The following is a 70,363-nucleotide window of genomic DNA, read 5'->3' as shown; positions in this document are numbered from 1 at the left end:
GGTATATGGCTGTGTTGTGAAACGAATTCGGGTCCGAATAGGGCCGTAAACCCTATCGGGTTGTGTACACTGGTGGGATCGTGAGCCGTCCTTGCAAGTCGGCCGGTCTCGTGGGTGAATAGTGTGGCCACACTTTCGTCGCACTGTGATTGTGATTGATGGATTGATGTGAAAAGTGGGGAGATAAATTGTCTGGCCAGACTTGAATATTTTTATGTTTCTCGTGATATTTTCTTACTACATAAAACTCGAGATCACTGGTATGGATGACATAACTTATTAAAATGTTTTCGGCATGAGCCCATTGAGTACAACAAGTACTCAGCCCTGCATATTATTTTCTTATGTGCAGGTTGAGCGGGATGTTGCGGTGGATGTTGAGCTGGCTTAAGTACTTAGGATGCGTTGTGTCGTCATACATAGGCGTCGTCCTTGACTCTCCTTGAACCGTATTTTCCGCTGCTATAACTTGAACTATGACTCAAGACTTAATATTTCCTTTATGTTTTGTGTGTGAACATGTATGGTGGTGATGAGTTTTAAACTAGTGTTTACGTTGTCTTTTGAATATTTTATTCTTCGAGATTTAAGTTAAGTATTTGTTCAACTTTAGTTAGTTGATGTATTTCCTAAGTCTAATTTTTCCCGTTGTCCTTTTTAAAAGTATTTTACCTTATGTCTTTTTTAAAAAAAAATTTTAACTTTAAACTCTTTAAACTAAGTTGTTTTCTTCCTTTAAGTTAATCAAGATGGTCTTTTTAAATTGTTATCCATGCATGTCGGTCACGATCGCCGCATTGTGGTACCCTTGTATGGGCGGTCGTGACAGAGTGGTATCAGAGCTTTGTTCTTTCGCTCTGGTCCGAGAGTCTTCTTTCACTTTGAGTCTAAGTTAGTGAACCCTTTTTGACTAGAAGTGTCACGAAGGCTCAACATCCAAAGCATCACGCTCAACCAAGGAAAGTGAGGTATGTTTTAAGTTGTTGATGGAATGTGTGAACGATGTATAAAATTGACGATATGATGAGGATGTTTTGGGCAAAAGAATGCATGAGCATGTAATTACGTGATGATGTGATGTTATTTTCATGTTGAAATTCGAGAATAAACGATATGATGACATACATATGTTGAATGTGAGCATGATGATTTAAACGCGTGTATTATGGGTGAAAACAATATTGTGATAGTGTGAACATGTGGAATATGAGCATGAATTGAGAAGATGATTTAAGCACGTGTTGTATGTTTGAATGTGATATTGTTATGGTATGATTATGTGAGACATGAGCAAGATTGGCCTGGTGACTTAAGTATGTGCTATGTGTGTGAAAGTGTTATGACGTAAGCATGTGATTATGGGAAGTTGGTGTGTTTTACATAAAAGATGGAAATTAACGAGTTGTTTTGAGAATGTTGACATTTTTTTTTTGAGAAAAGATGAGTAATCTAAAAATGTTGTCTCAAACATATATGTGAAGTGCATGAGTGTTTTGTTTGGAATGCAAATGTGTTATGAGTTCTGCAATATTAATGACTAGTTGTTCTAGTGGAAAACATATTTATGTTGTGGAAAGTTGTTGGAACTTTTTGAAAAAAAAAAAAAACTTTGAACTTTAAATGAAAATATGTTAGTTCTTTTTTGGGAAAATTAATTGATCAATGGAAAATGTTGTGTTCACGAATGGTTAAAAAAAATTGAGTTTCGACACAAAAAAAAAATAATAACTTTTTCGTTTAGAAAATTGAGCTATGAAAGTGTGACGTTATGTATGTTATGAGGTGCGAAAGTGTAAGGAAATTTTGTTTCAAAAGTTTTGAATATAATTGTGAAGTTCGAAAGTGTTTTGTTATGGGATGTGAAAATGTGGTGTGTTTATCTTGAGGTATGAATTACGTTAGATGATGATCTAGGAGATGATGAATCGTATGGTGAACTTAGAGTACCTAAAATATAAGCCTAGTTGACCGTGTGAATCGTAGTTCTAAGTTGAAAAATTAACTATTGCTTTTCCGAGCAATGGAACGTACGAGAATATGAGAGTTGAGGCAAACGCTTAAGTCAAGGTGCGAGACACGAAGAACCGATGCTAAGAGATATTTTCATGCAACGACAAGCGATCATACTCGCGATTTAAATTAGTATAGTTTAATCTTGTGTAAGTGGAAGCATGATGGAGATGATCTCCATACCCTGTTAAGGAGCACGAGGATGATAACCGTGTCCTACGAGGATAGTCATTATGACAGGCAAAGAATTTTATGAAGATATGGATTTCAACTATCGTTATTAGTGGCAATGACACGAAGAATCTCAGCGTGGGATCCATAGTTCTTAGAGCGATGTTACCAGTTTCGGCGTGCGAAAGATGAACAAGGAGGTGCGACTTTAATAGCTGGAACAAACTATTCTAATCAACAGTTCTTACTTGGATTATAAGAAGTTACCTTTCAGGACCTTTCAAATAGCCGTGAGCCATTGTCTATTTAACAGCTTGTTTCATTCACCCCTTGCAAGTGATGCATATTGTTTCTTTTCCTCCATTGAGTCATAACTCACTCTCAGTTCTTGGAAAGTGGTGTTGCCTTCATAACTTTGGACACTTGGATTGATTGTAGTCTTCTTTGACCTATTATTTATACGGACCATACTTTGACTCTGTGAGCCTTTGCTATTGAGCTTCATTCCTAAGGCCGCTTGCAGTTTCGTCCTTCAATATAATCATGTTTCACAGACATGTTTTCCTATGGGATATTCTTCTTCGAACTTTTGTTCAGCCTTTTATTTTGTCACCATGTCTGTGTCGAGTTCTAACAGAGTGAAATTCTTTTTGGTTCAGTTCATGTATCCTTTCCATAATAGAACCTTTCTTTCTACGAAATGAAGTTAAGGCCTACATTTTGTTCCTTGCCTTAACAAACTTAATCCACTTGATTTTTGTTTTCAATAGCCCCTTTGACTTTGATTGCCTTTCACAAATTTATGAACACATTGATGTGATTCTGTCAGTCCATATTATGATTTTCCTTGAACCATGATCAGTACCGCTTTGTGACAACTGCCTACATTTCTCAATTCTCATGCAACTGATCATTTCTTTTCCTCAACCGTTTAAGTCATTATCCATTGGTATGTGGACCTTTCAGATTTGGTCGAACAACTGAATTATCTTTTGGTAGCCTACTATGAGAGTTGACATTAATTTGATTCCATCCCATATTCATGACCTATCTTATGTTCTTTCAAGCTCCGAGGGGATGATCATAACTAATTGTTACAATTCAAAATCGGTTCATATCCAAGATAAGACTGTTTGACTAGAGTTTGTGTTAGGAGAACTAAGAGTAGTGGCTCAACTCTTACACGTTATGCCTTTGGAGAATGTAGACATAATCTTGGGAATGGATTGGCTTACCGAGAACCACGCAACGATTCACTGTAAAGAGAGACAGATTTCTTTTCAAGCCCTAGGCGAAGAACTGACTATCTTATATGAGATCTCCATGAACCGACGAACCTCCATAATCTCCGCCTTGCAAGAAACTACGATGATAAGAAAAGGACGTCCGGCGTATCTTGTGTACTTGAATGGAGAGGAAAAGAAGGATTTGAAAGTGGAAGACGTGGCAGTGGTGCGAGATTTTCCCGATGTGTTTCCCGAAGCTTTGCCAGGACCGCAACCCAACAGACAAGTGGAGTTCACTATTGATTTGGAACCAGGGTCTGCGCCAGTATCAAAGGCGCCATACCGAATGGCCCCTAAGGAGTTGGCCGAGTTGAAGGTACAGTTACAAGAACTGTTAGACTTGGGTTTTATCCGACCTAGTGTGTCACCGTGGGGAGCGCCAGTTTTGTTCGTTAAGAAGAAGGATGGGACGATGAGGATATGCATCGACTATCGTGAGCTCAACAAGATGACCTTGAAGAATAAGTACCCACTGCCAAGGAATGATGATTTGTTTGACCAACTTCGAGGAGCGGGTGTATTCTCGAAAATGGATTTGAGATCAGGGTATCATCAACTAAAGGTCCGACGAGAGGATGTGCCTAAGAATGCTTTTCGCACTCGCTATGGCCATTATGAATTCGTCGTGATGCCATTTGGGCTGACCAATGCCCCAGCCGTTTTCATGGACTTGGTGAACCGAGTTTTCCACGAGTATCTTGACAAGTTTGTGTTAGTCTTCATCGATGACGTGTTGGTATACTCGAAGGACGAGGAGGAACATGGACAGCATCTACAAACAGTGTTGGAAACGTTACGAAGGGAGAAACTTTATGCCAAGTTTAGTAAGTGTGAGTTTTGGTTGACTCGAGTGAACTTCCTTGGTCATATTGTGACGGCAAATGGAATTCAAGTAGACCCAGCCAAGGTCGAGGCCATGCAGAATTGGAAATCGCCAAAAACGCCAAGTGAAATCCGCAGTTTCTTGGGATTGGCAGGATATTATCGATGATTCATTGAAGGATTCTCCAAGATTGCGAGACCGATGACGCAACTACTAAAGAAATGAATCAAGGTGGTTTGGACGCCAGAGTGCGAGGCGAGTTTCCAACTATTGAAGGAGAAATTGACTACAGCACCAGTCATAGCAGTACCCGAACCCGACAAGGACTTCGCCGTCTATACGGACGCGTCGAAAGTAGGACTACGATGCGTGTTAATGCAAGATGGGAAGGTGATAGCATATGCTTCCCGACAGTTGAGACCAAATGAATTGAATTTTCCGACGCATGATTTGGAGTTAGCGGCAGTGGTGCATGCACTGAAAATTTGGAGACACCATCTCTATGGAGTGAGATGCAAGATCTATATGGATCATAAGAGTCTCAAGTACTTCTTCGAGCAAAAAGAGCTAAACATGCGACAACGACGTTGGTTAGAGATCGTGAAGGACTATGACTGTGGTATTAACTATCATCCGGGCAAGGCGAATGTGGTAGCCGATGCGTTGAGTAGGAAGAACCAACCGCAATTGGCATTTTTCCTAACGCAAGAGGAAGCGTTGATTCACGAGTTCGACAAGATGAGTTTGGAAATAGTGAAAGCGCCCGAGACAGTAGGTGCAAGATTGGCGACGATAGTGATTGAGCCAGATTTGAGAACCAAGCTCATAGAAGCCTAGCGACGTGATGAAAAGTTAGAAGAATTACGTGCAATGGTGAGAGCCGAGAAGCTTGATCATTACCGTGAGGAGGCGGATAATGCTTTGACGTACGATGGACGATTGTGTGTGCCGAGCGATGGGGCGCTAAAAGAGGAGATTTTGAGTGAAGCGCACGACAAGCCTTACACCGCACACCCCGGAAGCACGAAGATGTATCGGGATTTGAAGCAACGGTTTTGGTGGAATGGAATGAAAGGGGACGTAGCGTCATATGTGGAACGATGTCTAGCATGCCAACAAGTGAAGGCCTTACACCAACGGCCATATGGGAAGTTGCAACCGCTTGAAATTCCCGAATGGAAGTGGGAGCATCTAGCTATGGTTTTCATGACGGGTTTGCCAAAGTTACAGAAGGGCAACACTGCGATTTGGGTGATCATTGATCGACTTACTAAAAGCGCGCACTTCTTACCGATTAAGATTACTTATGGCGCGGACAGGTTAGCTAGGCTCTACGTGAACGAGATTGTGCGATTGCATGGAGTGTCAAAGACCATTGTATCCGACCGCGATATGAAGTTTACCTCAAAGTTTTGGATGAGTTTGCAACGCGAATTGGGCACACAACTAAACTCTAGCACTGCTTATCACCCGCAATCGGACGGGCAGTCAGAGAGGACGATTCAGACGCTTGAGGATATGTTGCGAGCCGTTGTCCTAGATCAAGGGGAAAGTTGGGAAACTGTTCTCCGTTGGTTGAATTCGCCTACAACAATAGCTATCAAGCGATGATCGATATGGCTCCGTACGAAGCCTTGTATGGCAGGAGGTGTCAATCCCCACTTTATTGGAATGCAGTTGGCGAGAGGAAGATGTTAGGACCCGACGCCATAAAGGAGATGACCGAAATTGTGCACCAAATCCGCGCAAGGATCAAGGAAGCTCAAGATAGGCAGAAGTCGTACGCTGACGTGCGTCGAACAGAAATATAATTCGACATTGGTGACAAGGTGTTCTTGAAAGTATCCCCGACGATAGGAGTTGTGAGGTTTGGAGTGAAAGGCAAGCTGAAACCGCGTTTTGTAGGACCGTACGAGATTATCAATGAAGTAGGTCCTGTAGCGTATCGATTGTCGTTACCTCCCAGCTTTGGAAACGTGCACAACGTGTTCCATGTGTCGCAGCTGCGCAAGTACGTGTACGACCCCAAACATGTGATTCATTAAGAGGAAGTGATCCTGGCCCCCGACATGAGCTACGAGGAAAGGCCCGAAGCAATCATAGATCGGAAGGTGCAAGAGTTACGAAACAAAACGATAGCGTCCGTGAAGGTGTTGTGGAAGCACCATGGTCCCGAGGAAGTCACGTGGGAGTTAGAAGATAAAATGAAAGAAAAGTTTCCCGAGTTGTTTTAGTGAGACGATCAAATTTCGAGACGAAATTTCTGTTTAGAGGGGAAGGATGTAACATCCCAAAAAGTATTTTACCTTATGTCTTTTTTAAAAAAAAAATTAACTTTAAACTCTTTAAACTAAGTTGTTTTCTTCCTTTAAGTTAATCAAGATGTTCTTTTTAAATTGTTATCCATGCATGTCTGTCACGATCGCCGCGTTGTGGTACCCTTGTATGGGCGGTCGTGACACGGTCAAACCCAAAAATCCACGCAATTGCTTCACTGTGGATGGAGTGGGCCAAGATGTCATTGCCTCCAACTTAGAGGGATCAGCCCGTAGCTCACCAGCGGAGATGATATGTCCCAAATAATTAATCGTATCAACACCAAAGGAACATTTCGATTGCTTCGCATAAAAGCTGTTGACAGAGAGCGTATGTAATACCTGCTCCAAATGAAGAGAGTGATCAGCCACCGAGGCACTATAAACTAGAATGTCGTCGAAGAAGACTATAACAAACTGGCGGAGGAACGGCTGGAAGATGCTATTCATAGCTGCCTGAAAGGTTGATGGGGCGTTTGTCAATCCGAAAGGCATCACCAGGGACTCAAAATGTCCATCATGCGTGCGAAAAGCAGTTTTGTGCACGTCGTCACTGTGCATCCTGATTTGATGATATCCTGAACGCAAATCCAGTTTAGAAAAAATTCGGGCCCTACTCAATTCATCAAAGAGTTCATCCACAGTCGGAATGGGAAAGTGATCGGGTGTTGTGGCTGCATTAAGTGCTCTATAGTCGACGCAAAACCGAAAGGAGCCGTCCTTCTTCCGGACCAATAACACAGGTGACGAAAAGGGGCTCGTACTGTGCTGAATTACACCCTGAGAAAGCATATCCTGAACCTGGCGCTCGATTTCCGTCTTTTGAAAGTACGGATAGCGGTATGGGTGGACATTCACCGGCTTGGAGTTATGCGGCACATGGATCCTGTGATCCCAGCGGTGGGACGGAGGAAGGCCCGTCAGCATGGAGAACACCACCTGGAACTTAGCTAACACCAGGGTCAGTCAATGGCGGTGGGTAGGATGGTTCGGCAGTAGTCAGTTCTGGGGAAACCGAGACCAGTTCGAAGAGCTCACAATCATATTCCTGGCCGACAAGGGAGAACAAGATGTTATATGAGATAGGCCTCGGTTCAGTTCTCTCGCCTTGAAGAAATATCGGTTTGTTTCCCACATCAAATTTCATCGTCAAATGGCGATAATTTTTGGTGACATCACCAAGTTCCTGCAGCCATTGCACACCGAGTATGACATCCGGCCCCTTGACTTGCAAGATAAAAAGGTCGATCTCAAACGTATAACCCTGCATTGTAATTGGAGTGTGCAAGCAAGCGTGAGAGCAACGAAGAGATTCACCATTACCCACAAAAACACGAAAAGGTTTAATCTCATGAAGAGGAAGACTTAGCTGTTCCGCGACGGCGGGTTGGATGAAATTGTGGGTACTGCCGCCATCAATCAGTACAGAAACCGCTGAATCATTAATCCTGCCCTTCAGACGAATGGTGCGGGGACGGATTTTTGGACTAATGACATGAATACTAGACACGTCGCCCGTGATAACCATAGTCTCGCCGTCATCCTCTGGTATCCCATTCTCATCATCTATCCAATCATCTTCGTCGTCTGCTCCCATGAGTGCATAAAATTTCTTACTGCAGACGTGCTCGCGAGAATATTGCTCCGGACACCACCAACATTCACCCCGACGGGTCTTCTCTGCGCGCTCAGCCGCGGAGACACGGATGACAGGATAGTTTGGTCGCAGTTTGTTGTTGAAGCCACCAATAGGCCCTGTATTCTGCTCTGGACGCGGTTGCGGGGTCGTGGCAGTCTTTGGCGGGTTGGTGACAACCAACGCCGGTGTAGTCTTGGGTCTGTTGTCGCGGTTATGCCACGACGGTCGCGGCGAAGCAGCCATTGCAGACGGTAGAGATTGACAAGCAGCCAGCCTTTGTGCTAGGGCGAAGGCGGCATCCAGCGACGGTGGCCGATTTGTGAGCAGCTCTTGTTTGATAGAGTCATGTAACCCCGCAATGAATAAAGAAATAAGGGTGTCAGAGCCCACTTCGGTTGTTTTTTGCATGATTTCCTCAAATTCAGTTTGGTAAGCATCCACCGAAGATGTCTGGCGGAGCTCGGCAAGGCGACCCACATAATCAACATACAAATCCGGGTCAAAACGATGTTTAACTGCCATGAGGAATTCGTCCCACGTCTTGTGTTTGCAGTTGTCCTCCCAATAAGTAAGCCAGCTTGACGCCGGATGGTCGAACAGATACGACGTCAGGTAAAGGCGATCCTGAAGCGGTGTGTAATGGTGTTGTAGTAGCGCTGAATTTTCCGGATCCAATCAGGCGCGTTCTCTCCATTAAACCGGGGTGCCTCTGGTTTAACTCGTGGGAGAGGCTCCAGATCGACGCCTCGCGGTGGTGTCGTCAGCGAAGGCGGAAGTCGCCAGCCGCGAGTGGCCAGATTGAAACCCGCAAGGTCGGGTGGTTCTTTTCGAACGATTCTGGCTTGCCTCGACGAGAAGGGCAAGGCTATTCTCCATCTTCTTAGTTGACGCATCCTGTCTGCGTGCAAACGATTCAAGATCAAACTGAATTGACATCAACTTCCTATCATGACCGGCGTAACGGCTATTCGTATCAAATATCATCTGGGCAAGCTCCTCGTTGGTGTAGTTATTCGGTGTGGCGTCGCTGCTTTTGTGTCCGACGTAGCCATAGGCGGTGGCGATGTGAAGGTCGTGGTCGGGAGAAGAGAGATCAATGGAAGCACCAATTGATAGAACTCCAATTCTACCGATTCAAGAGCACACAAATTATAACAAAAATAGGCACAAACCCAAGCAGCAACTAGGGTTCCAAACACACGGTTTCGAGAAGAAGATCTTTTTATTTCTTAATTCTCGATAATTTTGACTCTCTAATGGACTCTATATATAGAGTCCGGACCCTGCTTGATTCGACTCTACGATTCGGGAAAGAATCAAGAAGAAAACCCGAAAAGATTTAATAATAATATTCTAAGCAAAAATATCCAAAAATAGGGAAATTAAATAAGGAAACAAATAATAAAAGATCTGCTATCTCTAATGTCACGTGAAGTCACGGTAGCGAGGCGGCTTGGGGGCGTTCCTCTTGGGGCGCTCCTTCTTTGGCTGTTGCACCTCTTTCGTCTTTGCGGCGTGCTTCTTGAGTTGCGTAGCTACCTCGACATTGGCTGTTGCAGGAGGTTCGGGCTGCCCGTGCAGCGTGTTCCCCTCGTCTTGGATTATAACGTCGTTGAGTCCCCTATCACTATACTAGAGTTGGTAGTCATTGGGGGTGAGGCCACGCGCCTAACGCACTATACCCAAATTGGTACTAATTCAACACCTCTTTTGTGCAATTCAAATGGTGATAACACGTATGGGGTAAATGCCAGCACATACTTGTCCCTATGTGAAAGTCATGACAAAATTTTGGGAAGGGCATGCATGGCCTCAAAAGAGATGAAGTCAAACTCTCTTTTACAAAAACACAAGATTGCTGCACCAATTATGGAAGTCAGCTCCTCCCTTCCTAATCTGCTTGCGCCATCCTTGACCGAAGATGAGAAGAATTACAATTCAAACTTTCCAGCTCTCACAGAGAGGAGACTGTCCGGGGGTAACGAGAAATTGAAGGAGTTCGAGCTGGAGCGGGAAGAAACTGGGCTGAAATTTTCATCGTCGACCCCAGCAAAAAACGCTTGGAACAATGTAGGAAAGTTCCAACACACCTTGTCCCGGCAGTGTGCAGCAGAGGAAACAGGGGATGAGGCACGGTGCAATGACGATACAACTCGAAACTCGCTGCCATGGCAAGGGGCACCGACCTCGGCAAACACCCAACCTCCGGAGCCGGGACTAACTCAAGGGACAGCGCCTTTGGCAGGTTCACGAGCACCGGAACCGGTTCCTTTCGATCCAAAAATTAAAAAAAAAACTCGGGACAGACGGGGTGCACAACGGCATTCCATGTATCTCCTTCTCGAGCGACGACACACAATACCTAGCTCGGAAAATTGGTCATGCGGTCATTGGTAAGTTCTCCCACTCATTGCCATCATCGTTTCACATACAAAAGGCGCTTGGGAATGTGAATTTTGCAGGTTCATTCTCGTGGAAGTATGTGAACGCAAAGCACATTCTCATGCAATTTGGAGACCCCTCGGATTATGCCCGAATGCTGAGCACCGGTGTGGTACATCGACAAGCACCCAATGGGGGTGTTCAAATGGACTCCAGAGTTTGATACTTTTTTCGAGTCACCAATCGCGGCGGTCTGGTGCAACTTGATTGGCCTGCCGATCCATCTATTTGAACATTCGGCGCTTTTCGCCATTGGCAGTTTACTGGGGAATCCCATCCAAGCTGATCATGCGACGGCTACCCGATCAAGGCTCTCATATGCGAGGATCTGTGTGTAAATTGACATTTCGACACCTCCTCCGGGGGAAATTGTGTTGGAGGTTCTCGGAAAAGAAGTACGGCAGAAGATCACCTGGGACCGTATTCCACTTTACTGCTGTGAATGCAAGCACGTCGGGCATGTGAGAGAAACATGTTATGCTGCTGGTAAGAAAGCAAGGCCGCCAAAAAAGGATTACACATCGGAGAATGGTCAACGGAAACCACCTCAAGCCACCCGGCTGAACCAAGTTTGGCGACCACGCAACATGGAGAAGGGGGTAACATTTGGAAACGTTTTCGGCCCGCTAGCAAATGAAGTGGAGGACGAAAAGGGAGGGGAAGATAGGGATGGCCAATCTTCATCTCCACATCCGAGGAGGGAGAGCATTGACGAGGAGAGCTTTCAAGAAGTAAGAAGGCGTAAGTGTAAGAACAACTATCACCCCTTGCCACCGAGACAAAACACAAGAATTGAAGACTTGACATCTTTGGCAACGGGCGAGACTAAGGAATGAGTTGTCGTTCCTTGTTTGGACATTGGGTCCACAAGTGGATGGGGATACTTGAAGAATTGGGGGGAGGATACAGACACCCAAATGATGATGGAAACAAGCAAGCCCCGATATTATAGGATGCTTCCGAATGGTGCATTTGACACGGACGAGCTCGAAGAGGATGGTGAGATGGATAAGGATGGTGAGACGAAAGAAGAGGAAACAAGAGGGCGGGACACCGCATTCACACCGCATTCACACCGGAGCCAACGTGAATCAAAAGGGCACGGTGAGATGATGGCACTTATGTTTTTGTTTCCTCATGGTTAGACTATTTTGTTGTCTTGTTGATTTTATTAGAGTAGTTTGGTGACTATTCCTTGTTTAGGATATTGTCATCTTTGTACTCTACTTAATGGTTGGCGAGTCGTCACTTTTGGGCGATTCGGTGTTACTTGAATCGTTGTTGGTAATGGACAGGTTGAGGGCCCGCCTAAACCCTCCACCCTAAGTGGTGTTTGAAAAAAAAAAGTATAACCTAAGGTCTCTCAAACTCTCCATTACCGTGAAAACATTCGAAACAATTTAGCTAGTTAGAAAGTTACAAGTACAACATTGTGGACAATTTTCAAAGAAAGTTTATATCCAGGGGAAATCATATACCAGGCCAATAAATATTGTTGGTAATTGGTATAACCACCACCAACAACTATCCAACAAATGGTGGAAATGTAACATTTGTACTCCCTCTGTCCCCAAGGAATCCAAATGAAGATGACCCCTTTCTTGAGCAGCATGAGATTTTATGCAATTTAATTTTGTGTGTGCTGAGTTAAAAAAATAAAGTAAGAGAGATGAAATAAAGTAGAGATAAAAATGTTTTTATTTTTAGAAATTGGTCATATTCAATGGGACGGAAGGGAGTATGATAAAAAAGTGGTTAATTTATAAACCGGTAGCACAGATAACATATAACTCCATCGGTTGCCGATGGAAATTCTCAGTGAAAAATGTAAGCACAACTACTATTCAGTCACGTAATAAGAGATGCATCCCAAAGAACAATGACATTAGGGTCTCATTTACTATGGTGGATATGAGTGAATGGCTAATACGCTTCATGTTTCATGCCCCAACGAGGTACAATTTTCTTTCTTCTTGATGCATCAAACGTATGATATTTTTACTAATTTTATGATATGTTCTATTCATTAAACCATTCATCAAATTTATTACAAATCCAACCTTGCTATAATTGGGTCCGTGAAGTAGATTCACATATTAAGCATTCTTAAAAGAAAAAACCTAATCTCTATTCCAAACACAGTAACAAAACTTGAAAGTATTTTCCTAGAAGATTACTCCATTGCATGATCTAACTACAACTAAGGGTCTCACTTAGTAAAACAAAATCTTCATGGAATTACTATAGACAAGGCAAGCAAAAACAAGAGGCAGGTGTCCTTGATTTAAAGTCCCGTTTACTTTAGTCAATTTTAGGTAGATAGACCCACCATATAACTAACTCTTTACAATCACATTCTATTATAAAATAAAGAGTAAATGTCAAAATTGATCCTGAACATATGCGCATTTTACGATTTTGGTCATATACTTTATCTTTTGAATTTTGGCATCCTGGACATTTCAACTCGGATCACAATTGGTCCAACACTAACAATTTCGTCAATTTTTAAACGGTTTTAATCCAATTTTAACCGATTTTGATGGTTTTAGCAGTCTCATTCGAGTTAAGATCGTTTAAAAATCGGTCAAAATCGGGTTAAAACAGTTTAAAAATTGACAGAATTGTTAGTGTAGGACCAATTGTGATCCGAGTTGAAATGTTCAGGATGCAAAAATTCAAAAGAAAAAGTATAAGACCAAAATCATAAAATGGACATATGTTCAGGACCAGTTTTGGCCTTTATTCTTAAGAGCTTGGTTGGAAAATCATGTCCATCCTTGGAATCGAACTCTCAATTTCAAATATTCAGATACCTACTTGTTGTAAGAGTAGAGGAAGTAATATACTCCATCCGTCCCATAAAATATGTGCAGTTGAAATGACACGGAAATTAATGCACAATTGGTAAGTAAGAGAGGAGGAGGAGAATGGTAGTTAAAATAGTATTTGTGGATAGTGAGATCCAAATTATTATTAATGTTTAATGAGTTGTAATGGTGGGCCATAGTGATATAAGTTACAAAATATATTAATGTATACGGGGGACAATTTTTCATAAATGGAAATGCACATATTTTTATGGACGAACGATCATGAAAAGTTCACATATTTTTATAGAACGGAGGAAGTACTAATAATAGATACAAATGTTGTCCTTTTATATCGGATGTAAAACAAATCTAAACATATCTTCTAGGATTACATATTATAGCATCAAACATATATTATCTTATTTATATCTATTCCTCTAAATTATTCCAACCTTCTATTCAAGTTAAGTGACTATGAATTTTTATCATATAGTATTAGAGTGGTTTGTCGAATGCGGGTGAAATTTCACTAACCTAACAGTATATATATCGGGGGAACTGAAAAAATGAATAACCTAACAATATATCTACATATTAAATTTTGACCAGTTCAACATGAGGCTGGTCTATACCTAATTTAAAAATTCCAACCACTCTTGGCATATGAAAATAAAAATGAACTATAACAATTAATATGTCATATGGGAGTAAAGAGAGATATGAAATCAGTGTATAGGTCTAAAATGTTATTTCTAATAAGTTTTAAGAATGTAACCCTATGAATTTAAATAACTTTTGTTAACAAATGGAAGCAAGTAGAGTATGCACTTGTTCATAGATGTGGTGTTTCTATTAAAAAAAAGTCATACTCGTGTGTGTGTGTATTGAAAGAAAGGGGCATTTATGGAAAGTCCAACCAAATACAAAGAATGTGGAAGCAAGGAGAGAGTGAAAGAGAGGGAAGTTGGCAGAAGAGAAGCGAGCACACGCATCCACACAAAGCCTCTTCCAAATTGCCTCTGCCTGAGCTCACTCTCTTCTGTCAATCTCTCTCTCTCTGCTCCATTGCCTACCTCTCGATCGGAACTAAACAATTTTGGCTTATTTCTATGAAATCTGAAAACTCCCAAAATCTTACCACTTTTGACGAAACACCAACTCACAGTGACAGCAGAATCGAAGCTATGAATTCGTTTACTATTTTTTTTGGTTAATCAAATGAGACATGTAAAGGACAAGAAGAGTCGGTGATTAGACATTGAATATTTGTAGAGCGAGACAGAGAAATATCCCCTCAAAGGGGTATATACAAATAATCGGATCTCGTTGTGCGTGAAATTAGGGTTTTTAATACGACTCTTTCACTGTTTCTCCACGATCCAATAAATTAATTTAATATTCATAAAAACTACTAGTATATTTAAATATTCTTTTACTCCATCTGTCATATAGAAATAAATTATTTAGGGTTGACAACCATTGTAATATATATTCTATTCGTTCATGAATAGAAGTCTCATTTTTTCATTTTAGTCTGTTCGCAAATAGGAGTCTCGGTTCACTTTTTACCATAAATTGTAATAGAGTCTCACATTCCACTAATTCATTCCACTCACATTTCAGTTAAAACTAATATATACAAGTGAGCCTATATTCCACTAATTTTATTCTACCCACCTTTCTTAACATTTCTTAAAACTCGTGCCGCCAACGAATGAGACTCCTAATGGCGGACGGAGGGAGTAATTAGTAAAGTAAGAGAGAAGGAGTTTAGTAGTTGAAATTGTGTATTGAATTGTGGAGCCCATAAAGTATACTCCTTTCGTATCCCATTAATTAGCACTGGTACTTGACTTGACACGAGTTTTAAGAAACATAGTTGAAAATAGGTGGAAATAGTTAATGGAATGTGAGTCATGCATTTATATATTATTTTTCTACTAATGAAATGTGAGTGAAATGAATTAGTGGAATGTGGGTCTATTACTAAAAGTAGTAAAAAGAAAGGGCGTCAATTAATTGGGGACGGATGAAAAAAGAAATTAATGTCAATTAATGGAGAACGGATGAAGTAAGTAAAAGAGAAGGAGAAAAAAGATTATTATAAATGGATATAGACTATTTTTATAGAACAGACGAAAAAGAAAATATGGCTTATTTTAATGGGACAGAGGGAGTAATAATTACTTCATCTCTTATTATTTATTCTTGGAGTAAGGATGACACGCACAAATTCAGAAATGATCCTCGGAGTCAACTTTGAAATATATCATACTCGATCCGATCCATATCTTAAAATTTGTCTCGAATGTAATTTATTAATTATAATAAATAAATAATTATTGAGCGTGTGAATAAATAATAAAAATTGTGTTCAATTTCAAAGAAATAAGTGTACACTGTTTCGATAACCTAAAAGAAAAATGTGTGCACTATCTTTTTGGATGAAGAAAAATCAACGTCATAGTAAAGCTAACAGAAAACTAATTCATGCAAAAATGAATTCTGTAATATGATTTTTAATAATTTTACTTTTTTATATTTAAAAAATATATAAAGATTTTGAATTTTATTTTTTTAATTCAAACACTTAACTAAACTATTAATTAAAAACATAATGATGTAAATATATTATTAGAGCATGTACACAACTTACTTCATGGCGACACAACCAACACAAATCGTGTATACATTGCAATTTCCACATTTGTGGGGCCACAATACTCTGTTGACTTGTTTTCTATAAAATTAACGATTATAAGATTAAAAATAACCACATTTAATCATAAAAATATCATACGACTATTAAAAAGTGGTTATTTTTACTCTTATAATCGTTAATTTTATATTGGAATCGAAAATTTAATTAAAGAATTAGCATTGATGATAAGTGTAGAATGAGTTTTTGTGTGACAACTTTATTACAAAATTCATTACAAATTTACAAATACCTGGTGAGTATATAAATGAAAGCAGCCAACACAATAATTCCAATTAATGACAAAAGCAGTAGCATTGTGTGTTTGTTTGAGATTTCAAGCCTTCTCTGCACTCGCTGAAGATAGAATAATAAATTAATATCAACTTAGGTTACAGTTTCAGGTGCTATTAAAAATAACCTTACGTTAAAGGTTACGAAAATATACAAAAAAAAGGAAGAAAATAAAATAAAAATTCACCTGTAGTTTGGAGTCTGGAACCTCAACATATTTGTTCACACCTGCCTGAACAGACATTGATTAATTCAGTAACATATTTTAACTCAGGGCAATTCAGTCGTTTCTTTTTTTATAATTACTTTATTCTATCATATTTTACTCTTTATTTATTTCTTACTTTATTCTTTCTCCGTTTAACCTCTAAACACTCGTTTCTTAATCTTCCTGTCAAAAAATAAATAAATAAACTCCAACTAAGGTGGGACGGGGAAGTAAAATAAAATAAGTCCTTGAAACACACAAGAAAGGGTGATCAATATAAAGTGAGCAAGCAATGTTGAACAAATAAATTAGTAAACCAAGTAAATGGCAATTACGAAAATAGGTAAAATGAAGATTAAAATGAGAACCGGTGAATTTCAATGAATACAAAACGGAGCCATGTATAATTAAATTAAATTAAATTAAATTAAATGTGATAAAAGGTTAGTGTATAAGTAAGAAACTAACGTCGAGTCCTTCAAGTAAACGAAATTCTTCTTTGATGGCCCATGCAATACGGCTTGTGCTTCCAATTACCTCCGACAGTTTCTCAAGATCTTCATCTTGCTCTGCATCAAACCAATCATACAATACATAAGGGGTGAATTGCAAAAAAAAATCGTCAAATTCTGGTCAATCCTACAACTTTAAAGAATGATCATTTATATCATAATTTTAACTTTTTTTCCTTAATTGTCTCTTGGCAAAAATTCTGGCATGCTACATGTTTGAATTTATTAACATAGCGTGTACGTATGCATGTACTATATAATAATTTAAGATGTGACTAACTAAGTGTATTAAACGATACCATGTAAGTTGTCAAATGTTTTGTCCGTATAGTATTTCTCGTAAGTCGTATCATACATAATTTTTCCCAAATCTTAGATAATGGGGCAGTTGAGAAAAAATATGTTCAATTTATGATATAATTAATCATCTTGGAAAGGTGCGAGATTGACCGTAAAAGATTATGGTTTTTCCGGCAATTTTAATAATTAATAAATTACAAATAAAGGGGGCGATCAAAATTGAACACTAAGATATTTTACCGTTTTAATATACTTAAAAGAAAATACTAAATAAAAGAGGTACTTCCACATAAATCTGAATTAAAGTTTTGTTAATGTATAGATGGGGACAAACCTCTTAAGATTTGTGCCTGAAGATGAAGAATTTCGGAGTTATTGAGGTCACTTGCTCTGCTCATGGCATCCGCAGGATTCATTTTTCCTATCTGAATTAAAGGATCCCATCAAATTGGACCAAAATATAGAATACAAGAATTATGAATTTAAAAGAGCAAAATACCAAAAATATTCTGAAAGAGTAATAATTGTAAATGTTACCTAATTATTTTTAGGCTAATTAAGGCGCCTCTAAATCAGCTTAATTGAGATCAGTTCACCGGCGATCTTCTTCCGGAAGAAAATTGTTACAAAAATGAGACCTTTTTGAATTAATATTCGTTCCATTTGGTCATAAAGGTGACCCAGTCTACATAATATTTCTAATTATCAATTAAATTTTGCAAGTAGTAAGCACACTTGACATAAACATTACTCAAAATATACCCCACATGCATTGTCAACTATTCTGAAGAAGGTGAAGGTGAATATGAATTTAATTTTTAGAATTTTAAAATTTCTATTAAGGTTGAAGTTGTCAAATTTTGTTCTTAATTTTGAGGCCATATAAATGAAAATCACGGGATATAGTATATAAGATAGGGAGTACTATATAAAAATCTTAATTTGGGCCTATACCTCAAGCGTTTTATACTTTATTATTTTCTATATTTCATTATGTGGTATTTGACTATTTTATCCATATATTTTTGTTGTTAAATAGATATTATTAGTTTCCATTAGTTACAAACTTACAATAATATTCTTGAATAGATAAATATATTTCAGTTCGTACAAAAGTTATTTCTACATATTCTTTTCTTAATGTGGTTGAAAAGGTCTGAGAGGAAAACTATACACAAATTCATTTAATATATACAGGCGATTTCTTAACCTACTCATTTAATAGTCGAAACTAAAAGTGTACCACTAACATTGAAAACTAACAGTAAGCCAAAATTTTATTATGTTTTGTGAAATAAACGTCACATGTTATTATGATCAGTAATCTTTCTTTTATGATTATGTTTTCGGAAGTCATTTCTTCTCTCTCTAATTCTGTTTATCTAATTGCTAAAATAAATAGCAGAAATTGCAACTCCAAAGACCAAAGTTGACATTTTGGCCCAAGTTAAAGATTTTCAAAAATAGGTTTGTGAACGTCAAGCACCATTGGAAGAATTTTGTTATCAAACCACATTCACATGCCACATTTTTTTTTCTCATCCCACTTCTTTGTTATCACAATCTTCCCTTGCTACATGATTTTATTTAATGTACAACAATAGTCATATTTCTTCCAAAAAAACAAATATCCTTACTGTCATACGATTCTGGATTCTTCAAAACATTAACATTTACTTGGATGGTTATTGTAGAGATCAAAAATAGTTTGGAAGTCCACTCAACTTTCATATATTTTTGTACTTACATTTACTCATGCCATATGTTTTCTTTCCAATTATAGGATATAAACATGAGACCAAGAGTGACTTGATTGCTCGGGTGTTGTTATATCTAGACTCGAAAAAATTCCAACTTGGTAATGATTTTCGTATAAACATTGCTCATATTGGTCGATTTGTGCTCAATCTTCTTCTTCTTCTTTATCTATTTTTTTTCTCGACCTCTTATCCTAAAAGACATGTAACATGTTCGTGAAATAACTAACAACTTTTTTAGTGTTTGTCAATTTTCTAAAGATAATGGAGTGTTATTAGATTTCACTCTCTTTCTTGTTTTGTGAATGATCAAACAACCAAATAAATGAAACACAAGTACAACCTTGATCAATAATTCTATCAGCACAAGCCACTGAATCATCAAATAAAAGAGAACGAAAAAGAGTGGATAAAATATGCGTGAGAGGAGAAAAGTGGATAAAATACGAGAGAGGAAAAAAAGACGAGGCGAAAAAGTGGATAAAATATGAGAGAAATTAGAAAAATGGATAAGTGTGATAGAGAGACTTTTCATTTTTTTTTTTTGAATGAGATTATTTTTCGTCAACACTCTAAAATGAAAAAATATGAATATTTTTCGCGGATAGAGGGTATACGATTTGAAAACCAAAATACTTTTACCTAAACTTATAGTATTCCATATTATTCATACAACAATAAATAACGTTTGTGGGTGATACAAATTTGTAAACAGCTATAGATTTTGACTTCCACTGTTTATACACACTTCCATTATCATACACAATTTCCTCTAAATACAAATAAATGGAAGAATTGAGGAATTCACATGAATAATTATGAATTGGACCAAACTTCATGATTTTTTTTATATTAAATATTACTATTACTATACCATTAAAAGTAAGGTAGAGAAGCCTTTAATGCTAATTAATTATTATCACTAGTTCAAAAATAACAATTGAAAATCCATGAACTCTAATTGGAGTGGATGCATTATTTCCATAACTCATCATCTCTTGATCAACCACATTAGCATCATTTTGTACAAAAAGCTACACCCTCTACGAAATTTTATTTCAAGCTCGAATGATACCCCACAAAACGAAAGAAAGAAAAGAGTGTGAGGATATCTTATAGATTTGAGGGGCCTAAGAGATGCTACATGGAACGTTGGCCAGTAAAAAAAGTCGCACGACGCTCATTCTTCTGAAATTCCAACACGAATCGACTTGAGGCATCAGATGAAAATCACTCTCCAGCTATAAAGGAATAAAAGAGAACATGGAGTTTAACTCACCTCATCATATTTAATAACGGAGTTCTTCTGCACCGATCGGTCCAACAGAGGATTAGGCCATCATCGGGCGGCTTCCCAGCAAGGCAGGCTGTTTAGTTCCAGAAAGATCATTTCAGCCAATCCAGAACGCAAATTTATCAAACTCTGCTTCAGCCAAATTTGGTTCCAGTTAATTGACAATATTAACTTGTGACTGTAACAAATGTCCAGTATCAGAGGCATTCATCTTTGTAGGTTCTGCTGCGCCTTCTTTCTCTGCCTTCTTTTTCTCGGTCTCTAACTGCTTGCAGTTTTCCTCGTGGGATTGCTTGAACATCTTTACGAAGTTGGAGAGAGTCGAGATCACTTCCACAGTAAAACAAAGCATACATCAGAGTGCGTTGTAATACTATATCTATATCAGTACCAAGAGTATTGGGTATTCAGGGTAGAAGGAATGCTCCACAACATGCTATTTTGTCAACAAGAAAATCTGATTGAATGAAACATAGTAGTGTAGCTAATGGCACACAAACCACATTTTCGACAAGTTGGTAGTCCTATGATAATGTAATACTATCACAGTAAAATAATCAGGAATTGAGAACCACCTTGCTCAAATTGGCAACGCGCAGGATCTTCCCCGAAATATAGGATCAATGAGTCTACATTCCTCCCCTGCACTAACAAAGAGATATGAGACACCATTAAAAAGGATTGCTGACACAAATAGTATGAAATATGCCTACTATCTGAACGTACCACTGTAGCATAAGTGAAGCCAATGTCCTGACTTCACCTTCGGAAAAACAAAGGAACTCCTTCAGAGCCTGGAAGGGAAAAAAGGAACTAGTACATCACAATTGCCTAACAATATACCAATCTTTTTATCACCACACACACAGAGACGGATTGTTTTGGCAGTACATTAATTGCATCAAAATTTACTCCCTATAACACTATATTAGAACACCATTGCTTTTTCCCCACTCTATCTCCCTACAACTGTTCCCCACAAACTCAAAACTTCACCTAAACAAAATATACAAACTTTAAAATAACAAACTAATGGGAGAAAAAAAATATTTCTTATGGATAGATGCAAGCACCAAGATCCATATTGACAGGGTTTAGGATATACTTGGAAAAAGTGTTCGGAGACAGGACCATCACTTTCTGCCATGGACAACTCCTGCATAACTTTTTCAAGCCCTTTGTTAATAGCTTGCATCTCCTCAGCCAAAAATTTCAGTTGTATCTGCAGAAGGATTTCTTCGTCTGTTAAGCAAGTCACTTGAACATTATTATAGTCAGAAAACTTTGAGTGCACAATAACATTTCATATAGTTATTATACCTTTGACGCATGTTCCAGGCTGGAAAGGTCTTGCCAAAAATCAAGAAGCTCCGGCAATTTGTCCGAAAGAACCTGGATGAAAAAATGACGAAAAAACATCGATGGCGATACTTCATCCCTTACAACCACGATGTGATTAGAACTTTCTAGCCTTATCGAAGTAATATATAATTAAGGTATTATACTCGCAAAGCAAAGTCAAGTTGAATGAAGGGACAAGATAAACAATTTCTTATAATTGTCCCAGTTGCAGGTTAAAAAACCATTAAATGTCATGGGATGCTCTGCTTTGCACTTCACTCATAAGTGGAATGACTAAAACATTTTCAGAAGCAGAATTGGCAGGCTCAGCAGCAATTAGCTTTTCCAATTGTTACAAAAATGAAGGCCAGATAATAAACCACATTGATTTATTCACAAATGCAAATACATGGTTTATATGATTCACTATGAATCCCCTGGAGATATTAAATGTACCTTGCACAAATAATGCATCAGGGTCATCTTATTATTCAGGGCACGAGTCTCAGTAAGTTTGAGGAGGCTATCCAACCTGAACCCCACAGCAGATCCTGTGATAATAACACATACATAGCATTGGAAGAAAGTAAGAACTCAAGAAAAAGTGACACATCATCGAAAGAAAATATTCTAGTCCTTAAGTGTCTATCGTGTCTCTTTCCACCAAGGAACAACAAATAAAGCTTCGTGTCTGGGGCTTTTCCAACAAGACAATAAGCAACTTCCTTTCTACGGCTTGTGCACTCAGTTCCAAAGCAGGAAGAAAGAAAACAGACACACAAGGAGTGATTGAAGGTGGTAAAAATCACAAAGTATCAGACGAACAGGTTTACACACCTCGCGCAGTTCCCTGGTTTAAAGCATTGCCCAGAGAAAGAATTGTTTGCATGATTCTTTTCAACTTAGCAGAACCCCTGATCTGATGAGAACATGATATGACGATTAATAAGACAGCATATTTCCAAGCTTACATATCGATATGAAAATTAAAAAATAAAAAGCAAGTTGCCTGATCTGAAGCAGAATTCACCACATCCAAACTCTTCCTGAGGTCAGAAACCTATTGACAAAAAATGAATAACAACATTACAGATAAAGGCCAAGAAACAATGGAAAATAGGGAAGTTATGTACTAATTTCTGACCTGGGTGCGGAACTGAATTTTAAAGGAATAAACTCTCAACTTATGTTCTATCCGTGGCACATGCATCAAGTCCAAAAAGAACTGGGATTACAGAGAAAAACCAAATATCATACTTCATAACACCAACCAAGCAATATTAGACTGGGTATTAAACAAAATAGACCATGAAAAAAAAGAGAAAGGAAACCAATCTAATGCAACGGACCTGTTCGCATTAGCCTAAATTGTCTCTTTCACCTTTGTAACTCTGGAAATAGAGAAATCTGATTAGAATTTCAATTAATGAACATAGAAATTGGCTTCCCAGAGAATCCTAGGTTTGTTACACAAATATGCTGTTCAAGAGCCCTCATATGGAAAACAAAACACGAATGTTAAAGCAACACCTTTAGAACTTCCATCTCATCTTTAGTTGGACAAAACTTGATTAGGTTATCAACCTGATCGACATCTAATGCAGAGTCTTCCAAGGCAAGTACTGAACTCTGCAAAAATGCCACAGATTTCATGGGAGAAATGATTGGAACCAACGATTTAAGGAAGATAAATCAATGAATTTACCAAAGTTTAGTAACTACAAATCATGCAAGGAATCTAGAAGGTTTGCAGTGCACAAAACATACATGAAGTATAAAAGGGAAACTTGATACATGTCAATTTAGATTACAGAAACTTGAGAGTGTAAAATAACTCGGAGCAGTTACATTTCCCCTCATGTTACCAGATTCAAGCTGACAAAATCAGTAACCACACGGTCCATACATCATGTACAGAAGATATGCAGTAAATGGGATATGATTCAAGCAATATAAGACATGCAAATTTGAGAATCAGTCATAAAAAATACAATAACAAGGGGTTTCATTTCTCTGACTAATTGAACCTACAAGTTAAGCCATCACCAGATTTACTGCCTGATGTACTTAGTTCTGAAGATACAATGTAGAGTATATGTTCAATATACCATGTTTCGAAAATTACAATTTTGTTCATCTAAGCAAGTCTCTAACATTATTTACCCTTTCGATATAGGCAATCCACACCAAGCCAAGCCACTAACAAGGGACTACACTTGTCGAAAATGGAATGTTTAGAAAATATTCCTGATGGGGATTGAACTAGAGCATCTGAATATTGAAATATGAAACCTGTAAATTTGCCGAAAATGCTATTATGGAAACACTTGAAACCAACATAAAATCAGAATAGAGATCATAGTAGCTAAAAAGTTATAGGTTAGATAAATCATTTGAAAACTTAAACAACCCGAACTACTTCATGAAAGAAAAAATTGTAACATGAAAGAGAAAGACTTCAAACGGTGCTAAGGTCTCTTAGATACGAAAAGAACAAAATAAGCTTTTTCTTTTCTTTTCCCTTCTTATGAAGCTAAGATTGCTTTCAGTCTTTATTTGCACAGAGAAGGACACATCCTGGTAAATAATAAATATATTACTCCGTACTTAGTTATTTACAATGATGAGTTGGAAGTGGTAGCATGGCACCTACGGCCTAAATCATAGTAAAGCTAAGAAATACTTAATGTCATTCTTGAAAATGATTGATAAAAGGTGTAATTTATAGCTCACCAGCATATCTTGCAAGGGTATCTTCACTTTTGACAGCATTATTTCACAATTGTATGCACGCCTGTGTTCTATCTGCAATACCAGGAAGAAATGGTTACAGCAATTCCAATCCTAAAGGAAGCCATATCTTGCAACCAAAAGGTCAAAACTGATTAGTTAAGATTGTGTAAACATTCATTAATGAATTTCACGACTAGAACAAATGAAATTTTGGAATATATTAAGGGTATTCAGAAGGCACAAACAAATCAGATTTTAGAATTGATAAGTAATATTCAACAATTAATAATCACCAATTGCACTTTTTCAGGTTTACTGCTTATTGAAGCTAGTGAACCAGTTTTTCTGCCCCCTTGACCTTTATTTGGAACTGCTGCTGAGAAGAGAGATTCAAGTTCTGTAATATCAATCTCCGGAGCCCTAAAAAATAAATAAAGTAAATAAACATGAAAATATGGATAATAGGTATTATGCAAATACACCTACAACAAATATGCAAGAATAGGACCTTCCACCTCAGCCGTGGTAATACTTACTTAGAAGCTTCAGATTTTTGAGTGTCAGCCCACAAGCTTCCTGAAACAGCTTTTGATATTTTTAGCCAGTGCAATGGCTTCAATTTTTTCGATTGGTTATTTTTTGAAACCTGTGTACGCGACAACAAGGCTTTCCCTTTTGTCCCAGGTGGAGGGGCCAAAGGTGGTGGGGGAGACGGAGCGCCAGGCAAACTGCCTCCACTAGCAGTATTGTTTGTAGAATGAGGTGGAGGAGGTGCTGAAGGAACATTTGAAGAACTCTTGGTAGTGGGGATGGCAGGGGGTGGAGGAGGCTGTGGTGGAGATACATTTGGTGGAGTATTAGGTCCCACGGGATGCAGAGGAGGTATAGGACACAGAGGCCCTCCTCCACCAGATATCTCTTCAAGGAGCTGAGGGGAAGGTGGGGGACAAGGCACAGATACTACACCTGAGCTATGCCCCATACTCGGGGTTGAGGGAGATGCACCAACCCCAGAAAGTGGAGTAGACTCCCCACCGCTAAAACTTTCCTTAGGAGGTGGTGGAGAAGAAATAGGTGCAGGTTGTGCTGGACCACATACAGGAGCTGTTTTAACCCCAGTAGGAGCTGCATGCAGATCAGACACAGGAGGAGTTGGAGGAGTTCCGGCTTTAGGGGCTTCTGGCAAATCTTCAGCTGAAAATGCTGATGAAAGAAGATATTCATATTTAGAAAGTTCATCCTCTATGACCCTATCTTGAATCTTTGGACTCTTTGTATGAGTCGAAGAAATATCGGACTTACATATATTTTCGTCCCTAAAAGGGCGGCCACTAGCGGTCTCTAGTGGCAGAAGTGGGAGAGAATGAGCTGCACTTACAGAGCTAGAGCTGATTTTATCCTTTGAATGGGTAAAAGGTGATGTTTGTTGACTATAAAGAGAAGGTCCAAGGAGGCACCTGCATCTCTTGCTGACTGAGACGGTGCACTTGTAGGTGAGGTTTTAGCATATGATGTTTCTTTAGGTGCACATAAAGGAGAAACATCTTTGGCCTCAGCTGTATGACTCGGTTGAGCCTTTGTTTCATATTGTTGTCTGGGTGACAAATGAAGAGTTTTTGTTATAGAAAATTGATGATGTGGTGAAGTCAATGAGGGTGGAGAATGATCACCAGAAGGGATTAGCGTTAGCTTCGAGGACGTCATATCAGTCGGTGAAAATTGGTGGTCAGCTTGAATACTAGCCGTATCAGTGTTTTGGGAAAATTTTGGTGATAAATCAGATTGGTTCTCAGAACTTGTGGCTCTTAGCAAGAGATTGAACTTCTAATCCTGCAAGGCTCTCCTTTAGAACTTCAACTCCAGAATCTCCCTTCGGAACTAACCAATCCACACTATTAAACATTTCACGAACTTTAGCAAAGGCCTCCTCTGGAAGGCCATCCTTCTCCTCAAAGCAGGAGGAGTCCACACGAACCAGGGAAGTGGTAGTGTCCATCTCAGAGAAAAGAACCTTCATTGATATAACAGTCATCACTGGAGACACCCTCAATGAGTGTGAGAATCATAAAGTAGCGCCAATATCATCCTTATTGAGCATTAAAATATTTGACCTTAGAAAAGCAGTGTTAAACATGACACGAAACATCATCTTTTCCCGCTCCATGTCATCATTCAAGCTGATACATTCCAGCACAACATCACCTTGAATGTGGCAATTGAGGTCAACCTTTATTATTTCAGATTCACCCTGATAATAACTAGAAACCATGAGGGTGAAAAAACTTCACAATTTGGGACATAATGAAGCATAGCTTTTGAACATAACAAAGCACGGACAGAATGAAGGAGGTCGAAAAGAGATTCCAGAGAGAATCACCATATATTTCATTTAGAGATAGTTAAAGTTGTCATAACTACAAATTAGTTATAGAAGTCAGAAAATAGGTGTCACTACTAAATGTAGCAGCAAACTTGCAGAGAGACAATTCCTTACTTCTGAAATGAATACAAAATAAACTCTAGCAACCATAGATGATTGTTAACAAAATAGAAGTATTGCAAAAACTATTGTCATTCATCATTCTGCAGACGTAATCTGGAACAACCTGTTTCGTATATCTTACCCACCCCAACTTCATCTTCAACTTTTTCTATAATGCATAACAGGAACAGGCTGAAAGGAGGCCAAAAATAATTCTTCCTGTGTCCTTGCTAAAACAGGCAATTGTTTGAATGGAAAATATACCTTCCACTCCGTACCCAACTATTTTAGATATTAGAAAGATAGTAGAACAATCATTGAAATATATAGTTTTGTTTCAGCAATAAGCCCAAGTTAATTGATCTGACCTATTTACAATAATCTTCAAAAAGTGTAAACTAACTATAACTGTGAAGAAACCAAAAGACCTATTAGCAGCAATTGAAAGAAGAGCCACGACTAATCATATGCATAATGGTATCATAATCCAGTGCAGTTCATAGAGTACATTGCACAATGCACATGTGACTTCTCTCTCACATAAAAACCATGATAAAATATCCCACTAGAAGTTAGTTACTTGTCCCAGTCAACAAACTGCATTTCTGTATCCTATGAATATGATTCAACCTGTGTGTATGTTTTCAAAATACAAGTTACTAGTTTCACACGTATCCAATACTTAAAATACTATGAAGTTTGCTTAAGAAGCAAAGATAAATTCTTCAATTACATGATGACTGAATGCGACTGAATAGTAAAATCAAACTGACTGTGCATGCAAGAAGAAGTTATTTTGCTATTTTGTCCATGTGCTGAGAGTATAGTGAACAGCAAGAGAAAATACACACTAAATGGTTGAATAAGTTATTCTGTGATTACCTCTTTATATTCTTAATAAAAAACAGTACCCCATCCATGATGATATTTTCATATACTTGGGTATATCTTGTTTGCATTTTGGATCAATTTATGGATTCCTACTATCAGCATCAAAATAGCATATGGAGCACGAAGTGTAACTATACAAATTTTATCTTGACAGTTGAGCATAATCACAGGAATGTGCTAGTTCTCAGAAAATAGCATGTATCAGATGAAACCTAGCTTTCCGGAGGACATGACTTCCAAGGATGATTTTTAGAAAAAGTGAAGAAGGAATTAACATCATATCTTGATAAATGTGGAGCTTCAGAAGCACCTTCGCAACTTGAGTTTACCTACTGTGGATAGAGTAGGTCTGATACTTCAGGAATTTAACAGTGTTCATAGATATTTCAAAATTGAATCAAAATTCAAAATACATTGACATAAGGTCCAATTAATAAAATATGTTAACAGGTAGTTGCTCCCACTGGTCTACGTTTCTATAAAATTATAAAAGCAGGCATAGTTTTATGATGATATGAGCCCGACTGGGAAGTTTACAGGTAAGAATATTTAAGAAGTTGGGAAGACAAAATATTCATCCCCTCAAGGATATGATGCTTGAGTTGCGTAAAAAGTTTCTATAGATCTTAAGGGTTCACCCGCTTGTAGTGTCGAACAGCTTTACTCCTCTTTGGAGTCGAGAATAATACCTTGGGTGCACGCTCAGAAACAGAAAATGGATCTTGTCCATAGATACGAAATATTGGTCGGCAACCACCCTTGCCGTCAAAATTAGGAATCATTCTCATAATAATACAATCCAAGGTGAGTGCCCTGTCTAAGGGTGGCCATTGTGCTGCGACGTTCCTCCTTGTCACATATTGCAAGTACCTTAACTGAGAAGGAATTGGATTCAAGGGGGACATCAAGTATAAAAGCTCTCGAGGAGCTTGTTTGTGCACCATGTCCAAGGTCTTAAGTTCCCCACTGTAGTGCTTTCTGTAGATCAGCAAAGCAGCCAACATGAAAGCTAAAACAGGCCAACCACTGCGTTCACAGAGCATGAGAAGCAAATTTTGGATCCCAAGTGACAGCCAGCTTTCGCTAGATTTTAAGAAGTGGTGAACAACCTCCAGTGGGAGGAGCGGACAACCTTCGTATTGGCGAGGATACTCCATTACGGTCATATCGTATTCTGTCAAAACACTCCCTATGTCGGTCTGTGTCTCCCCTTCTCGAAAATTAAAAGCTAAGATTGAAGAATCAGGATAGTTTTCTCTCAGTTGGTTGACAATGCCTCCCACATAGCCTTTGTAATCTTGTTTCTCCAAAGAATCAGTTGTAAAACAACAATCAAACACTGTAGAATAATCATATTGCGCAATCAGTATGCTTCAGAAGCTAAATCAATATTTAGATGTCAAAATATGCCTGCCAACTAAAATAGTTATCCTTCAAATAAATGCAAATTTTTTTCTAATGTGTGTGTGCAAGCACGTATCAAAAAATAGAAATTCAGAGAGAAATTAGGGAAATTGAACAAGAGAGAGCACCATAAACTCTCTCGCAGATCTCGAGAAGGCCATCAGGCGGCTTGCGGTAGAACAACTTGCGAAACAGCGACATTACTGAATCTAACTAGTGGTGCGAATCTGAGCTTCTGTTGGGGTTAGTGAGTTAGAAGCAGAGCCGAATTTGTCGATTGGGACGAACGATGTATTCTATTCTACTACTGGACGATTTCTTCATGCCTCTCCATTATAACATGAATCAGACGAATACGATAGTAGGACGAAACACAGAGATGCTGCTCTTGCGGATTGCGATGGCGATGGTGATGGTGATGGTGATGATTGTGTGGATACGTGTCGTGGAGTAGCTTGCATGAAAAGAAATGACCTTCAATTTATTTTATTTTATTTTAAATTTAATGAGGCGATGCTTGCCGACTACCCAAATCTCTTAATTACCGAATCTAGTTAATTAGTTGAATAATGACAATTGGATTAGCTTCAAAGCCGTAAATTTTATGTCCTCTGAAAATCATGTCTCGCTACAAGTTGTTAATATAAACTACTTTCGCTTTGGTTATAATTTATAAAGAAAAACAAATTGTAATTTTAGTCTCCCATTTCTTTTTCATCAAACACATTTTGAGACAGTCACAAATTTTATGAAATACTACTATTTAATTTTATTTTTAAAAAAAGTGAAAAAGTAAATAGGCTATTTTATAGATTGTGAAGGTAATATAAGTTAAAAGAAGTATTGGACGCACTTACTAAAAGTAAAAAGAAGATAAATGTGTTTTCAAAAAATTTTATTAGAAGATAAGCAATGATGTTAGATGAGTTTTGATAAAAATGTATCAATTTGAAATATTAAGTAAACATTTTGTATGAAATATGTTAATATAAACTTTTTTATGTTAAATTGAAACATTGGTGAGTAAATATCATGCAATTACTCGAGTGAATGACGTTTGATGGATTATGCTTTGAGTGTGTCATTTTAAAATCGTTGTTATGTTTAAGATATTTTTATAAAAACTGTTATGTTCTATGCTTTTGAATTTATAGTGATCTTGTATATTTATTGGTATCTAAATGTTATGAACACTTGACAATTTGTATCATAATGCTTTTTTTTATTATTATTAACAAGATTTTAACAATTTTATAATATAGTACTCCTCACATTCGATAGTAATAGAATCATTTTGTCATGTTGGTACGTTTTAGTCATTTTTCTTTTTAGTAAAAGTCAACACATTTTTCCACACATACTTTATTCTCTCTATCTTTTTCATTTTCTACTTTACTTTCTTTTAAATTAACTCACCTAATACAATTTTTCTTAATCTATGTGTCGAAAAGAAATGTTTGGAACCAATATGGAACGGAGGGAGTATATTCTAATCATATATTGGCCCGTATTCAAAAGTCGGTCAGTGTGTATATATACCGCCACCCTTGTTTATAATTAATCATCTTTGGCATATTCATCTTCCACACATCGCCCTGAAAATTTCTCCAATTGCAAAATCATGAAACCCTCATTTCGAAATTTTCAGGTTTTCTTCCAATCTCCAGACCTCGGAATTCCTACGCGTGCTGTAAATTTTCAAAACCCTAGCCCTAATCTCACCCTCCACCACCTCAAATCCTCGCTTTTCCCCACGACTTCGATCCCTCACGCCTCCTCCTTCTTCACTCTCAATGGAAAACCGCTGTCCGATTCAACTCCCCTCCTGCAAAACCGCGAAATCGCCCCTTTCTCCACCCTAACCCTCCACATCCGGCTCCACGGCGGCGGCGGCGATGGTGGCGCCACGGGGGCGGAGTCGCGGGACTGCTATCTGAAGATGTACGCCGTGAAGAAGCCCGACAAGGTCGATCCGCACGAGCAGCGCCTCTCCAAGTGGGTGAATTGCAGTTTATCGAACGAGCCGCTGAGGGCGCCGGTGGTGATCGATGCGCTGGGGAATTTCTTCAACAAAGAGGCTCTGGTTGAAGCTCTGTTGAAGAAGAACATGCCTAAGCAGTTTTGGTACATCAAGGGTTTGAAAGATATGATTCTGGTGGAGCTGACCGAGAGCCCGGGAGGCGGAGAGGCCAAGTTCCAGTGCCCGATCACCGACCTCAAATTCAACGGGAAGTATAAGTTTTTTGCGCTCAAGAGCTGCGGCCATGTATTGAGTGCCAAGAGCTTTAAGGAGGTGAAATCTTCGAGCTGCTTGGTTTGTCACAAGGAGTTTGTGGAGAGTGATAAAATTGTGATCAATGGGAGTGAAGAGGAGGTGAAGGAGCTGTGGGAGAAGATGCTGGCGGGGAAGAAGGTTAAAGAGCATAGCAAGAAATCGAAGAAGGTGAAGAACGGCGAGGAGGTGGGGCGATTGACTGGGACGAAACATGGCATCGAGGGTCGTGGTCAGGGAGCAGAGAGTAAGAAGTTCAAGGTTGCTGATTTGGCTCCTGCTCATGCCACCAAGGAAATCTATGCGTCGCTCTTCACTTCATCGAAGAAGCAGGATTTCAAGGAGACGTATAGCTGCAGATCGTTGCCGCTTGGTCGAAACTGAAGGCTTGGTTACTCATATCTATAGAAACTGGTACTGTGCTGTCATTTGTTGAACTTGTATTGCTTTCTTGGAGATCCCCTGCTGCTATGTAGAAATCCTTGATTTGATGGCTATGAAAGTTATGCAAAACTGGATTTTTTGTTATGGTGTGTAACATTTGATCAATAATAGTATGATATTTCACAATCTTGGAAATTTTTTGGATTTGAATGTTTTGTGAATAATCGATTGAGAAATGGTATTATGTGACTAACTTACTTGACAGCTTCAAGGCAAGAAATTTACAGAACACAGAAACGCTGAAGTTTAGGAAATCTCAACACGATTTGTAAGTAGCTGTCTTGAAATTCCAAGCATAGCATTGTCTTGAAACATAAAACAATCATATTGCAAGTCGATGGTAATTAAAATCTCTCGGCAACTTCACAAGTAACATCGTCAACTTAGCCAATCATCTCAACATTCACCTATCTTATAAGCGAATTTCTCAAGATGCTAGCAAATATGTCAACATACCAAAGCCATTGCTCCAATTTTCCCTTCTGTTAATCCAATCTTGCTTCTCGTTGCAGTACCTAAAATGTAGCAAAAGATTGAACTTCTTAAGAGCTACCAGTTAAACTAAAAACAATTTCCAAAATGAATGGAGAAGAGAAATGAAAGTTTCAATTAAAGACAAGAAAAGGTAATGATCGATGACAGACAACCGTGCAAGCGATGTTTAGAAAAGATTTTGAACCAGCATCCTCGGGATACTACTTGTTTTTTGGACTTCACAGATACGAATGACTTTCTTATTTAGCTTACAGCCATAGCTCCACTCTTCTTTATCAGCAAATGTAACTTAATCCCCTCAAAGAACAAGAAAAAAAAAGCATATGCTCACTATCAGAAACAGACCTGTACCTCTGTTTCTTCAGGGACTGAAAATCAAGTGTTCCCTTCTAAAATATTACTACTAACAGTTAGACTTCGATTTCATTCTATAGCAGAACTCGAGTACACTAATTGAAGTCTTCATACACTTAATTTGTAGTATCATTTAAATTCAGGGTCCCTGTTTAGATAGCTTTCCACATTAATTTCAATTCCACAAAGTTTTCATTGCAAGGGATGCAAGAAAGCATTGCAAATTTACAATCATCAGTCCCAAAGGATGAAGTACTACTCACATGTTTATTTAGGTGGTACCATTCAAGTCTTAATTTTGTTGCTACCATTCAAGTCGCACTATTAATATTGTCAAATCATAAATTCATGATGATAAACACCATTAAATCAAGCGATATACAGCAGTAAAGAGAAGTACTATTCACATGCTTATTTAGGTGATACCTCTTCAGCAAATTTAATCAAAATAGTTGTCCTGGGTCGGTGCTGCCCATCCACAGGTACAAAATGAGCTGTTACAACAGCTGGAAAACCGGCGTTATCCAAGACCCCCTTCAAAATGGGAAAAACCTCTTAAATCACCCACTAGCATAAATTAAATATAATTTGAAAAGCTTTGTCCAATGCAGTATGTACCCTCACAATTCCAGCAACAAATGCTCCGCAGTTAAAGGCACCCATATCTTTGGGAATTGAAATAAATCTACCATACAACTTCCCAAGTCAGTAAGATATTGCAGGGAGTAAAGGAAACCTTGCATGATATAATGAAAACTAGCATAATAAAATAACCTGTTGACAAGAAGCTCCTTCTCACTGATCATGTACTCATCCTCATGCTCGGTACCTTTCTCAAGAGAGTCAGCAACCTGGTGTTGATACAATGTTAAAATCAAAGCAACTATGAGATTGTGTTGGTTAGGGCCAAAAAACTAAACTAAGTTGCACTACTCATTTGATGTAGCACCCTGGCCCTATGAGAAGCCCACTGTGCCATCATATCACAGTGCCCTGCCCCCATAGGCCATAGGAGTTACATACAAGGATCAAAAGACCAAATTAAATTGCATTTCTCATACATTTACGAGAAGGGAAAACAAATGTCCCAGTAATTAACATGTTTGTATGGTTCAAGAGTGACACTTCACCCATCTTATACATGAAATGCTGAACCAATTTTATGCCAATGCGCATCAACCATGTCAAAATGTTGTAGACTTGTAGTTAAGGAAGTTTAATTTTTCATGAGTCATTTAATATAATCCATTTTAAAATAGAGTTTTCTTAAAGATCAGTGTGTTAAAATCATTGTTTTTGGATACAAACTAGATATTCCTAAGAATATGACTAGCATTCATGTTCAAATGTAGTCAAACTGAAAGATGTCATATCCTCTTTTCAGTGGATATTTTGGAACCCTACTAAGGGATAAGGATAATATCTCTGACAAAAGTGTTACCAATGCAAAGACTACTCCTATATTCCTCATCAATCATCTACCATGAGCCATGCCAATAAATATAAAAAGTATACTCGTGAAAGAGTATGAGACCAAAACAAAACATAAGAATAATAGTAAGAATGGCGTTGTCTCAACCTTTCCAAACAACACTTTCCATACTGTGCTGTGTATGAAAGAAAGAATACCCAATAGCCGTGTCTCCCTCCTGTTACCCTAGAGCATTGGAAAAAGTAAAACAATTAATACATTTGACAGATCAAAAAAATCTTATACTCTCATTTTTTTGACAAGTGAAAACTGGTTTGCAATATATGAGATGATGAAGTGTAAAAGAAATTTAAGATTTTGTTTATCTGGTCATCGACATCTCTAGATGAAGAAGAACTTTAGCACATGAAACTCAAGAGAAAAAGCAATGTGAGCAATAACGGTTGCCCTAATTGTATGCAGAAGTTGCACTGTGCTCCTTGAAAGAGTATACACATGCTTGCATGAAATTTCCAACCTTCTCCCTATGACAAAGCAATTCCAGAACCCTGGCTCCAACAGCATAGCCGGCATCCTCTAACCTGATCAAGAGAGACAAAAGAAAACTAATCAAGTTTTCCACGTAGTGTAAACATCAAATCTGGATTTTGAAAGAAAATATTCCAGCAAAGATGTTTAGTGAAAATATATATAAATTTTAAATCCTCTAAAGATGTTTAATCCATTGACATCAAAATTATGTGAACACTGAACAATAAAAATTATGCTCTATAGCAATGATCATCATATTGGAGATTAACTGAAAAAAATTGATCAACAACTACTACCTTCTTTCTAACTCTGCTATGTTGTCAACTTGAAGCTGATTGTACTGAACGAGCTCCGAAAATAAGAAGGCGAACGCACTCAAACTGACCTGCAGCAAATCCTCATTCAGTTTACTCGTCGAGTCAATCGTGACCTAATTCAATGAGGACTATTCCTGCCTCCCCCAATTAAACACAGCAGATTTAATAAATAGACCGTCTTCACAAAATATTCAGCCATAGACACGAATTCGTCACTCCAGTCAACTACTATTACGAAGCAATTAAACGATCTTCACCGATAAAAGCTTTGATCGATGAGCTTTATCTCAATTTCAAGAAATTGGTAAAATTTATAAGCTTTACGGTGATGGGGAGTAAGGATCTGAAGCAATAGGATAGGATTACCTCTTGTTTCCCTTTACCAATGGGTCTATCTAGCACGTTTGCATATTGCTTCGCTTTGCCAACCCCTATCATTTCTCCCCCCAACTATTATGAGAGTTTGCGCAGGCTTGCAGCAGTTGCGCGACCGGGTTTAGACGACACCGTTTCGATCTCCCTCTATGCTGGAGTACTTTTTTCTTTTGTTCATTATTTTAACCATCGGTTTTCTGTAAATTACTCGTCTCATAAAAACATGGACTTTTGGTTTAATACGAGTTTTAGTGTATAATTAATAAAATAAAAAAGAAGTATAAATAAAAAATAATTAAAATATTCTAAAATCAAAAATGGATTTCAATTATTAAAGAGAAAAGAGTTTTCAAATTTAAAAAGCGCATATATGTGTGAGACGGACTAAAAGGATAGAGTGCATATTCTTTTGGATTGAAGAGAGTACTTCATTCAAAATTGTTAGTAATTTTTTATTTTTTATTTTTTTTATACATAAACTATTTATTTTCCTTTAAACTTTAAGATTTATATGTACTAAAGTTTTAAAAATATCATAAGAGAGTCCTAAACTTTGATTTAATATTGTTTAAAATATTTTTTTCATTTTGAATATTTTTTTTAGTAAAAATAACCTCAAGCCTCTAAGAGCATCTCCAATGGCGGCGAGCGGGCCGGCTAGCCGATTTCCGGCACTCGCCGGTCCGCTCGCCGAACCATTGGAACCGGCGAGCGCCATTTCGACGAAAAAATCGGCTAGCGCTGGCCGATTCGCGAGCGCTCGTTGATGCGCTCGCCGGTCCGCTCGCCGCCATTGCAGGCACAGGACTGGCGAACGTTTGGCGAGCGAATTTAATTTTTTTAAAAAAAAATTCGAAACACTATATATACACGATTTGCACGTCATTTTCATTCACACCACTTGTTTTAACGAGTACTCTCTCTATCTTAATTTTTGTACAAGATCAATAACGCGAAATGGAGAACAACAACGAAGGTACTCCAGTGACGAGCGGGTCTCAAACTCCCCCGGTACCCATGGGAGGTGGATGGGGTCCGATGCCCGGGTACTACAACATGTACCCGTGGCAGCATATGATGCCCGGGATGGCACCCGGTGGGAGTATGCCGGGGGGGTTTACCGGCTATGCAGGGGTGGACACCCGGGATGCAGATGATGCCGGGGTGGGGTCCCGGGATGCAGATGATGCCGGGAGGGGTACCGGCGACGCAGGGGACGCCGCGGGGGGTACCGGCGACGCAGGGGACGCCAGGGGGGGAAACGTCTATCGCCCCAGTTTTTATTTTTCGACTGATTCTTCGCACATATCTACCCCAATGGAGGCACAGTTCACCCAATATGAGACTTTCTCCTTAGAGGAGTTAGGGTTTGATCTTCTCGGTGTTCCGGAAACTCCTGTTCAAACGGGGGGAGTAGGGCGGGGTCGGGGCCCCGCAAAGAAGAAGGGCAAGGGGAAGGACAAGAGGGTCGGCCAGTCGTCGCAGCCGGTTGAGGACGACCCCTCCGTGCGGAGGAAGTGGACGGACGTGGAGAACGTCGCGCTTTCCAAGGCGTGGGTGAGTGTCTGTGATGATCCTCTGACTTCGAACAATCAGAGGATCGTCAACATGTGGGCCAAAATTGCTGCAGCTTACACGAGATTTTACCCAGAGGGGAGGCCGCGCACCGGGGAGGAGTGCCGGAAGGGGTGGGACCGAATCAGGGCTGGGGTCTCCTGATTTTCGGGCTTGTATGCCAATGCTCTCCTCATGCAGAGCAGTTGCCAAACGGAGGATGACTGCAGGAGGATAGCGGAGAAAGCCTTCCCCCAGCCCGGGTTGTATAAGGAGTTCACCTACTGGAACTGCTACGAGGTGTTGAACGACTCCGAGAAGTTCCGGGCAGGTGTCGACGCTGGCTGGCCGTAGAAGCAACAACTGAACTATACCGGTGATTACAGCGGCGGCAGCGGCGGTTCCCACGACCTCCCCGAGGGTGCTCAGGAGCTCCCGTCCCCGCCATCGTTCGCTCGCCAAACTCGCCCGGCTAGTCAAAGGCGGGCACAACGGGAGGCGAGGGGGGCGCCGGGAGTCCCAGGAGGTACAGTCGGCATCCCCCCTTGGCTAGTCGACAGAGGATCTCAAATTCTTTGCGCGTCAACAAACGCGCGCTCAGATGGCCAAGACGTTAGCCGAATGGCGGACGGCGACGGACCCTGAGGAGAAGAGTTTTCTTCACGCAATGCTCGTGAGCATGAGTGACGATTTGAACACCGGGGGCACCAGGGGGTTCCGGCGGATACGGTGACGGTGGCGAGGAGGGCGACGGAGACGAGGAGTGAGGCGGAGGTCGTGTTTTTTTTTAAATAATGTAATTTTTTTAAATTAATGTATTTTTTAATGTAATTTTTTTAAATTAATGTATTTTTTAATGTACTTTTTTTTAAAATTAATGTATTTTTTTATTGTACTTTTTTTAATTTAAATAATATTATTGAATTTTCCCGTATCTGTGTCGTACATTTAATTCCGTATTTTGTGTGATTGTCAATTATTTGTTTTATATAATTAGGGGTGATGTGGCTAGGCTATTGCTGGGCTATTTGCTGGTCCAGATGATGCGGCAGGAGGATTTTTAGTGCTGATGATGTGGCAGGAGGAGTTTGTGGCTGGGCTATTGCTGGGCGAAAGCCACTGGAGATGCCCTAAAGGGCATTTCAGTCAATTTAATCCCTCTCTCTTCTTCACATAGAATATTTAATATATTTTTCTTTCTCCATTTTTCCTCATTTTTTTCGTTCTCTATTTCTATCTTCTTCTCAAGTCCTTCTCCACTTTTTAAGCTTCATATTTTGGGTGAAAAATCTGAATTTCGTTGAAGGGGGTATAGCGAAGAATGTGACTGAGGAGTAGTTGATGTGAAGTTTGATAAGTAGTGGGAGATGCCAAAGTGGAGAGATTTTCAAGTGAGGCGAATTGGGGGGGTCGAGTTCTGTGTTGCTGAGGTCGAATGCAAGCACCATGGGAGAGCAATGTCGAGATCTTGTGAGGTGAAACTAGAGAAGAAGAATGATGGGGATCGGGGTATGGATTTGTGGAGGGGTCTTGTGGAGAACTCCATGCTTTGGTGGGATTTTCATGATCAGAAGGTGAAAGGGCTGATTAAGGAGAATATCTTGATTTTAAGCACAAGGAGACCAGTGATGGACGGGGGTTTGATAGTGCTTCGAAGTGGGTGCTGATGAGAATCGGGAAGTTGGAATTTCTTGTTCCAGTTATGAAGGCGAAGTTCCTGCACATAGGAGCAGGGCAATGGTATGGTGGTGTTGAGAGGAAGGGTATCGGTAGGGATAAAGATTCTTGTAAGACTTGGTGGAAAATCTAGTAAATGGTGGGACAATAGGGCAACGAACTCGACCCCCAAAGAATTTCGTTACTTTAGATATCAATATTGCGATTTGGAAGAATTCGAAGAATTGGGGAAGAAGTGAGAAAATTGGGGTAATTATCACATGTTCACCAATATTTCAAATTGGTACAAAAAATTTTTACTTAACATATATCATACAAAAGGTTTAACTAGTTATCCACATTAGTACATTCCATCCAAAACACTCTAACACCGTTACTTTTCTATTCAACTTCATCAAATATATTGCAGACATAAATTTTTAGAGAGAACTCACTCTAACTCATTAGTAATTCCATCGAATATATTGAAGTCCATAATTCATAATTATGGCTTTCCCTCCGAACTCCTCCCAACTTCACCCACCTCATCTCTACAGCAACCAGTCCCTCCCCCACCTAAAGTAAATCCAAGCTCAAATCCTCTGTAACTCCCTCTACCTCCTCTTCCAACTCCTCCTCGAAACGACCTCCTCTTCCAACTCCTCCTCTAAACCCTCCCTTCCCTTCCTACGCCCTCTCCTTACTCTCCTTCATCCCCACCGACAGCCCGCCACCGCGCCAGCTCACTACAAGATCCTTAACCGCCTCTCCCGCTCAGAGAATCCCCACAAGGCGCTCGTATTTTTCAAGCGACGCAGAACAAATTCATCCCCATTGACAGGTTCAGTTTCCCTCCATTGCTCAAAGCGGCAAGGCTCTATCTCTCGGCAAAGGGAAGATAATACACAGGCTGGCTGCGAAGCTTGGGTACGAATGCGACCCTTTTGTGCAAACTGCGTTGTTGAGAATGTACGTTGTTTATGGGCTAATCTCAGAGAGAAGGGGTGATAGGGATGAAAAGTAACAGTGGGATAATCTCATAGAGAAGGGGGTGGGAAGGATGAAAAGTAACGGTGTTAGAGTGATTTGGATGGAATGTACTAATTTGAATCACTAGTTAAACCTTTTGTATGATATATGTTACGTTAAAACTTTTTGTACTAATTTGAAATATTGGGCAAACATTTTGTATGTAAGATGTAATTACCCTGATAAAATGAGAAGGAAGAAATGGGAAATAAGAGAGAAATAGAGAGATTGAATATTTTAATTGAAATATAAAGAGAGTAAATTGACTGAAACGACCTTTAAGGGCTTGAGGGTATTTTCGGGCAAAAGAATGTTCAAAAAGTGAAAAAGTACTTCTAACGATATTAAATTAAAATTAAAAGATCTCTAGTGGTATTTTTAAACTTTTAGTACCTAGTTTGATAAAAATTCAAAATTCAAGAAAAAAAGTAATTCACTCTTTTTTTTATAAGTACATGATTAAAATACTTAATTATGCCTAATTAAAAACCTTAACTACATCTAATTTGACATTATTTGCCTCTCTAAACCCACATCTCCACTCTCATTTACTAGACTTTTTGGAGTCATCCCACCGTTTCCACCGTACCTCTCCAAACCCTTGCAGCCAGCCTCTCACCATTCGAAACGCTTGCTGCATTTTGATATGGATTAAATATCATACGCCCTTTGTCTCACAAGAATATGCACTCTTTCCTTTTTAGTCCGTTCCACAAGAATATGCACTTTCTAATTTTGGAAGGTCTTTTCTCTCTAATGAGGTGAGACCCATTGTCCACTAACAATACTAATTACTTTTTCTCTCTACATCTTTCTTACTTTACCAATTTTACATTAAAACCCGGGCCGAACTCAAAGTGCATATTCTTTGGGGACGGATGGAGTATTAGACTTATTGTGATATTTTTTTACAATGAGATGCAAATCAAAGAATAAACAGTGTTTTGATGAAGTGAAGAAACAAAAATACAACACAATATAGAGTGAGCGATCTGTTGAGTTTGTCATCTACGTATCTAGTGGTTTGTTGGTCTCTATAACACAATCGGTGGTCAGCTAAATGTTGGAATCTTGATTTTAAGATGTCCGGACAATGAAGTTTGACCAATAATAAATGTGATGAGACATTTAATTTTGGAGAATTAAATGATATAGCGTCGATCTACGTTCCGCGTAGATGACTATAGTATATTAACTTTCTCAAATCTGATTCCCGGTGAGTGAGAAATAGTGGATTAAAGTTGGTCACATTGTAGCTTTTGATAAAGCTATGAGTTGAAAGTGTAGGGAGTAATTAACTAGTGTTAATTATCTCACATAGGAGATGAGACACATCTTTAAATGTGTATTTATTAAGTGACTAATTACACTTAGTAATTATCGTGGACTAAGATGGGTGAAAGAGCCCAAACGAGCGCGCACACTCGCCGAGCCGAGCCGCACCCGCATTCGCACCCGCACCTGTGCCCATGCTCGTGCCCTTGGCCTTGGTCTTGGACTTAGATCTTGGCAATTGGTCTTTTGGTGGTCTTTCGGCTTGGTTCTTAGGCTTGTCCCTGGATCCAGACTTAATGTTTTGGACCACCTCAGTTTTGGGCAGCAACCTGATCAACTCGACATGTTGCGCCTTGATCAGCAGCCTGATCAACTCAGCCTGTTGCGCCTTGAGCGATGGCTTGATCAGTGTCTTGATCAAGTCGATTCACGAAGTCCACATGTGACAGTTGAACTAGGGCATGTACAGCGTCTAGATTCAACGTCGACCACTCCAGCTTTCAAACTCGTAACGGCCGGCGGTTACTGCCCCGCCATAATGAGCCATGATGACAACCATCAAGGCTGAGTTGACCCCCGCAGTGGACCAAGCCTATAAATAGGCTAGTCATTCCTTGCATTAGTATATAGAACAATTAGAACACAAGCATCATACTCTCTGCATAGTCTTTCTTCTCGAAGCTCTGCCCTCTCCTCTTCCAGTTCGCCGGAGCTCTGTTGATTGCGGTGCTGCTTCACCAGAGACGTAGCCGTTTTATCTTTGCGGACGACACGCCAAACTGAGAGCACTACCAGGGCGTATCTCTTCTTGCGGAAAGAGGCCTCCTCGACTCGGCTAAGTTTTATTTCTAGTTTACAGTTTCGATTTCATTGTAATTTTCAGTTTTTAGTTCTTCCTTCTTAGGTTGTATTACGCCCGGTATAGTTTATCTCTTGTAATTCCAGTTTTCCCCAACAATCGCAAGACGATATATACTTGTCGTTGAAGGTTTCGGACCTTAACTGAACTTAAAACTATCGAAACTTAATACCTTTGCTAGAGATGTCGACTGAATCAAACACTGTCGCTGCCACCACCGCTGCTGCAACAACTCCATCCACCGTGTCGACCATTGCATCGGTCAACACATCGTCGATTCCGACGATGATGCCCACTCCTAGGTGCTATCCATCTTCATCAACAACCCCTTGGGAGTTTGTTAACCCCCTTGGGCACACTGGTGGATCCACCTCGAGTGGATCGGTTGGTTCCACTTTTAGTGGTTCATTCGGATCCTTTAATGGATCGAGTGCTGGGGCCTTCGGGTCTCACACGAATGCTGGGGCCTTCGGGTCTCAGGCGGGTGCTGGTTCCTTCGGGGCTGGTACGACCATGGCGGGCTCTATGCCCAACCACGTTGCTGGCTCAAGTGGAGTCAACTTGAATGGTTCATATCATGGACCAAGCTTGGTGCCTTTGATGCCGAGAATGATGCTGCCCGCTGAGAAGCCCTCCAAGTTTGGAGGATCTGACTTCAAGAGGTGGCAACAAAAAATGTTGTTCTACTTGACAACATTGGGGGTCGTGCACTTCCTCAAGGAAGACGAGCCACCCAGGCCAAGCGATCAAGAGACCAGACTGGAGGTCTTCTCCGACTACGACGCATGGCACAAAGGGGATTATCTATGTAAAACTTTTATTTTAAGTGCAATAAATGATAGCCTCTACAATGTATACTCTAATGTAACCATATCTAAACAAATGTGGGAGAACCTAGAGAAGAAGTACCGTAGCAATGATGCCGGTACTAAGAAATTTGTAATAGCTAAGTACATGGACTACAAAATGGTCGATTCAAGACCAGTGATAGACCAAGTACAAGAGTTTCAAATTATCATCCACGAACTTGCCGCCGAGGGGATGAACTTGCCGGAAGCCTTTACTTCTGGCACGATAATTGAGAAGCTTCCACCTAGTTGGAATGACTTCAAGAGCTACCTTAAGCACAAGCGAAAGGAGATGACCCTTAAAGAAATGATCATGAAATTGCGCATTGAATCTGACGTGCGCAAAAACGACCAAAAGGCTAAAGGCCATGGCCCCTTTGAAGCCAAGGCCAACTTGTTGGAGCTAGGCGGTCCCTCCAACAAACGACCTCGCCCAAATTGTCCAATGTCAAAGGACAAAGGCAAGGCAAAACAGCCTGTCAAAGGCGACTGCTACAAATGTGGCAAACCTGGTCACTTCGCCAAGGATTGCCGAAGCAAGAGCAAGAAGCCTGCTGCCCACGTCGTCGAAAAAGAGTTTAAAGACTGGGACGAAAATGACCTCATCGCTGTGGTCACTGAAGAGGCCAACTTGATTGAAAACAAGGGAGGTTGGTACATCGACACTGGAGCAACTGCTCATGTTTGTGTCGATAGGAGTAAGTTTTCAACTTACAATCCTGTTGATGGGAGGAAGATCAACATGGAGAATCAAGCGTCATCCGAAGTCAAAGGAAGTGGAGATGTGATCCTCAAAATGACGTCTGGCATCTCTGTCACGCTGAAGGATGTGCTGCATGTGCCCGACATCTGAAAGAACCTAGTCTTTGGATCTATACTAGTTAATAAGGGTTTTAAAGTTGTAATTGAATCCGATAGGTTTGTTTCTAAATCAGCGGATGAGGAACCTGAATCGCGCAAGCGTGCAAGGCCCGATCCAAAGGATACGGTACTAAGACGTGGTAGTAGGGTCAGAACACCAAAGATATTTGGTCCTGACTACATTGCTTTTATGTTAGATGAAGAACCGACATCTATAAAAGTAGCCTTCGATGGCCCAGGCGGGCTACATTGGAGAGAAGCTGTTCAAAGCGAAATTGATTCAATTTTGCTAAACCACACTTGGGTGTTGGTTGATCTACCTGAAGGTGCGAAACCTCTAGGTTGTAAATGGGTACTTAAAAGGAAATTTAAGGCCGATGGAACAGTGGATAAGTATAAAGCCCGACTAGTAGTAAAGGGTTTTAAACAAAAGGAAGGACATGACTTCTTCGATACCTATTCACCTGTAACAAGGATTACATCTATCTGAGTGCTTCTCGCTATTGTTGCATTGCACAATCTTGAGATTCATCAAATGGATGTAAAGACCGTGTTTCTAAATGGTGAACTAGAAGATGAAATCTATATGGAGCAACCCGAAGGGTTTGTAGTACCTGGACAAGAGAAAAAGGTATGCAAGCTCGTAAAGTCTCTATATGGATTGAAACAAGTGCCATTGCAATGGCACTTGAAGTTTGATAATGTGATGTTATCAAATGAGTTTAAAATCAACGAGTGCGATAAATGTGTCTACATCAAGAGCACTAATAACGGCCATGTTATAGTGTGTCTATACGTTGATGATATGTTAATCTAGGGTAGCAACAATCAAGTAATTAACGATACAAAGACCATGTTAAAGAGAAACTTTGACATGAAAGACATGGGTCTAGCCGATGTAATTCTTGGAATGAAGATTCTAAGAACGTCTGATGGAATCATCTTAACACAATCACATTATGTTGAGAAGATATTGAATAAATTCAAAGCCTATGATGGCGCGCCGGTTAAGACTCCAATTGAACTCGACGTTCACTTGAGCAAGAACAAAGGCGAGCCCGTTGCACAAGAAGAGTATGCACGGGTCATCGGGTGCATTATGTACTTGACTAATTGCACTTGACCTGACATTGCTTGTGCTGTGAACAAGTTGAGTCATTACACGAGCAATCCCAAAGAGAATTGGAGAGCTCTTGTGAGGGTTTTGAGATATTTAAAACATACTCAAAATCATGGGCTACACTTCTCGAGATACCCCCAGTACTTGAAGGGTACTGTGATGTAAATTGGATATCTGACAATAGGGAATGCAAATTGGATATCCGACAATAGGGACTCACTTTCAACAAGTGGATACGTCTTTACTATTGGGGGTGGTGCTGTATCGTGGAAATCCACAAAACAGACATGTATAGCCCGATCAACAATGTAATCGGAGTTCATTGCCTTAGATAAGGCTGGTGAGGAAGCCGGGTGGCTTAAAAACTTCCTTGAAGATATTCCATGTGTGTCTAAGCCAGTGCCACCAGTGCTGATCCACTGCGATAGCCAAGCGGCTATTGGAAGGGCAAACAATGGCTTCTATAAGGGTAAGTCTCGACATATACGTCGACGACATAACACCGTGAGACATTTGGTCACAACAAGGGTGATTACAATTGACTATGTGAAGTCAATAGATAATCTAGCGGATCCGCTAACCAAAGGGTTAAACCATGATCAAATGAATAAGTTGCTAGAGGGAATGAGTTTGAAATCCACAAAGTAAAGAATTGTCATAGTGGTAACCCAATCATGATGACTGGAGATCCCAAGAACTTGGTTCAAAGGGACAACTAAGCTATGAGAGTTCATGAGAAACACTCACTATATCTATTCCCTAAAGAGCAATAGAGTGTTGAAAAACCTACCTAAGTGGTAAGGCTAAGTCTATGACTTTTAATGGTTCTTAAGGATCTCAAAGAGATGGAGTTCTCTAAGAGAGCGAGTATGGCAAGGTACTTGACTAAGGATCACCTATGTAAGTGCGAAGTGTGGTCGCTTCATAAAACACACTTATGAATCCAAAGTGGTGTCCAAGACCGCAATGGACACAAAACGTTAGAACGGATGAGGTTGAGGTGTTTAAGCGTTAACACCATTGTCTCGGTGCACGCCGTGGGGGATTAGTTCAAAGCATCGCGCTACTAAGCCGCCTGTGTATCCGTTGGTGTCGACTATGGAAGGTTCAAAGCCAACAACTACCTATCCTTATGCTTATATACCTCTCGAGGGTTGAGCTTGTGTCTGCATGCATATGCAATTGGCTATTTCCACTCATGTGGGGGATTGTTGGAATCTTGAATTTAAGATGTCCAGTCAATGAAGTTTGACCAATACTAAATGTAACGAGACATTTAATTTTGGAAAATTAAATGATATAGCGTCGATCTACGTTCCGCGTAGATGACCGTAGTATACTCACTTTCTCAAATCCGATTCCCGGTGAGTGAGAAATAGTGGATTAAAGTTGGTCACATTGTAGCTTTTGATAAAGCTATGAGTTGAAAGTGTAGGGAGTAATTAACTAGGGTTAATTATCCCACATAGGTGATGAGACACATCTTTAAATGTGTATTTATTAAGTGACTAATTAAACTTAGTAATTATCATGGACTAAGATGAGAGAAAGAGCACACACGCGCGCGCACGCGCGCCGAGCCGAGCCGAGCCGCACCCGCACCCGCACTCGTGCCCGTGCCCTTGGCCTTGGCCTTGGTCTTGGACTTGGACTTGGACTTGGACTTGGACTTGGACTTGGCAATTGGTCTTTAGGTGGTCTTTGGGCTTGGTTCTTGGGCTTGTCCCTGGATCCAGACTTAATGTTTTGGACCACCTCAGTTTTGGGCAGCAGCCTGATCAACTTGACATGTTGCGCCTTGATCGGCAATCTGATCAACTCGGCCTGTTGTGCCTTGAGCGATGGCTTGAACAGTGCCTTGATCAAGTCACTTCACAAAGTCCACATGTGACGGTTGAACTAGGGCATGTACAACATCTAGATTCAACGTCGACCACTCCAGCTTTCAAACTCGTAACGGCCGACGGTTACTGCCCCGCCATAATGAGCCATGATGACAGCCATCAAGGCTAAGTTGACCACCGCAGTGGACCAAGCCTATAAATAGGCTAGTCATTCCTTGCATTAAGATAACAGAACAATTAGAACACAAGCATCATACTCTCTGCATAGTCTTTCTTCCCGACGCTCTGCCCTCTCCTCTTCCAGTTCCCCGAAGCTCTGTTGATTGCGGTGCTGCTTCACCAGAGACGTAGCCGTTTTATCTTTGGGGACGACACGCCAAACCGAGAGCACTACCGGGGCGTATCTCGTCTTGCAGAAAGAGGCCTCCTCGACTCGGCTAAGTTTTATTTCCAGTTTACAGTTTCGATTTCATTGTAATTTTCAGTTTTTAGTTCTTCCTTCTTGGGTTGTATTACGTCCGGTATTGTTTATATCTTGTAATTCTAGTTTTCCCCAACACTAAGTTAGTTGTCTGCGAACCCTTAGGAGTACTGGAACTGTGTGATTTTTCCATTGCATTATCAGCGACCTATTGAGTTCATCAGTCGCGATCCCAATGGTCCGCTTGTTGGTTTTGTCATCAGCGCACAAACGTACTTTTTAATTCTATTTAGAGACGGTTATTGGGTTCGACACTTAACATCGGGTGCATTAGCAAATTTGAAGGAACCACGTGCTCATAAGCTAGCAAGCACATTAAGATAAAATGCTATATCATTCGTGATCTTGTGAGAGAAACAAAACCGTGGTGATCAATATTATATTAGAGCAAAACCTAGAGATTTCTTTCTCAAAAAGTACACTCAACACAAAGTTCAACCATCATGTGTAAAATACGGGTGAAATATATCAATGAATTGCTTCAAAAGATAGATAAGAGACTACTATTGAAAAACATGTTTTGAGTATAAATGAGAAATTGTAAAAGTTTGCATATAGAGAAGTATGGTTCAGACTTCAGAGCGTTTTATATTATAAAACCTTCTTTCCTTTTATTAAAGATAAAATGTTAATTTTGATATTTGTTTGTTTTTGTTATACTGTCATTAATAATATGACCACAAATATATATTGTAGATTGTGTAATTTATTCAATATTAAAGAAGATCACCCAAAAAGTTCACATCTCGAATAGATTTGGCCAATCTATAGGAGAAAATTGTAATACTCCTACATTTGTCTTAGCTAACTAATGATATTGATAAAATCATAACACTAAATCAACGGGCAGTAGCGCAGTTGGCAGCGTGGAGCTGTGGTGATCTTGAGGTCCAGGTTTAAATTCCGCCACGCTGGGAGACTTTCGGCTTTAATTCATAAACTCAGTCGAGCAGGGTTAGTCGGATTCCGCCAGAGACAGATTCAATACACTTAGGATTAAACAAAAAAAAGTCATAGCACTACAATGTAAAACACGGTGAGAGTGAAATGGATTGTTTTGCATTAACTATCAAATACTTGGGAGTATTTCTTCATTGAAATTTCACTTATACTACGTAGGGCTTTTATAAAAGAAAATGGGAGTATTTCTGAGTATATATATCACTTGTGCTAAATTGTAAATCTAACAATGGAACAACATCAATTTAGGGCCTTTTATGCTCATCGCAATTTTGGTTGCAAATATTGTAAGGATATTAAGGGCGAAATGAGAATTGAATCTATTCACTCAACAATTTGTTTGATGATTTTTTGTTGAAGGAAAAGTTGATTAACACTACTGTTTTGTTCTCGGCTGCCCTATAAATAAAAAATCTGAGCTCCCCTCTTTTACCTTCAACCATTGCCCAAAACCCCTCTATTTCTCCCTGTGACCTAACCGCTCGCGTTCATGGAGGATGACGATGAGTTCGGAGATCTCTACACAGATGTCCTCCGCCCCCTCGAGGCGCAGCGCCAACAATCTGCCGGAAAGGCGCGCCCGATCGATCTCAACATCGATAGCGACGATGAGGAGATTCTCTATGGAGCTTCGGATTCGACGGCTAAGAAGTTCAATCCTGATTTCAATCCCGGTTCCGCACCCGGTGGGAACTCCGACGCCTTACAAACCCTTCCTCAACCTAGGGGAATTGATTTGAATTTTAATTTGAATTCCAACCCGGGAGCGGCGGGGATTGATGAATCAGTTGAAAATGGAGGCGATGGTTCGGGGTTTGACGCTAGGGTTTTGGAAAAGGGGCGTGGTGAATCGAGTTTCATTGAGGACGAAGATGATATTCAGATAATTGTGGAAGAAAGGGATGATAAAAACAAGGACTTGGTGGAGGGTGATCCTAACGTAATGAGCAAGGACGAGAAGATGTATGCTAGTGCTGTTGAAGAGGGAAATACGATGAATTTGATGAATGATGCTGGTGAAATGGGTTCACAGCAGATGATCCCGGGGCTTTCGGGAAGATTGGAGAATCTTGGGGCTCCGAATATTGAGGATGAGTGGGAGAGTGAAGAGAGTGATGATGATCTGCAGATAGTGCTAAACGACACCCACCATGGGCCAATCGGGATGGAAAGGATGGTGGGAGTGATTGATGAGGATGATGAAGATGGAGAACCCTTGGTGATTGTTGCGGATAATGGTGATGTTAGCCAGGCACAGAGGACTGTGGATGAGAAAGAGTGGGGCGATGACGAAGGGGGATCTGGAGCTGACATGGAGAAGGATCCCGGAGATGCCACAAAAACAAGTGGAGTAGGAGGTGGGGCTGCTCCAGCAGCTGCACAGCCAAAGATTGCATACAGCAATCATGCATACCATCATCCATTCTCTTCACAGTTCAAGGTAAGCATCTTGTTTGATGAACACAGAATGTAATTTGGATTCTAGTTGCAACTATGATGCTTTTGTATTGAACCTCAACATACTAGTGATGCTGAAGACGATCACCAATATTGTGGATGAGCTCTTGGCTCCTAGTGATGAGATATTCAACAATACTGCTCTTGAATTTTCTCTTATTAATGAAGTTACATATTTTCTTCATGTCTTTTCCTTTTTTGAGTTTGATCTCATTTGCATTGATGTTTGGATTCAGAAGTCCACACTTAATTAGAAACTTACAAGTGTCAGTTGTTGACAATAATTGATTTAGCAGCTCTTACTCTTATCCAATTCCATCCACATGTTGACGGATATGGTAAAGGAGGGCAAAATGTCTTAGATCATCTTCTTTATGGGGGAATCTATCAGTAGATAAGCGTTTCTCTATTTAAATAGTCTTCATAAGATAAATTGAAGAAAATAGCGTACAAAATCCAGAATGCAGACCCGATGTATGCACTCATATATAAGCTACATATATATGTCCTATGGATTAGAAAGCTCTTTCAACATGTGCTATGGAAACTAGCCACTCTATTTTGGCATTTCATGTATAATGGTGCTTGCTCATAGTCAAAGTGCATTTGACTGTGATAAATAGGTCTGAAAGCTGGGCATAGTCATTGAGAAGTGCATATGTGTTCATCCAGAATCCGCATTCTTGACCCCTATAGCTCTATACAACTCAGTTGCAATCTTTTGTTTCATTTGTAGTTAACAAGGGAATGAGTACTAATGGATGATGAATCCCAAGATAGATCAATATTGAGCTAAAAAAAACTGCTCCAGAGTCTGATGGTATTAGATACAAAGAAACCCTTGAAGTCTCTATGGTCTGGAATCCTACCATTTAACCATAACTTTTACCCTATTTCACACACCTGAAGATTCTGGAAAATTCTCTATTATGTTCTACCCAAAGGGGCCAACATAAAATTGGGACCCGATACCCATAAGATTTTGCCTCTTTTACTGAGGAATCCAGCAAACCATGGGACCGCAAAGCAAAAGGCAGGGCGGTTTAACCCACACATACCTACCTCCTTTATAACCGTAACAAATAATACTATCTTAATATTTAGCTACTAGAGCATGTGGGGTCCAAGTATCCTTAAAAACTGTACTTTATTTCAAGGATTTAAGCTCTTTAACTATGTGATGTGTAAAAGGTCAAGTAAACAAGTAGTTATTTTATGATTACATGGTTATTTATCTATTGAGGGATTGGACCTTAAATTTGGATTTACATTTTGATTGTTGTCAAGCTTCTGTAATAGACAAGCAAGCTACTGTTGCATCTTGTTCATCCTCATTCTGCTTCAACCACCCTTATTGCAAATTCATAAATATTCATCTTAAAATATACATACAATAACATATTAATAAAACCTAGTCAGATGTTCTATGATGGAAAATTATTCTAGCAATTAAGCTCAGCTCAAGTAGATATTTGCTGAACAATGCGAACTGGCTCATAACTGTATGCAATATAATTTTGTAGTTTTACTTAGGAAATACTGCCTTAGATGTTGTAATATGATTGATCTTGACTTGATGCATTTGTTAAGTTGCTAATTTTTTTTTTAAAAATTTAATGATTTTTTCTACCACTGTTTCCTATTGTAATTCTTTTGTCAATTTTGTAATCTTGTATTGTTAAGCGATAACAATTTTCATGTCTTTCTCTCTTTGGAACTGCTTAGTATGTGAGACCTGGTGCAGCACCTTTCCCTCCTGCAGCTCCTGGAGGATTCCTAGGTCAAGTTCGTCCACCCATCAGCATGGGGCCTCCAGCTGGACGTGGAAGAGGTGATTGGAGACCGGCTGGAATGAAGGGGACCTTGCCTCAGAAAGGGTTCAATCCTCCAGCTTGGGGAGTTAATTCAGCAGGTCATGGTTATGGAAGTGGGTTGGATTTCACTCTTCCTTCACACAAGTAAGATAATATTCCTGAAACAGCTTTCTGTCAATAGTCTCAAACTAGGGATGTTAAAACTTCGAAGATAACATGCTAATCCTAATTTCAGCGACATTATTTCAAAGCGATAATACCATCCTAGTTGTAAAATGCGCGCATGCCTTGGCTGTTGCAAGGCATGTGCCATAGAAGAGGCACAAAGTACAAAAATGTGGGCCTTGGTAAAATTCATCCTAATGTTTAATAGTAACCGGGATCTGAATCCCACATTAGGTCCTTTTTAGGTGGATAGTTTTGGCACTGTTTTGTTTTTTCATTACTTGATATCTAATAATGATGTCTCTTTTTCTTCACAATCCCAGGACAATTTTTGAAGTTGATATTGATGGTTTTGAAGAAAAACCATGGAAACTTCCTGGTATAGATGTGTCTGACTTTTTCAACTTTGATTTGAATGAGGACAGCTGGAGAGATTACTGCAAACAACTGGTAGGTAGCTTCTCAAGTTTGTACTTCTGTTTTTTGTTTAGGACTTGGAGAGTCAATATGGATGTGAGTCTGTTGGTTATTTTAAGATTGTGGCAGCTAAAGTGAATTTGATATCTCTAGGAACAACTCAGGCTTGCGATGACTATGCAAAGCAAAATTCGTGTTTATGAAAGTGGCAGGGCAGAACAGGTAATGTTGAAATTGCTACATTTTAAAGTAGTATTTTGTATGTTCCAGGTGTATGTGGTAATCATTTGGTTAAGGTGTAAATTATGCCTTGGATTTTGTGATGCTATATGTTCTCGAGTGTATCTGTAACAAGTCGTTTGATGTTAAAATCTAGGATTATGACCCAGATCTTCCACCAGAGCTTGCAGCTGCAGTTGGTATCCAAGATAATAATGCATCTCAAAAAGCAAGTCATGGAAAGGTGGATGCTGGTCCGACTGACTTAGCAAGAGCAGCTACACGCGAACGACCTTCTCTTGTATGTGTATTTGCTTTATTCTAGGAATACAACCTTGAACCTTAATTTTTTGTAATTGGATTTGGATGCTTAAACTTACTTGGTGTTTCTATTGGGTCCTTTAGTGATTGTGTTCTCAAACATTTATTTTATTTCGTTGGGTCCTTACACTTTGTGGTATGTCATTATTGTATCCAACTACAGAATACAGTTTGACATCTCATTATCTTTTTTAATAACAGCCTGTTGGCCGACCTATACCAGTAGAAACTGGTTCTGGTGAACGGATGCCATCAATTGATACAAGGCGTCCAAGAACGCATGATATTGATACCATTATTGAGGTATACAGTTATCCTTTATACTTTCTGACCAAGCTTCCAGTAATCTTTTTACTGTGCAACACCACAAGTTCTCAGTGCCACAGAACTGATGAAGTTCCTTGGAAAACAGATTGCCTGCCAGAGTCCCATGGATGGTGATGACATACCAGAGCAACAAAATTGTGATACTGCAGCAAAGGATCATGTTGGAGGAGGTGATGCAGATCATATGGATAGCCATTCGCCAGCATTTACTGGTAATAAGAGAGAATTTGAATCAAGAAGATCACAGCTGAAGAACACTGACAGTGGTGATGGTATTGCAATAGAGGATGTTTCACATCTTCCTTCAGAAAATTCACTTTCCGATAGGGAGAATCTTACCCCGCAAGAGGAGAGGTACATTCATATTCATTACCAATTTCAGATGGATTTTTGATTTTTTCACCTCTCATCAAATTTATTCTGGCTGATTATGGTTCTTGTATTAAGCTTGCCTGAAATTGAATGAGTACGAAAAGTTCATGATATAGTTAGTAGTATTTATTTTAGGAGGGTGATGATAAATTGTTTTGCATATCATATAATACTCTTTATCAGGGCTAGGCTTTCATCCAAAAGAAACATATAGTTAGATCAGGTACAAGGTACATCAGTCCAACAGTGCAAAAAAGTTAAATTATAGACTAGGCGTTCATCCAAAAAGAAATAGACTGAGAAAGTGCATGTATGATGCCCATGCCAGATTCTAAATCAAATGACTACCATTGTATCTGGATACATTGTCCATTGAATATAATGAGGGGGGGGATTTCTTTACTGCCTTTGTAAGATACTGGATTTTTTTTAGATTAATGTATAGTGGCACAATAATTTGAGTGGAGCAAAGGCTAGATCAGCATGTCCTGAATATTTCTGTATGAATTGGGCATTATTCTTTCTCTTCCTGTTATGTGTTACATTTATCACTCTTGAATTTTTCGATATCATCTACCAGATCTTCTGTCTAATGCTATGTGCAGTATTAGGATCCGCTGAGGGTTCATGACGTTGCATATACTCCATTTGGATTTTGGACACTTACAAACTGTTTATGGTGATGATAGGTCTATAAAGACAAGGATTAATAAAAGGGGAGAACATGTTGCAGGCGATGTAGATGGAGGATCATATCATACTGGGGATGGTAAGCAAACTCCATCCTCGTCATCTTCCCACTACATTGGATCTGATGGGGAGCGAGATGTGGGAGTTTTAGATGAGTTGAATGATGATTCAGTGGTGGATGATAGAAGCTTTAATATGGAAGGAGAGGAAATGGCTTCAGATGCACCAAACAGGGGTAAACGTGAAGACGGAAACTTATATTCTACCAAGAAACAAAAGCTAAGTTCGCACGCAGGGCTACTTCCGCGCGAGTATGAAGATGGGAAAGACTTGAAGACTGCAAGTAGTGACAGCAAAATGAGATCAGGAAGTAGTGAACATCTTCATAGTTCCCGTGATGATGTTGACGACGAAGCCCTTCAGGATAGGCACCCTCTTCGAGCAGCTAATGTCAGGAGAGAAGTAGGAGATGAAGAAAATACTCATAGGAAAGATCACTATGATAGAGATGAAGCTGGAAGACAGAACATGGTGGTGAAACAGAGAGAAGATTCTTTTTCACGAAGAGGTGGAGATGCTAACTCATCACTTCATCGGCATGGGAAAGCTGACAGTGCTGACTGGAGGAAGGGTAGAGATATATCCGAAGGAGCCTGGAATCGACGAGATGAGGATCATCGTGGAAGAAGAACAAGACTTGAAGACCCAAGAAAGAGAGATCGAGATAAGCTTAGAGAAAAAGATAATAGTGAGAAAGATGAACATCATCAGTCAAGAAATCTGCTGGAAAATGGCAGTTGGAGGGGGACTAACCATGAAATGGATTCTACAGGATCTAGACAAAGAGATAGGGATGGCCATTTTAAAAGTCGGAGTGAAAGAGTAGATGACCTTCACAGCACCAGAAGAAAAGAAGAGTCACATGTCAGACGGACAAATGCTGAAAAAGATGATATTCCCCAGAATCACAGAGAAAGTAGCACCCGGAGGAAAAGAGACAGAGATGATGGCTCTGATCTGCTCAAAAGAGATGAGCAAGGTAGATCAAAGGATGATGAGATGCATTTTGCTCGTCAAAAAGACGGGGGCTCATCTCAAAGGGAGAGAAGTGAAAGGCCAAGAGAGCGTGATGAATGGCATAAAACTAAGCAGGATAACCTTTTGTCGAAGAGAGAAAGAGTAGAAACACGGTCAGTGATGAGGAGTGGGCGAGCTGCTGAAGATAAAACATGGCCAAGTCATTCAAGAGTAAATGATGACTACAAGGGATCCACCAGAGATTATCATCCTAATGATATTGGCCGACACAGTGATCAACTCAAGCAAAGGGATCGAGTTGAAAATGAGAGTTATTCACAGCATAGGAACCAGGATGATGTTTATGATCGTGGAAATCAACTCAACAATGATGAGAAAAGAACAAGATATGAAAAGACTAGCAACCGGGATGTTCGTGCTGCCTATGGTTCTGTCACTTCTAGGGCAAATGAATACAAAAGGAAGGAAAGTAGCCGAAAGAGTAGAGAATCAGACAGTGGAGATCACAGTTCCTTGATATCCTCCAAGAGGAATCAGGATGAAGATGGTGGACAACTAAATGAGAAGGTATGTGTTTCCTTGGCCCAACATGTCAAAATTTATGAAAATATCATAAGATCATTACGTCAATTTATACCAGATTTTATTCACTGTTTTCATCTGATCATCAAGACTGATGGAAAATGGAAAGCATAGATGATTTGTAAATATTGACTTGGTTTACAGCATGTGTCCAGTTGCAAAACTCTGTTATTTTGTTTGACTGTTTCATTTAAGAATTTCTATGATCTGGAGAAACCCAGCTCTGTTTAATACTATTATTTTGGTTTTCGACAACATGTGATAACTGCTAAAAAATTCTGTAAATTGTGCAAGATCATAGTATGTCATTCATTACTGCAAAAAACCACCTAGCAGTTGAGATCTTTGAGTAAGTACTCAGTCTGGGCTTTGCGAGAGTCTCCGGACACAAATCTCTGATAAGCTGACTTGCTGTGTCTGATCACCTTTTCAAGGACTATATTCAGCAATTAATTAAGCTGTTCCTAATTTCTTCCTTTGAATATGTGTCTGCTCTCTTAAATAAAAGCCAGAGGCCCCATTCTCCCTTGCAAGGCGAAAAAGAAAAAAGTTCCAGACTGGCTATTATCAAGTTGATTTTTTTCTGAAGAATTCTGTCAGGATGAGTGCAGTTTACCACCCACCAAAATATATGATATCACATTCTATGCTTATGACACCATACTTCCCCTTCATATATAAAAATGATCATGAACCCACACTCAGTTGCTGGTTGCTAGTTAGCATTTTCCTAAATCATTGTTAAGTAGGAAACTCATAATCTGCACTTGATTCGCGCAGGCTGATTGATTAAATCAGCTAGTGATCCCTTTGTTTTGATAGTTAAAACTTGCTTTGGCGATGGCTTATTACCAATTTTGGGATCAATATATACCAACTTGTCTAAGTTACCACTGTTTTTGCAATTGGTTCATTCTTGCAGGCAAACTTGAGAGGCAGAACTGAGCAGCAAACTAGTCACGGTCACACAAATCACCAATCATCTCGAAAGCACAAAGAAGAGGCTTCAACCGACGAAGAACAACCCGACTCAAGGAGGGGTCGATCCAAATTGGAACGGTGGACCAGCCATAAGGAGAGGGATTTTGGCATGACCCCATCTTCTCTGAAGAAAAGAGATCGAGACACACACAACAATAGTGGGGCAAGGGGACCTCATGAAGATCCTCCTGGAAAGACAGAAGATAAACCACAGCCGCCTGTAGTTGATAACAAAGACGGTGGTCCAGAAATGAACAGCGACAGCACTAAAGCAGCAGCAGTCATGGAGGACAAACACTTGGACACTGTTGCCAAGTTGAAGAAACGAAGCGAGCGTTTCAAGCTTCCTATGCCTATTGATAAAGAGACAGTTGCAGCGAAGAAGGAGACCGAACCTCCTCTGCCTCCGAACCAACCGGAGACACGCCCTGATTCGGAGATCAAATCGGAACGGCCAGCACGAAAGAGGAGGTGGACCGGCAATTAGTAGTCGAGGGATAATTTTGTTTCGTTGTTGAAGAATCGTACGTATTATGTTGTCCAATGATGATAATTGATTTGAGGGATCTTGCGTTCTACGTCTTTTCTATATTTGAATTGCGGTGGCCTTCAACTGTTGTAGTTTCTGTTACTCTGAGAAGACTTTGTATATACAGACTTAATACATGTAGCATTAGAAAGGCTGTAGCTGCACACACAAATTTCAATATAGCACACAATTTTCAATTTTATACAGTGTATTATTACATGATGGGATTTTGGCTAGTTTGTTTGTAGACTATACATATCAAATTAGATTATGATTTGAGAGAGGATAAAAATTAGAAAGGCTTCTCGTACGGAAATCGGATTCTTAAATGTCAGCTTTTAAAAAACAAAATACCAACTTCCATTCTTTTGGTCAAATTATTCTGTATTATGTTTAATTTCTTTTGCAATTTTGATCCACCTTATTCTATACGATCTTAGTTTCTATCAATGAAAAATTGATGTGGCATGCTTCATATTGTAGCTGTGACTTCTATACTTTAATTTAACTAAGTTGTCAACCTTTTGCTGTTAAAAAAAATAGAGATGTTAATATTGTACTGTAACAAATTATAAGTTAAATAATGTTGCAATTATTTACAATCAACCTTATATCGTATACTTCATCCGTAAATGAAAAATAGTCTCATTTTATTATTTTGGAATGTCCATAAAAAATAGTTCAATTTCTAAAAATAGAAAGTTTTCCTCTCATATTTTACCCACTTTTTTTCTTCCCTCCCTTTTTTATTTTACCAATTTCTCATTAAAACTCGTGTCAACCACAAATGAGACTAATTTTTGTGTACGGAGAGAGTATTATTTCCTATTTTAAAAATTTAATTTTTTTGAAAAATCATGTAAGCCCTTATCAAGCCACTACTACAAATTCGTACATGCAGCCATTACTATCAATTTTTTCTGTGTACTACTAAAGTATGGACTTACCAATTAGTATATAGTAGTACTATCTTCGTCCACAAAATATAGACTAGCTTTATCATTTTGAGACGTCCACCAAAATTAGACTAGTTTCTAAATATAGAAAGTTTTAAACATTTAAATACTATACTAATAATGTGGAACCTACAATTCACTAACACTACTTTTCTCTTATTTTTTTCCCCTTCTCTCATGTACAACTATATGTATTTTTGATGGACGGAGGTAGTACATACTAAGACCGTTAACTTTCAATGAACGTCAATCTAATTAAGAAATGCATTGTGGCTACTAAGCTCAATAATAAGTAAGCAGAATAAGAAAAATAAGAATATTCAATACCAGTCGAACTGATAAAAGTGTTTTAGCGACATCATATGATACAAAATGCTAGTCACCAATTCTTCGATCAAACCATAATAATTAAAGAATGAAAGTAGACTACACGAAGGTATTTATAAAGATGAGTATTGATAAAAATGGGCATTATACTATACTCTTGTCTTTCTTTCAAAATAGATCAAAACAGGAAGCCAAGAACAATGCCTTTTGGAATGTGAAGTAGAGTCTTCCATATGTAAGATTTTAAATAGAATTATGCAGTAGTCCACCTTTAAATCTGAGCATAATGCTTCCACCCCTTCTGGACTGTGCAACAAATTGTTATTAGATTTGAGTAACTTATTTTCATTCCAAGAGATATGAACAACTCTCAAACTTTCCAGCTATGGTTTCTCTTTTTTTGATGGTGTCAACTGTTTTAAAGAGTACCTATACAACAATCAATTTCATTTATATAGGTGAGGTGACACAAGTCTCATAATATCCATGGCTTACATATTTGTTAAAGTTAAACATTCATCCAAAAGAATCCCTCTGCCAATGAGGATATGTAGTATATACCTCTTCTATGTGTCACCTATGATAATCATGTCATCAACATAGATGATAAGACATGTTAGTTTCAAAGCGGCTTTGGTGGAATCCATATGTTACCATAGCATACGTGAACCTGCCGAACCATGTCTTTGGAGACTTTTGGCTTACTTAAATTTGAGCCCAATTTAATTATAGTACATTAGTATATTGATCAATGTCTCTATCATGAAAATATCGATTTACATACTTGTGTTTTAAGATATTCCATATCCATTAATTAATCAAATTTGCTCCTAATTCAATATATTCAATTTATTTTCAAAGTGCTAGAGTTTTGAAGTCTTTATATATTGTATTGAAATAAATTCTAATAATTCGGTTTTAGAACATCTCTAGCTCACTATAAAAGTCATTCGCTAATACTACTCCCTCCGTCCCGGTTAAGATCACACATTTCTTGGCCGGGCACGAGATTTTAGGAGTTATTGGTTAAAGTGTTTAATTGGTGAGAGAAAAGGTGGGTATACGTATTAAAATAGAGAGAGAAAGAAAGATGAATATTTTAATATGAGTGAGAAAAAGTAGTTGAGTGTATTAATTGGAGAGGGAAAGTTTCCAAAACAGGAAATGTGTTATCTTAGTTGGAACAAACAAAAAAAGAAAACATGTCATCTTAAGTGGGACGGAGGGAGTAGTAATTACTATGAATATTGGGTTGCAAAAAACTCATACATATTTAATTTCACACTATGTCCCATAAAAATATGCACATTTGAAATAATATGAGAATTAATGCATAATTTGTAAAATAAAATGAAGTAGAAGAATACTTAAAATAGTGTTAGTGGATAGTGTTACCCATATTATTATTTCTGCTAGTTTCTGCTAGTTTTCATAGTATTTCATTAGACCTAGTAGGTCTTTCTTTGCATTTCTTTGGGTCATTTGATAATAATGAGGGGAAAAAGGAGCCAAAATTTGATATTCTTTTTGATTGACACATAAAATATTATGGAATTTAAAAGATTTGATTAGGTCAATACAAAGGACAATCTAGGAAATAAATGAATTTATTAAGGTCAAATTTGTCATTGCATATTTATTTCTTATTTCATAATTTCCCTATCAAACAAAGTGGGCTTTTTAGAAAAATAATTAACTAGGTTATCAAACGTGTGTTATTAAAATTATATCTTTTCCTAACTTGACTTTAAATCTAGATTACTAACTAACCTTGGTATATCCCACATCACTTATCAAACGAGCCCTTAGTGTTTAATGAGTTACGACCGCATATATGTAATTAGGCTGGGGAATTTTCTATAAATAAAAATAATCATATTTGTTTTTACTATGAAAATGAAAAATACGTATATTTTTATAAGACAGGAGACTACTATAATATAGACTATTATTAACCAATTTTTATATGGTGAAATTGACGTAAATATTTACACGGTGGTCGGTATTGGAGGCGAAAATAGTGACCGACATCTTGGCAGCGCGTTGATATTGGTAGTAGATGAGATAGATCGCAGTGTTAGTTGCTAGATCTCTGCAATTCTCTGATTCTCTCAATTGACAAAAAGAGATGAGTAGAAGATCGGGGACTTGGTTGAGGTGTTGCTTGGTGACTTTTGCGGTGGTTTCAGCCCTCTGCGTATCTGGACCGGCTTTGTATTTCAAATTCAACAAAGGTTTCAAATTGAAAGGGGTTTCCGATTCTTGCCCTCCTTGCTCCTGCAATTGTGCTCCTCCGCACTCCCTTTTCCAGATTCTTCCTGGTATCCCTATTTTGTTTCGTTTAATTCTTTCGTCTTTTTAATTTATGGGTTAATTAATTAGGAGTAATTAATTTTGAGTCAAAACTTGCTCTGCTTCAGCTGAATTTTGTGCTACTTATATCTGTTTCGTTGATTGGAAATGTGGCTCCTTCTGAATCTTGGATCCCCATAGGCTCTACTTAGATGGACTGTACAAATCACCATATCACATCTGGTATTTACCCTTTTGGATTTTGAGTAGCTGAATAACTCAAGTTTAAGCTTATTTTGGAGTGTAGGTGCTAAAGATATTGGATTTGAGTTATTAAAAATACTTTTTTTTAATACTATCAAAACAAGTAGAATTCAGTTTAGTGTATCCAAATATACATGAAACTCCGTAGATAGTTCGCTTCCCCTTCAAATCCTTGTGAACTATACTTTTTACAAGGGTGACTCGATGTAAGGCTCGTGTTAAACCTTTGATATCCACATGATAAATACTTGTGTATTCACTAGGATTTTATGACGATCCGTCTTTGTAAAAAGGATTCAACATTGATTTTAAGAATTGTGCTGCTTTTCGTCTCATTATAACCTAATATACTTGCTTCGTCCATTACCAATGGTCTTGGTAGTGGATAGCACATGTTTTGATGCAAAATTGATAAAGCATGAGAGATGGAGAGAAAAAATGGTGAAAGAATTTTGTTGGAGAATGGATTCCACCTCGTTAAAAAGTGAAACCTAACAAAAATAAAGGTGGCTAATTTTTGTGGACAATCAAAATGAAAAACAAACAAGCTATTGATTGTGGACAGGGTTTTTGCTGACTAGACGAGGAAGATGGTAACATGATTAATTTAGCTACCTAAGCTATCCTGCGGTAGTTTTTTCCTCTTGTTACTCAACTATTAAGTACGTAATGGCCTTTTGATTTTGTTATACATTAATACATCATTACACTCTTTCAGTGAAAATATGCATTCCGGAGAACCATTATACACACTCTATATTCCAGTTAAGTTTTCCTTAGAAGGCAACCAAGTAGATAATTCTAGAGGGTTAAAAAATTCTTGGTGATGCAAATATGGAAGTTTGATTAGTAGGGTTTTCTTAGCCTTTAGCAATATGCATTGAGATTATGTAGAAGAGTGGGTTTTCTTGATCCGATGAAACGTTAGTATTGTTACCAGCTAGCTCACATTAGTGTAACCGTTCCGGTCTTTTGTTTATATCCAAATTGCTTTTCTGCAAGTATTGTTTGATTTAACCTTGTTAGAATTACAAATGTCACATTACTAACATTTTTTGTGTCATTCTTATATCTCTTGCAGGCTTGGCCAATCTCTCTGTTACTGGTAAGGATACCGTCTTGGAGATTGCCACTCCTCCCTACTTTTGTTTCTAATTGAATGTGACCATTTTTGGATGTGCATGTGCAATAACATCTTATACTCATTCCAACGAGTGTTCTTATAATTTTGTAATTTGAAAGAAAGATAATTTTCTTTATTGGATAGATTGTGGGAAGGATGACCCTGACCTCAAGGAAGAGATGGAGAAGCAATTTGTGGATTTATTATCAGAAGAGCTAAAGTTGGAAGAAACTGTCGGTTCGGAACACTCCCATCATATGAACATCACATTAGGAGAAGCAAAGAGGTTGGCTTCTCTGTACCAGAGTGAAGCCGATAAATGCATAGCAGCCACAGAAACTTGCGAGGGAGCCAGGGAACGAGCTGCAGTGCTGCTGTCTAAAGAGAGGAAGTTAACTTCAATGTGGGAGCGCAGAGCTCGTCAAGCTGGCTGGGAAGGGGAGTAGTGATATGCGTAAAACAGTACCTATTACCTATTTTGGATGTGGTCATCAACAAGGAGAAGAATTAAGAGATGTCCAGCGAGCAAATTTTGCAACTATCTCGTATTGTTATGGTTTCGCATCGTCCTATTTCTACTAAATGTATCATTTTTTTTTGTACTTGGTTGAGACATGGCTAATTCAAATTGTATAATGTCTGAACGAATATCATGCTGCTGTAAGTTATAAGGATTTGAATCATCTATGTTTCAATTCTTGTTTTTAGAGTTCAATATCTATTACACATTTAGTACTCCTGCCTTTATTTTTCAATTCTTGTTTTTAGAGTTCAATCAAAAGGAAATCCTATAATCTCGTTTGTATCCAAATCCCATTCTGTATCAAATCCCCAAGCTCAACAAACACAAAAACCAACTCTTGTTTTGCTTGCTTGCTACAAACAATTTCATGTATAAACTGGTATAAAAGAGCAAATGGATAACAAATTATTGAGTAATTCTTGAATATATCAACTCAAATCATTTCTACTGAAATCTAGGTGAAATAGGTTGAAGAGTGTAATGCCTACAAACTTATGATAAGTCATTCTTGAAATGCCTTATTTGTCTCCCTAACAAAGAGTTTTGAACTTCTCAGTACAGCACTACTCTGAGCTGCAAGCACAGATAAAAAAAATGAACACGAGAAAACTCAAACATTCTAAAAATGTTCTGAAAGAAATAGGTAGAATACATCATCATATAGACAGACTCGTGGTCGAGGATTTCGATGTTTTGCAGCCTCACATCCCTGATTCAAAAGAATAATCGTCGAACCCAAAATCACAGTTTGCTATGGTTTCATGTTGTTCCTACAGACCAAGAAAACACAGTGTTAATATTAGCCGAGAACCACAACGAGCTTAAACCGAATATCTTCACTTCTTAAGGGTGCCTTTGTCAAAGAAATCAATATTACAAAAAAGATATTAACAAATTGCAATGTGATTTTTCATTACTCCCTCCGTCCCCTAAAAAGAGGAACTTTTGATACATCACGAGTTTTAATGTACAATTGGTAAAGTAAGACAGTGATAGAAAGAAAAGTGTGTTAATAGAAAATGGGCCCCACCTTATTAGAGAGAGAAATTTCCTAAAATAGAAGGTTTCAATTTTTAAGGGACAGACTAAAAAGGAAAGGGTTTCTATTTTAGGGGACTGAGGGAGTATAATTTATACAAATGCAAATAACAGTACTTGAGATCAACAAAATCAAGGTTGGTCCATCATTTAGAATCTAACATATAACTAGGCGAGATTAGCATACCCGTTTGATCATAGCATTCATCATAGCATCCAATGGATCATAACTACGAGGAGCAAATACACTCTGAATCTTTTGTTGCTCCAAGAGGAAGCTGTCATTGGCCATTGCTCTCGATTCCGATGCCAGCTTTTCATTCCCATTTTGCAGCATAAGAGTCGAAGCACCTCCACCCAATCTGCCATTCATGAAGACTCCCATCTTCTCATTGATGATCCCACTATCCTGGTCCAGACTATGGCTTAAGCCGCTGACAGGAACATGAGTGTTCAAGGAGCCAAAAGTGGCTGTTGAACCATGACCAAAACTCTGCCCCTGCTCTCCCCACCTTTGGCTGGGGATATGACTAATGTTCTGCACATCACCAACCAAACCTTGTTGGTAATGCATTTCTCTAGAATCTTCTAGAGGCAAGGACATGGTGGTAGAAGAAATATCAAGCGCGTTCTTCTGTAAATAAGGATCATTGGAGAAGCCATTATTCCCCGTGGTGCTCATAGGCAGTTGTTGACTGTGAAAAGGCTCGGTAGAAAGCAAAGAAGCCGGCTGTGTTGTAGACGATTGAATAGTAGCAGAATCCAACAAACTGGAGGAACTGTTGACACCAACATTGAAGGAATCCAAGTTCAAAGAAGCCATGTTTTGAGAAGACTGATCCCTGAATCCTCCAGCGCTCATTGTTTGCTGGTAGCTCCCATGTAGCATCATATTCGTAGAGCTGTTAAAGATATTGCTTGAGCTATTGATTGCTGCTCCTGGATCAGAGAACTTATTCCGCAATCTTGAGTTATCCATCGCGTTGAAACTTGCCATCCCTGTCCCGCACTTACTCTGCTGCAGCTGATCCAGTTCAAGCGATGATGGGATTCCTTGAAACACACTTTGAATTTGATTTGTGGATGCAAGGGCTGGGTGCACTTTTCCGAGGGCAGAGATGGAGTTGGTTAAGCTTTGACCATGATTGGGCTGGATTAGCGTGGATGGAGATAAATTGTGAAGGTTTACATTTGGCATATTTAGTCGACCAAACATGCCCCCCGTTGTGTAATGCGATAATGCAGCACTTCCGAGCCTTCCTTGTCCAGACAAAGTTCGAAAATCCCCAAGCCCCTCGAATGGAGCAATACGCATGAAATGGGAATCCTTAACCCCGAGTGCAGCTACCATGTTTGCTTGCTGGGATGCAACCGAACTGATTCTTTTCAGGTATAGCCTATACTTCTGCAAAACCAAAAGAATTCAAGAATTAATCTATGGTCAAAACAAGAAATTCTACATTTCTTGTGATCTCTATTACACATAATCCTATGATTAAATACATTATATTCTAGTTGACCATGTTTATTACATTAAAAGTTGGACTCGAAATGGCAAATTAGTACCTGAAGATGGCTTGCCACATTTTCTCGAGTAAGTCCTTCGACGTTCATCAGGTCAAGAATCCTTTTAGGAACAGCCTCTGCAATTGTAAGAAAGATCAAATGAGCCGAAAGAGATGGATAGAGTGAAAACAATCAAAACCTATAAAAAAGGGTGGAAAATGGAAGAATTACTTTCAATTCCCAACTGGTTGACTGCTGCAACAAACTTCCTATGCAGCTCTATAGACCAGACCACCCGAGGCTTCTTCGAGGCTGCAGGGTCTTCATTTTCGTTCTCATTATCTTCACTGAAATCTTCCTCGTCTTTCCTCTTACGATTGCATTTACCATTCCGATCTGCTTGAGGCCAGTTACCTTCTCCACTCGATTGATTATCATATCCTTGATCAGCAGTACCATTTTGATTCTTTGGCTCAGTCCTTTTTTTCCTGATCACGTGTTGCCATATGTTCCTCAGCTCCTCAATCCGAACAGGTTTGACCAAATAATCACAAGCTCCATGCGTGATCCCTTTCATCACGAGTTTGGGATCGCCATTTGCAGATAACACTGCAACAACACAACAATAAAAGAAATTCCAAGGTGAATAACTATGATTCAGCATGCAACTTATCAACCAGCCTTATGCTCACCCCGAAGGTTAATAAGGCTCGACTTTGGGATGTTTGCAGAAGAAAGTAGAGAAGAAAAGAAATGAATAGGAACATACTGATAACAGGTAGATCCATTTCAAGACCAACAAGTTCCAGAAGCTTAAAACCATCCATGTCCGGCATATGGACATCGCTGATCACCAAGTCGAATCTATCTTTGTTTTCCCTCAGCATTTTCAACGCCATTCTAGCTTGACTTGTTGTGGTCACTGTTAAGGGAAAAGAACATTCATGTTTATCTGAACAAGGCATTTACTTCTCCAACTTGATTCAAATCAAAACAATCCAAACATTAGACCATGCCTATAGAAAAGCAAATTTAAAAATTAAACAAATTTGAAGATATTAAAGCATCCAAACCATATTGTTCTTCACCAGCAAGAGCATTCAACTAGAAAAAAATTAAGTGGTTCAGAAAATAAGAGCTGTCAATTTTTTAAAAAAGAAACATAAGAAATAAAGTTCATGTTTCCTTAAGCTAATTAGAACTCCTAAATCCAAACATTCAACAGAAAATTGAAAACAAAAAACATATCCAAACAATAAGAAATTGGAAACTGGATCCAAATAAATGCAGATTTGACTATGAATTCAAGAATCAAATTAAGCAAAGAATGTTCACAAGAATCAAAATTGAATAAGGAAATCAAAGAAAATAGAAGACGAAGAACAAACCATGATACTGGCATTTCCTAAGCAGAGTCTCGAGCAACTTCAAGCAAGTTGGATTGTCGTCAACGGCGAGGACACGCAGGCCCGCCGGAAAATCGTCGTAGCCTTCGCCGTCGCTCATAATTTTCTCCAGAGTAATTTTTCCCTAAAACCCAGATGCGAAAGCCAGAGATTGGATGCTAAAAATCGAGTCTTTGCCAAAAAAAGTCACTGTCTTGAACAATTGACAAAAGCCCAGATGCAAAAGAGCTTCTTTCAACATCAATAATTGACAAAAATCACCAATTCGAAGGAGACAAAACAGGACATATTGGGTGTGATTAGGTGCAATGCGCCAATTCCGTTTGATAAATCTCAACCATTAGTCTCACCTTAATGATGTTCAATTTTCAAATTCAAGGTACAAGATTTCCCAAGACCAAGTTAACATGGCATTCAATATTGTGTCAATGATTTTGTACTGATCCTTTTGGAAATGTTAAGGTTGTCTTCTTACATGATGATAAGACATACAATAAATTCAATTTTCCCTACATGTGATAGATAGTGCACAAATTTATGTAAAATAATTGAGAAGAATTCCTTCCATCCCCTTAGATTGGGGTGAATTGAGGGTAAGTTGATATTTTGATTGAATCTACTGTAATATATTTTGTCTAATTAATATTGGAGACGATTGTAGAATGTGCAAATTACTTGCAAGGCAATTGACACTTTCTTTATAAGTTGAAAAATATTTAATAATAAAAATCCACTTAGAATCTTGGCAATAATATAGGCCTTTAAGTGTTATAATACTATACCATCTACCTTTTGCGGAAATCATTTGCAGTGTCCAACCATGCAAACTTCCCATATTCGAATTTAAAAGGTGCAAAATTTATGGGAAATTATATGCTATGGCATAACGTTCTGTCTGGATTTTCTAACGTATACAGTATTTTGTATTGAAATAAAGTAATGACTAAGGTACATAATTCTCTGTCATAACAGGAATTAATATGTACATTTCTAACATAGTATAGTAGTATTTTTTGTTCACATTCTTACCCTGTAGGTAACTAAAATTTTAGAGCATTCGCAGCAGGATGCTGCCGTGCCGTCGCCGAGAGCTCCATCCTTGCTGGGACGGATGCGCCCAATCCCTCCTCCCCGACTGGACGTCCTGCCTAGCCGTTGTAAAATAATTTTTTTTTAAAAAATCAAAAAATTTGATTTAAATAAAAAAAGATATAAATAAGATTTAAACCCTCCAAGTGCAAATGGGTATGATCCCCGACCCCAACCAACAGCCGTCGTCGAACTAGTCTTCTTCAAACCCCGAAATGTGTACTTTTTAAATTTTTTGAATTTATATTATGCAATTTAAATTTCCATCGATGTAGTTTTAATTTTTAGGAATTTAACTATGTACGTACTTTTTATTTTTAGGAATTTGTAGTAGTATTTTCGGGTTTTATTAATGCATTTTAATATTATGGAAATGTTTTTAGTAATTGAAGTAAATAATAGAATAGTGAGACCATGAATAGTGTAAGAGCATGCCCTGCGGAAGAGCACGGATGTGTGTGTTATGCTCTTGCGGAAAAGCAGAGAATTTAGAATGAATAAAAGTGGGTGTGGGCCCACAACCGTGCTCTTGCGCAAGAGCACGGATGTGTATGCTCCCGTTGACATTTCTGCACTCATTTTATAAAAATGATACTCCATCCGTCCTTGAAAAATTGACCTATTCCATTTTTATCTATCGTTTTGGAAAAATGATAATAAATAGTTAAAGTGGAGATATAGAGAAGTAAAAGAGATAATAATATAGACAAGAGACTTCTCTACATTATTCTCTCTCGTACTTTACTCTCTTTCCACTTTAACTATTTATTATCATTTTTTCAAAACGAGTGCAGAAAATGGAATAAGTCAATTTTTCAGGGACGAAGGGAGTAATAAATAGTTAAAGTGGAGAAATGGTAAAGTAAGAGAGAGAATAAAGTGGAGTGTCATTTATCCACTTGAACTATTTGTTGGAAGAGGTTTGTAAACAAGTTGATTTGAGATCTGGAACATATGGCGCTCGCCGGAAAAAGAGGAGATCTGACATACTTCGAGAGTATTCCTAACTTGCTTACCTAAGGTAAACTGATTAGAATTAGAACTCATCGGAGTGTTTAGTGATCTCGGTTAGCATTCTAAGAACGAAATAGTAAAAATTGTCACTGAACAATATATGATACATATTTGCAGTACTTTATGAAAATTCATTGTTTTATATATGTTTTCACATATATAAAATAAATCTTTATGATAATGTTGTTTTATCTCCTTTATATATGTTTTCACATATATAAAATAAATCTTTATGATAATGTTGTTTTATCTCCTTTAGGTAAGAATTAGATCTAGGGTTCCCGTATATACTCGTTTGAATATTCTTGCAAGCACCATGCACACTCAAAACATTCTTTTAGTATACTAACCCAAACAACAACCGGTCGAGTGACTGGCATGTTGTTGTGTCAGTCGGTCAGGTAACACGTTGGACCAATTTTCCCCCTACTCGGTCCGTTTCCTCGTCCTTACGTTGGATCTCCATCATCCAGTCTGGGACCTCCTCGGGTGTCACATTCTAGCTCTCCTTTAGTGATGCTTCAAATGAGGACAACTAAGGATTCTTGCACATGACTTGTGATGGCTCTCGTATCGTATGAGTTCGATTCAAATCCTTCATCGGTACCAGCATATGTTGCATGTCACTTATATTTTCATTAGCTAGATAATCTGCAGTAATAAAAATGTAACTAGGATTGAAGTTCAGTGCAAAATTCATCTAAGCAAAGTCTCTACAATTAGCAGAAGAGTTATCTGTTGAAACTTATTAACCTACGAAACGAATTTAGAAATTAAAAATCGAATTACATGCAATTCATATATGTATACAAATTATCCAACTAAGCCCTCTTCCCAAATTCCAAACAAACTTTTATTTAATGGATTTGTAGGTGAAGACCTAAATAGTCTTGTCCATATAACACATTAAAACAAACATCAGGTAACACAAAAAATGGATTATGTCTAAATATTAAAGAGCAAAATATGATAGAATTGACTGTAGGTTGAATGCGGACAACGATACGAGCATGTACACGTGGCTGCGTGAGAAAGGCCATGTCGCGAATAAAAAGTAGGAGATTCCTCCACGTTTCGGAATATGATTGGTTGAAGGATGAGGGCCTAGTGTAGACCAAATGAGATTCACGCAGAATTATAAAGCGCTTCCATCGCAGGTTAGCTGATGTGAAAATAATTAAATGTATTTTAGCATTTCAATTTCTTTGTGAAAATTTTAGAATTTAATGTAGCGTTCAAATAATTAAGCACACGATGTTCTTAATTTGGAATTGTTTGTTAAAGAGTTTGGAAAAAAGATCTAAATGCCATAAGCTTTCAACTAATACTCCTCCGTTGGTGCTATGGCATGAGATTTTGAGTGAAGTTGTTTAATGTACTCTAGAGTAGAGAAAACAAATTAATTGATTATTATTTTAATAAATAGAGAGAAGACATATATTTTGAGTTAAAAAGAAAATATGATAAATTAGTTGGGATAAACCAAAAATAAATAATAAATTGACTTTTTACTTAAGAGTAAACTTTAATTTTAATATTCAATATTTCATATTTTGAACTTTAATAACGTATTTGCTATTGAAATGTCACTTAAATAGAATTATTTATTTAATTAGAAAATGTAACTAATCTCTATATTGGTAAGAGTAATTTCAAGACGAGGTAAATGAAAAAATAAAGAGCAATGTTATTATATTTATTTACTTTTCATAAAAACATATTCTCCACGATATTATATTTTCTTCAGTTTTGAACATATATATTTACTTCTATTTCATAAAAAAAAAGTAAT

General features: G+C 38.8%; 7 protein-coding genes across 8 annotated transcripts; 3 read left to right on the top strand and 4 right to left on the bottom strand.

The window, feature by feature from the left end:
• Positions 1–16,360: 16,360 nt before the first annotated feature.
• On the bottom strand, positions 16,361–18,154 carry LOC121796424 (syntaxin-52-like). Its single transcript, XM_042195290.1, has 5 exons — positions 18,049–18,154; positions 17,846–17,936; positions 17,168–17,268; positions 16,679–16,723; positions 16,361–16,554 (listed from the first exon to the last, which is right to left on the bottom strand). The coding sequence occupies exons 2-5, from the start codon at positions 17,925–17,927 to the stop codon at positions 16,441–16,443; spliced, it is 342 nt and encodes a 113-aa protein (XP_042051224.1). The 5' UTR covers positions 17,928–17,936; positions 18,049–18,154; the 3' UTR covers positions 16,361–16,440.
• Positions 18,155–20,166: 2,012 nt separating this feature from the next.
• Positions 20,167–29,850, bottom strand: LOC121796879 (formin-like protein 13). The gene is given in 19 exon segments (XM_042195651.1): positions 20,167–20,892; positions 21,138–21,209; positions 21,289–21,356; positions 21,668–21,784; positions 21,883–21,954; positions 22,360–22,454; positions 22,741–22,822; positions 22,913–22,963; positions 23,048–23,128; positions 23,253–23,294; positions 23,434–23,532; positions 24,637–24,708; positions 24,930–25,056; positions 25,173–26,004; positions 26,094–26,460; positions 26,549–26,681; positions 26,748–26,884; positions 28,648–29,348; positions 29,542–29,850. Coding segments are annotated over 18 exon segments (3,216 nt in total). The 5' UTR covers positions 29,615–29,850; the 3' UTR covers positions 20,167–20,892; positions 21,138–21,142.
• A 1,109-nt stretch (positions 29,851–30,959) lies between these two features.
• Positions 30,960–32,255, top strand: LOC121795705 (replication termination factor 2-like). Its single transcript, XM_042194285.1, has one exon. It carries the CDS (start codon positions 31,035–31,037, stop codon positions 32,067–32,069), a length of 1,035 nt encoding a protein of 344 aa, XP_042050219.1. The 5' UTR covers positions 30,960–31,034; the 3' UTR covers positions 32,070–32,255.
• Positions 32,256–32,374: 119 nt separating this feature from the next.
• LOC121795706 (trafficking protein particle complex subunit 5-like) lies at positions 32,375–35,783 on the bottom strand. The gene is made up of 8 exons (XM_042194286.1): positions 35,625–35,783; positions 35,238–35,326; positions 34,928–34,991; positions 34,558–34,635; positions 33,753–33,829; positions 33,597–33,663; positions 33,405–33,512; positions 32,375–32,644 (listed from the first exon to the last, which is right to left on the bottom strand). Exons 1-8 carry the CDS (start codon positions 35,694–35,696, stop codon positions 32,615–32,617), a joined length of 585 nt encoding a protein of 194 aa, XP_042050220.1. The 5' UTR covers positions 35,697–35,783; the 3' UTR covers positions 32,375–32,614.
• Positions 35,784–48,425: 12,642 nt separating this feature from the next.
• LOC121795704 (FIP1[V]-like protein) lies at positions 48,426–57,235 on the top strand. Its single transcript, XM_042194284.1, has 9 exons — positions 48,426–49,561; positions 51,304–51,536; positions 51,881–52,007; positions 52,128–52,196; positions 52,351–52,494; positions 52,716–52,817; positions 52,927–53,195; positions 53,903–55,508; positions 56,446–57,235. Exons 1-9 carry the CDS (start codon positions 48,611–48,613, stop codon positions 56,989–56,991), a joined length of 4,047 nt encoding a protein of 1,348 aa, XP_042050218.1. The 5' UTR covers positions 48,426–48,610; the 3' UTR covers positions 56,992–57,235.
• A 3,042-nt stretch (positions 57,236–60,277) lies between these two features.
• On the top strand, positions 60,278–62,730 carry LOC121797347. Its single transcript, XM_042196103.1, has 3 exons — positions 60,278–60,637; positions 61,954–61,977; positions 62,140–62,730. Exons 1-3 carry the CDS (start codon positions 60,445–60,447, stop codon positions 62,439–62,441), a joined length of 519 nt encoding a protein of 172 aa, XP_042052037.1. The 5' UTR covers positions 60,278–60,444; the 3' UTR covers positions 62,442–62,730.
• Positions 62,731–62,916: 186 nt separating this feature from the next.
• LOC121795702 (two-component response regulator ARR12-like) lies at positions 62,917–66,690 on the bottom strand. Of its 2 annotated transcripts, XM_042194282.1 has the most exons (7): positions 66,451–66,690; positions 65,832–65,984; positions 65,294–65,671; positions 65,123–65,199; positions 63,744–64,961; positions 63,171–63,288; positions 62,917–63,091 (listed from the first exon to the last, which is right to left on the bottom strand). In XM_042194282.1, the coding sequence occupies exons 1-6, from the start codon at positions 66,566–66,568 to the stop codon at positions 63,220–63,222; spliced, it is 2,013 nt and encodes a 670-aa protein (XP_042050216.1). In that variant the 5' UTR covers positions 66,569–66,690; the 3' UTR covers positions 62,917–63,091; positions 63,171–63,219. The 2 variants fall into 2 exon arrangements, with proteins under 2 accessions (XP_042050216.1, XP_042050215.1); XM_042194281.1 differs by having other exon boundaries at positions 62,917–63,288.
• Positions 66,691–70,363: the final 3,673 nt, after the last annotated feature.

The sequence above is a fragment of the Salvia splendens genome, chromosome 3 (assembly GCF_004379255.2).
Source record: "Salvia splendens isolate huo1 chromosome 3, SspV2, whole genome shotgun sequence".
NCBI classification, from domain to species: Eukaryota; Viridiplantae; Streptophyta; class Magnoliopsida; order Lamiales; family Lamiaceae; genus Salvia; species Salvia splendens.
The sequence above is the reverse complement of the archived record's forward strand: the minus strand, read 5'-3'. Positions and strand labels throughout refer to the sequence as shown.

What these genes read in the sequence shown, in the direction of transcription:
- LOC121795705 (XM_042194285.1), top strand. Translation starts at nt 31,035, where the DNA reads ATGAAACCCTCATTTCGAAATTTTCAGGTTTTCTTCCAATCTCCAGAC.
- LOC121796424 (XM_042195290.1), bottom strand. Translation starts at nt 17,927, where the DNA reads ATGAATCCTGCGGATGCCATGAGCAGAGCAAGTGACCTCAATAACTCC. An exon ending in GTTTACTTGAAGGACTCGAC is followed by an intron (nt 16,724 to 17,167) that starts GTTAGTTTCTTA and finishes ATGTCTGTTCAG; the next exon opens with GCAGGTGTGAACAAATATGT. An exon ending in TTCCAGACTCCAAACTACAG is followed by an intron (nt 16,555 to 16,678) that starts GTGAATTTTTAT and finishes TTCTATCTTCAG; the next exon opens with CGAGTGCAGAGAAGGCTTGA.
- LOC121795702 (XM_042194281.1), bottom strand. Translation starts at nt 66,568, where the DNA reads ATGAGCGACGGCGAAGGCTACGACGATTTTCCGGCGGGCCTGCGTGTC. An exon ending in TAGGAAATGCCAGTATCATG is followed by an intron (nt 65,985 to 66,450) that starts GTTTGTTCTTCG and finishes TTCCCTTAACAG; the next exon opens with TGACCACAACAAGTCAAGCT. An exon ending in AATGGATCTACCTGTTATCA is followed by an intron (nt 65,672 to 65,831) that starts GTATGTTCCTAT and finishes GTGTTGTTGCAG; the next exon opens with TGTTATCTGCAAATGGCGAT.
- LOC121795704 (XM_042194284.1), top strand. Translation starts at nt 48,611, where the DNA reads ATGGAGGATGACGATGAGTTCGGAGATCTCTACACAGATGTCCTCCGC. An exon ending in CATTCTCTTCACAGTTCAAG is followed by an intron (nt 49,562 to 51,303) that starts GTAAGCATCTTG and finishes GGAACTGCTTAG; the next exon opens with TATGTGAGACCTGGTGCAGC. An exon ending in ATATTGATACCATTATTGAG is followed by an intron (nt 52,818 to 52,926) that starts GTATACAGTTAT and finishes CTTGGAAAACAG; the next exon opens with ATTGCCTGCCAGAGTCCCAT.
- LOC121797347 (XM_042196103.1), top strand. Translation starts at nt 60,445, where the DNA reads ATGAGTAGAAGATCGGGGACTTGGTTGAGGTGTTGCTTGGTGACTTTT. An exon ending in CCTTTTCCAGATTCTTCCTG is followed by an intron (nt 60,638 to 61,953) that starts GTATCCCTATTT and finishes TATCTCTTGCAG; the next exon opens with GCTTGGCCAATCTCTCTGTT. An exon ending in GGCCAATCTCTCTGTTACTG is followed by an intron (nt 61,978 to 62,139) that starts GTAAGGATACCG and finishes TTTATTGGATAG; the next exon opens with ATTGTGGGAAGGATGACCCT.
- LOC121795706 (XM_042194286.1), bottom strand. Translation starts at nt 35,696, where the DNA reads ATGATAGGGGTTGGCAAAGCGAAGCAATATGCAAACGTGCTAGATAGA. An exon ending in ATAGCAGAGTTAGAAAGAAG is followed by an intron (nt 34,992 to 35,237) that starts GTAGTAGTTGTT and finishes TCTCTTGATCAG; the next exon opens with GTTAGAGGATGCCGGCTATG. An exon ending in TGATTAAATTTGCTGAAGAG is followed by an intron (nt 32,645 to 33,404) that starts GTATCACCTAAA and finishes GCTACATTTTAG; the next exon opens with GTACTGCAACGAGAAGCAAG.